The sequence below is a fragment of the Erpetoichthys calabaricus genome, chromosome 1 (genome assembly GCF_900747795.2).
Source record: "Erpetoichthys calabaricus chromosome 1, fErpCal1.3, whole genome shotgun sequence".
Taxonomy (NCBI): Eukaryota; Metazoa; Chordata; class Cladistia; order Polypteriformes; family Polypteridae; genus Erpetoichthys; species Erpetoichthys calabaricus.
The window spans coordinates 100,167,523-100,239,611 of record NC_041394.2 but is presented as its reverse complement, the minus strand read 5'-3'; the positions used below and the strand labels follow the sequence as shown (position 1 = coordinate 100,239,611).

Below are 72,089 nucleotides of genomic sequence, written 5' to 3'. Positions count from 1 at the left end.
ATACTAACAATTTAAACTAAAAACCAAGACTTTGGGATGTGTGTGAAAAACCCACAGAGAATGTACAAACACCACAAAGACAACAATCAGAGCAGGATTTGAACCGTCTCTTCTTGAACTTAAAGGCGACATGCTGACAATGATGCCAGCCAACTAGCTCTAGGAGTAATGCAGTATAAAAGTCTCATCCCATTCTTAAGCCCACTTAGCCGAATTCAGGGTCACAGTGACCCTGAGACAATCCTGACAGCACTGGGACCAAGGCCGGAAACAGCTGTAAACTCTTAGAAATAAAGGTGCCAGAGTGGTTTGGTTCCTGAAAGACTCATCCACATGAAGGTTCCAGAAAGAACCTTTTATTTATTTAGATACATAAATGCAGTAAATAACCGTGACTAGATGGTAACAGATTTGCAAATTTCCAAGAGCTCATGATTTCAAAAAGACTGTTGCTGCATACAGTAACACAAGCTAAATCCAGATTTTCTTAATCCATTAGTGTCCTGCTAGGTAGCCCACCATACATTAAATCTTTTTTTTCTGCATATTAGGAAGTTTATCAAAGCACAAAGAATCAACTTCATATGCAAAGAACCCTTCACAAAATGAAATGGTGCTTTCTCAAGCAATAATCTATGAGGAACCACACAACCAAGTGAAGAACCACATAGTGCCATTAAAGAACCAGCATTTTAAGAGTGTGTAGACATAGCTTGCTCACACGCACACACACGGGATAATTTGGAATTACCAATTAACCCCAATCGGAGAACTTTTCAGCCCCAAAATCAAAACTGAATGATGTACCTACTGTCTACCACGATACCACAGTCATCTTCTTCTTTCAGCTGCTCCTGTTAGGGGTTGCCACAGCGGAGCATCTTCTTCCATATCTTTCTGTCCTCTGTATCTTGTTCTGTTACACCCATCACCTGCATGTCCTCTCTCACCACATCCATAAACCTTCTCTTAGGCCATCCTCTTTTCCTCTTCCCTGGGAGCTCTATCTTTAGCATCCTTCTCCCAATATACCCAGCATCTCTCCTCTGCACATGTCCAAACCAACGCAATCTCGCCTCTCTGACTTTGTCTCCCAACCAAATATAAATATTTGTATTTGTTCATTAAATCAGCTCTCTGTATATTGCTGTCCACCTTAATAAAAGGATATTTGTCAGTGTGTCCACCTAGTTGCCATGTCTCTGTCATGCTCACAGATGGCGCATCACAAACATTAGCACTGCTTTTGTAAATCCCATACCAAAATGGCATATAACAAAGACTACAAATGTAACCGTTGAGGTCTGTGTTGATTACATACAATTCAATAGTTACTTATAGAACAATAACAAAATCCTTTTGTTGGCTCCTCTCCGTGAAAATCACGAGAAGCTGGACTGCATTTTACTGAATCTCACAGGATTCAAAATGAAAAAATGACTCAAACTCATACACAGTTACACACTCACATGGAGCAATTTAGAGCAGTGGTCTCCAACTCCAGTCCTGGAGAGCTACTGTGGCTGCAAGTTTTCATTTTAACTCTTTTCTTGATTAGTGACCAGTTTTTGCTGCTAATTATCTATTTCCCTTTATTTTAATTGACTTTTCTTGAGACTCTGACTGCTGAATTGATTCTTTTTTCCTTAAATGGCACCTAAACATAAATTTCATGTCAAGTTAGCCAACAGATGACCAACTAAGTTGGGGCGTCAAACTCTAACCAACTTCACTTCATTCAGTTTCTTAATTTGAAGCCAATTCTCGTTGCTAATTAAACCTGTTATTTAATGCCATGGCACTCATTTTCAAAACTGTTGATTTTCTTTTTTAAGAGCACTGTCAAAACGTTTTGTCCACCTGAGCAGATCAACATTACTGAGGCCTTCACCTTTATTTATTTTCAGTTATTGTGTGATGGACGCAGGTTGTTGTTTATGTGTTGGTAAATTTTGTGTCTTAATATTGTTTGGTTGCTAATTAGAGAAAAACGAAATAACTAAGGGGTCTGAGGCTTCAAGAGCAAGTCAATTAAAATAAGTTCAAAAGAAGTTAATTAGCAGCAAAAACAGGTCACTCATTAAGAAAAGGGTTAGAATGAAAACCTGCAGCCACAGTAGCTCTCCAGGACTGGAGTTGGAGACCCCTGATTTAGAGTGATCACTAGACCTGACGCTATGCCCAGTAGATCCTAGCGGGAAAGCTCATTGAATGGTGGATGCTACAAAGACTTGGCAAACCTCTGACTGTGTGTGGCCAGACAGAGCTGCAGCTCGATCATTAAATCTGTTGATGACACCACCACCATCATAGGCCTGATCACCAACAATGATGAGGCAGCTTACAGAGATGAGGTTTACCTGTTGACGCAGTGGTGCCAGGTCAGCAATCTCACTCCTATAATGTCAGCAAAACCAAGGAGCTGCTCAGAAAGCAGAATGTAGACTACACCGCCATCCACATTGGAGGAGATGTTATTGAAAGAGTGACCATAACTGATGAACTGCAGTTCATACAACACATTCGGGCTCATTTCAAAAAAGGCTCACCAACACCTTTACTTCCTCAGACATTTTAGGGCTGCTGGGATTCCTCCAATTTTTCTCACAGGTGCACAGTGGAGTCCATCTTCACTGGCTGCATTGCATCCTGGGACAGCAAATGGTCAGCTCAAGAATGTAAAGCACCAGCTGGTGACAGTGGCTAGCAGCACCCAGCTGCCTTTAATTAATAGCTCACTGCCTTAGAATGGCAAAAAGTATAAAGACCCCTGCCATTCTGCACAGCCGTTTTTCACATTACTGCCTTCTGTTAAACAGTACAGAACTATTGGTGCACACACACCAGCAGATTCAGGGATACTTTCTACCGACATGTCATACGGTTGCCGAACAGTCAATAATAAAACAAAATAGCATCACATGTGCTATATGAAGATTTTATATACTGTATGTAAACAATTGAAGCCAAACATTTACATACACTTGGGGTGAATTCTTTAAAACTCACTTAGATAGATACTTTATTATTCCCCAAGGGGAAATTCACATACTCCAGCAACAGCATACTGATAAAAACAATATTAAATTAAAGAGTGATAAAAATGCAGGTATAACAGACAATAACTTTGTATAATGTTAACGTTTACCCCCCCGGGTGGAATTGAAGATTTTTATACTAACAAACTATAAATTCAGCATATCATTTAAGAGATTTACTTTGTGCAGAGCACAAGGAATTTTTTTTTCCCCCAACAGTGTTCACAAATGAGAACATTTCACTTTTTATTGACTATATCAAGATTCCAGTAACTTAACTGTGCATTTAAACACCTTGGAAAACGCCAGAAAATAATGTCAAGCCTTCAGGTTATTAGACAATTAGCTTCTGATAGCCAATTAGCCTAACTGAAGTTAACATGTGGATATATGTTAAGGCCTACCATCAAACTCGCTGCCTCTTTGTGCTTCACATAATGGGAAAATCAAAAGAAATCAGCCAAGACCTCAGACAAAAATCTGTGGACACTCCACAAATCTGATTCATCCTTGGGAACAGTTTCCAAACATCTGAAGGTTCCACATTCATCTGTACAAATAATAATACACCAGTATAAACACCATGGGACCACACAGCTGTCATACGGCTCAGGAAGGAGATGCTTTCTGTCTCCTACAGAAGAACGCACTTTGGCATAAAAAGTGCAAATCAATCCCAGAACAGCAACAAACGACCCCATGAAGATGCTGGAGGAAACAGGTAGACCGGTATCTATATCCACAGTAAAATGAGCCCAATATCGACATAACCTGAAAGGCTGCTCAGCAAGGAAGAAGCCACTGCTGCAAAGCCACCATAAAAAAGCCAGACTGCACTTTGCACATGAGAACAAAGATGTTACCTTCTGGAGAAATGGAGAAAGGGCCTGATTCAAAGACACATGATATCCTATATGGTGTTCCACAAGGCTCTATCCTGGGTCCGCTGCTCTTCTCAATCTACATGCTTCCGTTAGGTCAGATTATCTCAGGGCACAACGTGAGCTACCACAGCTATGCTGATGACACACAGCTGTATTTATCAATAGCACCTGATAACCCCCATTCTCTAGATTCACTAACACAATGTCTAACCTGTATCTCAGAATGGATGAATAGTAACTTTCTCAAATTAAATAAAGAGAAAACCGAAATCTTAGTGATTGGCAATAATGGATACAATGAGGCTATTAGAAATAAACTTTATGCATTAGGATTAAAAGTCAAAACAGAGGTAAAAAGCTTAGGGGTAACCGTTGACTGTAATCTGAGTTTTAAATCGCATATTAATCAGATCACTAGGACAGCATTTTTTCACTTAAGAAACATAGCAAAAGTTAGACCTCTTATATCATCGAAAGATGCTGAGAAATTAGTTCACGCGTTTGTTTTCATTCGACTAGATTACTGTAACGCACTCCTCTCAGGACTACCCAAAAAAGACATCAATTGTTTACAACTAGTGCAGAATGCAGCTGCTAGAATCCTAACTAGGAAAAGAAAATCCGAGCACATTTCTCCAGTTTTGATGTCACTACACTGGTTACCTGTGTCTTTCAGAATTGACTTTAAAATTCTGCTTATGGTTTATAAAGCCTTAAATAATCTCGCTCCATCTTATATATCAGAATGTCTGACACCTTATATTCCAAATCGCAACCTCAGATCCTCAACTGAGTGTCTGCTTAGAATTCCAAGAGCAAAACTTAAAAGAAGTGGTGAGGCGGCTTTCTGCTGTTATGCACCTAAAATCTGAAATAGCTTGCCAGTAGGAATTCGCCAGGCTAATACAGTGGAGCACTTTAAAAAAACTGCTGAAAACACATTATTTTAACATGGCCTTCTCATAACTTCACTGTAATTTAATCCTGATACTCTGTATATCCAATTCATTATAATAACTATTCATTCAAAATCTGTACTAACCCCTACTCTCTCTTCTGTTTCCTTTTCCGGTGTCCTTTTGGTGGTGGCGCAACCCAAAGCACCATGATGTTCCAACAATGATGGATGGATTAAAAGCCAGAAGTCTGTATGACCATCACCATCAAGTGACTCCGTGAGAACCCTAACTACAAAGAGGACTATTTCATTTATGTTAGGTAGAATGCCCAGAGGGGACTGGGCGATCTCGTGGCCTGGAACCCCTACAGATTTTATTTTTTTCTCCAGCCGTCTGGAGTTTTTTTTGTTTTTTTCTGTCCACCCTGGCCATCGGACCTTACTCCTTTCTATGTTAACTAATGTTGTCTTATTTTAATTTTGTATTTTATTTTTCTTTTCTTCATTATGTAAAGCACTTTGAGCTACTTTTTGTATGAAAATGTGCTATATAAATAAATGTTGTTGTTGTTGTTGTTGATGAATCCAAGATTGAACCGTTTGGCCATAATGACCACCGTTATGTTTGGAGGAAAAAGAACACCATGCCAACCATCAAGCACGAGGGTGGGAGTATCATGTTGTGGGGGTGCTTTACTGCAGGGGGAATGATGCACTTCACAAAATAGATGGCATCATGAGGAAGCAAAATTATGTGGATATACAGTGGTGTGAAAAACTATTTGCCCCCTTCCTGATTTCTTATTCTTTTGCATGTTTGTCAAACAAAATGTTGCTGATCATCAAACACATTTAACCATTAGTCAAATATAACACACGTAAACACAAAATGCAGTTTGTAAATGGTGGTTTTTATTATTTAGGGAGAAAAAAAAATCCAAACCTACATGGCCCTGTGTGAAAAAGTAATTGCCCCCCTGAACCTAATAACTGGTTGGGCCACCCTTAGCAGCAATAACTGCAATCAAGCGTTTGCGATAACTTGCAATGAGTCTTTTACAGCGCTCTGGAGGAATTTTGGCCCACTCATCTTTGCAAAATTGTTGTAATTCAGCTTTATTTGAGGGTTTTCTAGCATGAACCACCTTTTTAAGGTCATGCCATAGCATCTCAATTGGATTCAGGTCAGGACTTTGACTAGGCCACTCCAAAGTCTTCATTTTGTTTTTCTTCAGCCATTCAGAGGTGGATTTGCTGGTGTGTTTTGGGTCATTGTCCTGTTGCAGCACCCAAGATCGCTTCAGCTTGAGTTGACGAACAGATGGCCGGACATTCTCCTTCAGGTTTTTTTGGTAGACAGTAGAATTCATGGTTCCATCTATCACAGCAAGCCTTCCAGGTCCTAAAGCAGCAAAACAACCCCAGACCATCACACTACCACCACCATATTTTACTGTTGGTATGATGTTCTTTTTCTGAAATGCTGTGTTCCTTTTACGCCAGATGTAACGGAACATTTGCCTTCCAAAAAGTTCAACTTTTGACTCATCAGTCCACAAGGTATTTTCCCAAAAGTCTTGGCAATCATTGAGATGTTTCTTAGCAAAATTGAGACGAGCCCTAATGTTCTTTTTGCTTAACAGTGGTTTGCGTCTTGGAAATCTGCCATGCAGGCCGTTTTTGCCCAGTCTCTTTCTTATGGTGGAGTCGTGAACACTGACCTTAATTGAGGCAAGTGAGGCCTGCAGTTCTTTAGACGTTGTCCTGGGGTCTTTTGTGACCTCTCGGATGAGTCGTCTCTGCGCTCTTGGGGTAATTTTGGTCGGCCGGCCACTCCTGGGAAGGTTCACCACTGTTCCATGTTTTTGCCATTTGTGGATAATGGCTCTCACTGTGGTTCGCTGGAGTCCCAAAGCTTTAGAAATGGCTTTATAACCTTTACCAGACTGATAGATCTCAATTACTTCTGTTCTCATTTGTTCCTGAATTTCTTTGGATCTTGGCATGATGTCTAGCTTTTGAGGTGCTTTTGGTCTACTTCTCTGTGTCAGGCAGCTCCTATTTAAGTGATTTCTTGATTGAAACAGATGTGGCAGTAATCAGGCCTGGGGTTGGCTACAGAAATTGAACTCAGGTGTGATACACCACAGTTAGGTTATTTTTTAACAAGGGGGCAATTACTTTTTCACACAGGGCCATGTAGGTTTGGATTTTTTTTCTCCCTAAATAATAAAAACCATCATTTAAAAACTGCATTTTGTGTTTACTTGTGTTATATTTGACTAATGGTTAAATGTGTTTGATGATCAGAAACATTTTGTGTGACAAACATGCAAAAGAATAAGAAATCAGGAAGGGGGCAAATAGTTTTTCACACCACTGTATACTGTAGCCACATCTCAAGAACTCAACAAGGAAGCTGAGATTCAGTCGCAAATGGGTCTTCCAAATGGACAATGACCACAAGCATTCCTCTAAAGCTTAAAAACAACAAAATCAAGGCATTGGAGTGGCCATCACAAAGCCTTGACCGCAATCCGACTGAACATTTGTGGGCAGAACTGAAAAAGTGTGTGCAAGCGAGGAGTCCTACGAACCTGTCCCAGTTATACCAGTTCTGTCTGGCAGAACGGGACAAAATTAAAGCAGCTTATTGTAAGAAGCTTGTGGAAGGTGACCCAAAGTATTTGGCTGAAGTTAAACAACTTAAGGGCAATAATATCAAATATTAAAGTGTATGTAAACTTGTGACCCACTGCAACTCTGATATGGTCAATAAAAAGTACAATAATCTGTCTATGAACATTGTTGGAAAAAATTACTTTTTCCCTGCCTGAAGTAGATGTCTTGAACATTATACAAAATTTATAGTTTGTTAGTATAAAATCTGTGAAGGGGTTATAAAGTGAGTATTAAAAATCCATCCTGTGTATGTAAACTTCAGACTTCAACGATAGATAGATAGATAGATAGATAGATAGATAGATAGATAGATAGATAGATAGATAGATAGATAGAGATAGATATTCACTGTACAGTACTTGACAATACACTTAACTTCAACTTGTTCAGAAAGGGACAGCTGTTGTAGCAATTTGTCTCACAGCCCTCCAGCTGTTCTTGGGTTTACAGGTAGTATACTCCAGATATACCTCTCCCCACCTCAACAGGTCTTCAGGTAGTGAGCACCAACCATTTTGCCCAACACAATTCATTCTAGTAAAAAATTGAAGGAGAAAAAACAGGTGGCCAACTAATTCATGCACCCAAGCAGCAGGAGGCCACTGACTCACCATCTGCAAGGACAAAGGCTGTAGTAACTTTGGCTACAGAGTGAGCCATTCATTGTTTTGTATATAATAAGGACAGTGGTATGCAGCACTTCAAAGCTTGAATCATTTTGAGTTATTTTTGTCTTCCTATTGCAAGCACTTATTGTGCTAGGTGAAAGGTGCCTCTTAGCCATTTTGTTTGATGGTGATTTGGCTGGGTCAGCAGATGTGCATGGATGGCAAGTTTGACAAAGACTGGTAAGGTGAGTAAACTATCTTATTAATGGCAGACTTAGAAACAGGAGGTGGAATTTGTTCTGGTCAGCTATATCAATGGAATAAGGGCAGCATATACTGTATATGATAAGTTATTAAATAGAGGTAATAAAGACTGCCTTGGGCATTAGATCACTATTAGGTTGCCCCAAAAATTTCTATACACAGCATTATAGATTCTACAAGTGTCTGGACCTCACCTGGAGGTAGGCAATGCCATTCTAGCATTAACACTCTACTGAATGGTGGAGGAAAACACCACTTCAGAACCTCTCAGATTTGCTCAGCTGGGTCAGAATCTTGGACAACCATGACATATGGAGTACTTTTAAAAATCCTTCATTGACCGCTTGTGCCCTGTGGATGAGGGTGTTGACATCCAGGAAAATTCCACTGCAATCAGAAAAAATTCCCAACAAGATAAATCACTTAAGAGTTCTTTTTTATGAATTGACATTAACCTTCCCCTCTAAGGGAAATGGTGCACCTAAGCCATGCTGTATCCAGCAGGGGGCGTTAGCTCCCTGGGAATGAGTTCTTTTGTAATTGTGGCATGTAACATAACCCGAAACTACAGGGTGGGCCATAAGTTTCCATACATAGGAAAATAAAAATTTTTTATGAAAAACTCATTTTTATTTATAACACTAGGGGGCTCTCCCCCCCCCCCCCCAACCCCCGCCTTGCTTTGCTCGCCCACACCTGGGTTTGGTTTACCGGATATACAATTTAAAGAGATTGTTAGTTTCATGGGAATTGTTACATATGCATTATTTTCACTTTTACTTTAAAACAGGACATAACGCTGCGTTGCCTATACAGCAGCTGTCCTTTTGCCACTTCGTGTCTCTGCCGCTTGCTTTGTGAACGGGGGTGGGGGAGGTGTTGTTGGGGTGGGGTTAGGGTGTCTGAACTTGCACACAAGGAGAAGCAGTCGGATCATCTGCTGGGTTTCTGCTGCTGGCGAGCTGTGTGTTTTGCTTGTCACTTGTCATTGTTTTAAGAGCTGGGAGAAAGTTAAAGTCTCTCTCATGGGACTTCAAATTGTCTTCCGAGAAGATCACGTCTCGTTTCCCTCCCAAAGATTTTTTTTTTTTTAATAATAGAGAGATAAGTTCCACATGACTGCCATTGTTTGAAAACACATTTCAATACGTGTCCACCACTGCTGATGAACACGTATTAGCACAGCTGGAGTTATGCTTGTAATGGCGTTGGTGATACGTTCCCTAAGATGATTTATGTTTCGTATCTTTTCCTGATACTCCATGGCCTTCAAATGCCCCCAAAGATAAAAATCAAGTGGGCCATCCGTATGATTTAAATTTGTTGCTCTTTATAAAAACACATTTTTAGGATCTGAAATGTAAAAAATAAAATGTTAAAAACCATATGTAAGGAATGTTATGGCCAACCCTGTATATACATATAATATAAAAAGGCGATACCCCTCCCCTAGTGATACTGCGGTAAGAAATCACATAGGAGAAATAACTTTGCTTTGTTTAATGTCGACTTACACAGGTGTGCCAGGCAATGTTCCAAGGTTTTATACTCTTTCTTCATGTGCCCCCACTTACATGAATCATGCAATTCCAAACAAGGCAAAAGAGGATACAGTTTTATGCTTACTTTGACAGACAAAAATAGTATACAACAGTCCTCAGTCTGACTACCCGTTTCACAGTTGTGTCTATCTGTCTTGTCTTATATTATAATGCTTGCTAAATCTGGCTCTGTGTCAACTGTCGATGTCGGAAGAAAAAGGCAGATTTATAAGATGTATTTGCACAGAGTACAGTGGCATATTAAACTTATGCTTATTACAATTGCCAATAAAACATACTTCACACCATAAGAGATGCACTAGAACCGTTCACTACAGAGAGAGACGAGCACTCAGGTCTGCAGACTTCTTGTGGCATGTGCCACACATCTACTTGGATCCATTACTTGCACGGACAGTGACAGATGACAGAACTGACCACATTACAAATTATTTTATTTATAGTACGCGTTTCATGTACCACAAACCAAAAGACAAATTCGAGTAGTGAGAAAAGCACTATATAAATGTAATGAATTAATTATTATTACCTAAAAAGTCACTGATGTTCCCACTTTTAAGCCCTGAAGGGCAACCCAGTGAATCTGTGAATTTCCCCTTGGGATTAATAAAGTATTTATCTGTGACTGACTTGGCACGCAAAGCAAGATAGGATTATAAAAGCTCTCTTATTTCAATGACTACCCACATTGCACCTGCTCACAATGTAATTTATATCCTTTGATTAACAATCTATTTCATCACTTCCCTATATTGTGTGCTACTAAACAATAGAAGGAGGGTACAAAAAATTAGTTATCTTCCATATCTTCTTTCAGCTGTTGAAGTTAGTAAGAAACTAACTTTTTTTACAATGATGAACAGGCTTCCCAGTGCTGGTGTAACTAGATAGTTTTAGTGTAAAGGTCCCTTGTAGGCCATATCATGGGTAGCTGACGAAATAATCTGTAAATCTTTTTAACAATAACTTAGAAAAAATGTCTTTCCTGATCAAATCATGAGAGCTTCCTGCATAGTCTTTTAGGTGAACATACAGTTGAAAATGCAAGTAAAACAATCAAAAATGTTACAACAATGATCTAACAATTCATCATTATCTTCAACTTGGAAGCCTTTTTACTTCTCTGGTAACTTTACTCTAAATCGGGGGAGTCAAACTTAGATCTTGGAGGATCACAGTGGCTGTAGGTTTGCATTTCAGCCACTTTCTTCATTAGTACCCAGTTACTACTGCTAACAAAACAGGCTTCTTTTGCCTTAATTTGAATTGACTTGCTTTTTAACCACCTTGGTGTTAAACGTGAATGTCTTTCAGGCTTTGAATTCTATGTACTGTAAATACAACTAAACCTGAGAGTCTCTTGGGTTAAGCTGTTATGATCCAATATAAAAGTATTAAACCTAATTAGCACTCAAAACATTATTTTGCTGCCATCTAGTGGATAAAATAACACACAGCCAAAAAATGCATATTCTATGCGTTTTACCATTCTGAGATAACTCATCAATATTCATGAGTGAGGCAGAACCTTCAACCAAAACACACTATGGGGTGTAAAATGAGATGTTTTGAACAAGCTGAAACTGAACCATTAGCTGAATTAAGTCACAACAATGTGTTATTCACTCAGCAGATGCTGACAAAGATAGCGAAACTGATGCATACAGCACTGCCTGATGCCCTACAATACGCCTAGTGGCTTCAGTCCTGTAAAGCTGCACCTGGGTGTGTGACAAAAAGGCAAAATGATTGTGAACAAGAAAGATGTTATTCCCCAAAGCACTATTCACAACACGGCAACTGTCAATGTTCGTGTCAGGAGAAAAGTGGAAGTCACTAAGCCTTGCACTGTGATAGCCTACAATAACACACGTTGTGTATCAATTGTGTGGATCAGACACTCACATTCTACCCCCTCAGTGGCAAGAAACTGAAAGAAACATTCAAAGAGCACAAGGAAACATGCTTCTACTGTCCCGATTGTGACGCCAGGCTCTGCGCGTTGGTGACTGTTTCAAAAATATCACATGACAAACACGTAAAAAACCTGCATCAGTACAGCAATTGACACTAGAAATGCCCTTCTTACTGTATTCATCTTGATATTTTTGTATTTACATGCTTCTGTTACATGTGATTAAATATCTTCTTGTTAAAAAAATGTAATGTATTTGGCTTGTTTTTTTAAGGATAAACAGAACATTAAGGACGCTATGGCTCAAACCCCTTGATCCATTATTTATTTATTTTAAACTTAACTGGCAGTCAAATAATAATTAGGTGCACAGTGAGCCAAAAAGTCTGTTCAATTAACATCAGTTATTGCTCACAAACTTAAATAAGACGCTGTAATGAAAACCTGCAACCACGGCGACTCTCCCGGATCAGAGATTGACACCCCAGTCTAAATCTTTTCATACAACAGTAAAACATTCCAGACATGATGATCTCTTGATGTGTTTAAAGGTGATGCATACAAATAAAAAAAAGACACAGTATACAATTGTGTGGAAAGAAAAAAACAACATACCACTTTGTGGATAACTTAGTAACCACTGTTGTGTTAAGGTGGATTGGGACTGGCAGCAAATTCATATGCAAGAAGAAAGGCATGCAAAACAGTCTGGCTCATTCTACCACAACGTTCTTAGTCAATGACAGCCATAGCTTCAAGATATACTATTAACATCAATTACAAGAAACTATCCTAGGCATCAAAGTTTTAGCAATGCTCTAGACATGCTGCTCTATTGTATAGCAGAATTTATTTCAAATAAAAATCACAAATATACTTACAGCTTCCAACTTTCGTCATGCAAAAGGCAGACAAAAACATACACTTGATGTAAATACCCTAGTATAAGTCAGGAAGGGCCAGATCCATAGATAATAATCAGCCAGGTTTATGCTGGGAAAAAAACACTGCATTAAAAAATATCTAATTAGTAACATTTTTCTTACTTCTTTTTAAAAAAAATATGACTTTTTAAATTCTGTTTCATATTAGGAATATCAATTAATTAAAAGCTTTAATTCAAATAACTATTATTAATCATCCCCGCTGCCATTTGTCTTTGAAAGACTAGATTTTCACTGTACTATATATACATATGACAATATACCCGCTATCATATATATATATATATAAAATTCACTAAGCCGCTGACAAGTAGCCACCCATAGAAAGCATGCCGGAAGGGGCGTGGATTCACTAAACCGCCGACAAGTAAGACGCCAATGCCGCATGCAGGAAGGAGCCACGCCCACCAACTCTAAGACCATTAGATACGACGACAACTCGCAGAGCCACGCCCACCAACTCGGACGCGACAACTCGGAAAACACGCCGTTATTTATGTTCGTCTGTGCTACAGTACACATGCACCTCTGGGCCACGTTGACTTTTCGGTTACGACGCACGACCGCGTGCACCATAGCAAACTGTTTTACACGCTACATACAGCAATTCGCATCCGCGACAAACATGCGTCTTCTTAGATGGTCCTGCAGGAACACTCCTTTTTCCCCGGCCCGCGTCTAACCTCGCTCTCTAGGCATTCACACTGCCTGCTCATGTGCCCGGACGCAAAAACTCACCGACCACCCAGTTAGTCCCTTTCGTCTGTGCTAGGAGTCCACATGCACCTCTGAGCCACGTTGACTTTTCATTATTCTTTTCGGTTACGACACCCGACCGCGTCCACCATCGAAAACCATGGGGAAGGAACAACGAAGCCCCGCCCAGAAACTCTACCCCTCCTCACAGAGTTTCCCAAACTCGGTCCTGGTGAACCCCTGTGGATGCAGGGTTTTGTTCCAACCAGATTCCTAATCGTTAATACCGGTGAAACTCATCCGGGATAAGTCGGTTTTTCAAACGCAGCCGTGTAGCAAATTATTCTAGCAGGATGTAATAATCCGAGATGAATGCGCGCCCCCGCGCTGAGTGAAAAGCCAATGTATATTGAGTCTAGAAAACATGATCAGCAAGTCTTTGATAGGCTGCAACAAAATGATGAAAGAACGGGCGCATCTTTTTCACACAAGCTGGGTGTGTGGGCGTTAGTTAGTTAATTACTCGAAGGATTTCAAGATTTAATATGCACAAGCAGTAACACTGCAAAAGCAGCCCAAACCAGAAAAGACGGCTGGCAAAAAGTGGCCGACAATTTAAACACGTGTGCATTGTACTTCCTGAAAGCAGCGTTACGGATTTTGCAAATGTTCATTTTTTTCCCCCTCTGTTTAAAAACAATTAAAAAAGCAGTGTGATTATGCGGCGTATAGTACGCCGCGGGTTGGTATGCAGCGTGTAAAACTGTTTGTTGCGGATAATTTGCCTCTTACTTTAACACAAAGACAATTTCCTGTTAGATTTGCCTTTGCAATGACAATTAATTAGGCACAGGGCCAAACTTTCAAAAAGATATGCATGTATCTGCCAAAACCAGTGTTCAGTCACAGACAGTTGTATGTTGCTATCTCCAGAGTTCCATCTTTTCATTCATTTACTGGTATGCCTGCAGGAACACGTGCAGCGAGCGAGCGAGACACACACACACACACACACATACAGGCGAGAGAGAGAGAGCGAGCGAGCGCTGGACACATAAGAATTATAATACTTCATTACATTGATACACCAGTGTTTTCAGTATTCAAAGCGCTATCCACACAGGGAGGAACCGGGAAGCGAACCCAAAATCTTGCACAGTCTCCTTACTGCAAAGCAGCAACACTACCACTGCCCTACAAGGCAGTTAAAGAATGCACCGGGCTCGATTTTGTTTTCACTTCTATTTGAACAACTGTGTCGTTCAGGAAGTGTTCACCCATCGATACATAGTTATGCGGCGTATGCTACACTGCGGGTTGGCTAGTGGGTCATACGCTCACACTGATTACGTCCCTGCCCTTTGTACACACCCCCTCGCTACTACCGTGGTCGGGTGACTTGGTGGATTATATATAGAAAAGCAGCCAAAACCGCAAAGAACAATGAAAAGTCTATGTGACTCACAGGTGCATGTGGACTGTGCAAAGAGGAAAACGACTCAGGTGACGAGTTGGGGGTGGGCACATGAGCAGGCAGTGCATACTAAACGAGAAATCAGCAGACTAGCATGACGGAGGGGGCGGAATGGGCGTCCTTCCCCTCTCCTCCCGTTCCGCCCTCCGCGCCCGAGCACCATCCACCCTGATCCCTCGCTCTGGGAGGAGAAGGCGCGATGGCAGTCCGCCAGTTTTCAATCACGGACAATTGTATGTTGGTTCGTTCCGTGCATTGTTACAATGTTACTGTTCTTGGTGATTTATTACATTACCGATTTTTCAAATGTTAATTTTCTCCCTGTGCTTAAAAATCATTATAAAGGTGGCCTGATTATGCGGCGTATGGTACACCGTGGGTTCACAAGTAAAAATTAATCCACAGCCAGAAAGTTAAGTCAAATAGGAATATGATTCAATATAGGAAGCACAACGGTGCAGTGGTTAGTGTTGCTGTGTCACAAATTCCAGCAGTTTGGGTTTAAATCCCATGCCTGGTTACTGACTACATAGAACCCACACCACTGCCAAGTGTCTAAGTTGGTTTTCTCTCACATCCCCAAAGACACACAGTTTGGGTCTAACTTGGCCATGTGAGTCTGGGTATGTGTGTCTGAGAGCTTTACAGGAACCAACTAAGGGTTAACTCCCATTTTGTGCCCAAATTTGCCAGTACAGGCTTTGGCCTGCCACAACTCTAATTCAAACTAAGCAGCTTTAAGAATGTTAAGGGTCAGCGTTAAAATATGCAGAATGAGATGAAGAAATTAATAAAAATGAACACAATTAGGTAGTGTGGCACAGTAGGTAAGGCTTTGGACCTCAAACAATGAGGTTGTGGGTCCAAATTCCACCACTGACTCTGTGACCCTAAGCAAGTCACTTCACCTACCTGTGCTCCAACTGGAAAAATAAAAACAACTGTAACCAATTGCATTTCAAAGGTTGTTAAATCGCTTTGGATAAAAAAGAATCAGCCAAATAAAATGTAAATGCAATTCTAATTCACTTAAATTAACAGTTTACTTTAGGGCATATTATTAGAGCACTGACTTTATCTACATTTTGTTTATTTGATGTTTGTTCAAGTAAAACTGATTATTCGAAAATAAACATTACCACTGAGAAAATAACAAAAGAGATTTGATACCTTACATTAGAAAGCAAACAAGTTATGAATACTGTATATGGAAGACTTTCAAAAGTTGGTAATATGTAAATAACCAAATTAAGAAACTAGACACAAAAATGAATCTTTTTTTCAGTTACAGCAAGTAGGAACCTTTTTAATTTAACTCTGAATACAAAGTATTCATTTAAAGCACATTAAAATAAACTTAAGGCTTAAATCAAAACAATTAAAATATATAGGTTTGTGCTATTAACAAGAGAAAAAAAAACAGCAGCAGATTTTGGATTTGTCATTGATGGTGATCAGTTTCCTTAATCTCTCTACCATGAGCAGTGAATATCTTCGGAAACAACACAATAGAAAACAGTGACAAGAACAGAGAAAAGGTCATTTTGTTTAAAGAACTGAAAGTGTCAACATTCGTACTTCTCCAGTTTCTTCATTGTCATGTGGCTCCTCAGTGAGGGGGGGTTGTATTTGCTAAATACAAGAAAACCACAGTGTAGCGTTGTTTAAAAATGAACCTTGACATTTGTTTAAGCCTTAATGAAAATATCTTAATGAGACAGCTTCATAAAAACAACAGAGGCTTAAAACAAGGGGAAGTTTCAATAAATGTAAATTACCGTCCTTCAGCAGTGACATGGTCCAAGGTCATATTGTTACACCTTACTTTTTAAAATTTTCCTCTGCATGTTTTACATAAATAAAGCTGACTCAAATCCCTTTTTTGCAATAGCAGTAAGAGTAAAACCACCACTAGATATACAATTTATGCAAAACTGTAGTATACAACATGACATATACCATGATGCTACGGTCCAATAATGCTACACTGGGCTTTCCTTCAGTTATTAAGGTGCTTATCAGACAATGTCTCTGCAATATGCATTTCAAAAGGAAAACTCCCCTCTATTTTTGTTTTTGTGATGATGAAGGATCCAAGTCTCTCACATATTTCCTGCAATGAATAAACCAAGCAATGAAAGGGTCTTGGAATGTACAGGAGATCAGAATGTAGAGGCAAATGCATGGAATCAGCCCGGACTGGATACTGAACTGGTTACACATGGGTCTAGAGTTGTTAATCCAGTTTGCGAGCGCCCAGTTTCAAGGGTCCTTTGGCAGCTTTTTTCTCCGCTCTTTTGGCTTCTAGCTCTTTCCTTCTTTCATCTCGTTTCTTCTTAGCCAGGTCTGCTTTGCTCATACCTTAAGCAATAACAGACAAATGGAAATAAGATGTATAAATTTAAGAAAGGGAGGATATCGAATTTCTTACACTGAATTCAAAATCATCTTATTTACAATATTAAATATATCCAATAAAATATAGTATTTTCCCAGTACAAAAGGTTTTTCTCATATGTTTTAAAAGAATAAATAATTAAAAATAAGGAAGTGATCATCTAGGTCATACTGCATGTATTAATCTCACCGTGTCTTTTTAAGGATTATGGATGTAACAAATTAAGCAGACTTCTTTTCCCCAATGATTTACATGTTATTTTTTTTTAAATCAACAATGACTTCCTAAGTGCTCTCATGACAGCTAATGGGTACGATCACTTCAGTATGTCTTGGGTCTGTGCTGGGTCTCAGATCAGTGGTCTTTGTCAGGTACACCTGATATGGAAGGTGCTCAGGGTCATAATGTATTTGATAAAATCTCATGCAGAACAGCAGCAGTAGGCTTAGTGTGAAGTCACCTTGGAGTGCTGAGCTTCCTACCCACCAGCTGAAAGGTAGGATTGCGCTGTACTTTCTGTCTATTGATGGCAATAAGTAGAACAGTTCTGGGTGGGCTAAATTTTGGAAATTAAAAATATATGTATTGAGCAGATGAGATACTTTTAAACTCACTATATGCAACCCATGAATGTGGGGTTGGATCACAATGCTAATTAACAGGTCTTTCACTTTTTACCCTCAAGTGGAGAGTACCACTATTGTCATGTTTCAGAAATAAAACATAGGAAATAACACAATAGGGAGTAAAAGGTTTCCATGGAGGGAACATTTTTGTTTTGAAAATGGACATATTTGGTATGGTTTAAGGCATTTTTTCACATATGCACTGATGCCTCATAGACCCCATTTTAAATCACAAGAAAAGGCATGGTATTTTTTAAAATCCATTAAAAAATACTTTATTAAACAAAAAAAATTCAGATGGCAAATTATTTTATACCATGACAACCCTTAAGTATCTGGGTGAAATACTGAGACATCTTAGCTATTAAGATAAATATGCTTGATAGACTGAATAGTCACCTTCAGTTTGTCAAAATCTGTTTTTATTATGTATAACTGTCCAAAAATTACCAACTTGAAAAATACTGCACTTACTCTTTAAAACAAATGACAAAAGGGCATAAAGCGACACTGTAAGCCCGGTTTTTGGCTAACTGAGCTGCCTCCTTACATCCACATACAGTGGTGTGAAAAACTATTTGCCCCCTTCCTGATTTCTTATTCTTTTGCATGTTTGTCACACAAAATGTTTCTGATCATCAAACACATTTAACCATTAGTCAAATATAACACAAGTAAACACAAAATGCAGTTTGTAAATGGTGGTTTTTATTATTTAGGGAGAAACAAAAATCCAAACCTACATGGCCCTGTGTGAAAAAGTAATTGCCCCCTGAACCTAATAACTGGTTGGGCCACCCTTAGCAGCAATAACTGCAATCAAGCGTTTGCGATAACTTGCAATGAGTCTTTTACAGTGCTCTGGAGGAATTTTGGCCCACTCATCTTTGCAAAATTGTTGTAATTCAGCTTTATTTGAGGGTTTTCTAGCATGAACCGCCTTTTTAAGGTCATGCCATAGCATCTCAATTGGATTCAGGTCAGGACTTTGACTAGGCCACTCCAAAGTCTTCATTTTGTTTTTCTTCAGCCATTCAGAGGTGGATTTGCTGGTGTGTTTTGGGTCATTGTCCTGTTGCAGCACCCAAGATCGCTTCAGCTTGAGTTGACGAACAGATGGCCGGACATTCTCCTTCAGGATTTTTTGGTAGACAGTAGAATTCATGGTTCCATCTATCACAGCAAGCCTTCCAGGTCCTGAAGCAGCAAAACAACCCCAGACCATCACACTACCACCACCATATTTTACTGTTGGTATGATGTTCTTTTTCTGAAATGCTGTGTTCCTTTTACACCAGATGTAACGGGACATTTGCCTTCCAAAAAGTTCAACTTTTGTCTCATCAGTCCACAAGGTATTTTCCCAAAAGTCTTGGCAATCATTGAGATGTTTCTTAGCAAAATTGAGACGAGCCCTAATGTTCTTTTTGCTTAACAGTGGTTTGCGTCTTGGAAATCTGCCATGCAGGCCGTTTTTGCCCAGTCTCTTTCTTATGGTGGAGTCGTGAACACTGACCTTAATTGAGGCAAGTGAGGCCTGCAGTTCTTTAGACGTTGTCCTGGGGTCTTTTGTGACCTCTTGGATGAGTCGTCTCTGCGCTCTTGGGGTAATTTTGGTCGGCCGGCCACTCCTGGAAAGGTTCACCACTGTTCCATGTTTTTGCCATTTGTGGATAATGGCTCTCACTGTGGTTCGCTGGAGTCCCAAAGCTTTAGAAATGGCTTCATAACCTTTACCAGACTGATAGATCTCAATTACTTCTGTTCTCATTTGTTCCTGAATTTCTTTGGATCTTGGCATGATGTCTAGCTTTTGAGGTGCTTTCGGTCTACTTCTCTGTGTCAGGCAGCTCCTATTTAAGTGATTTCTTGATTGAAACAGGTGTGGCAGTAATCAGGCCTGGGGGTGGCTACGGAAATTGAACTCAGGTGTGATACACCACAGTTAGGTTATTTTTTAACAAGGGGGCAATTACTTTTTCACACAGGGACATGTAGGTTTGGATTTTTTTTCTCCCTAAATAATAAAAACCATCATTTAAAAACTGCATTTTGTGTTTACTTGTGTTATATTTGACTAATGGTTAAATGTGTTTGATGATCAGAAACATTTTGTGTGACAAACATGCAAAAGAATAAGAAATCAGGAAGGGGGCAAATAGCTTTTCACACCACTGTATATTAATTTTTAATTAACCAGCCTCAGTTCATTTTTGGTTTACAAAACATTAAATCAAACCTGACAGCAATAGTTCAACAAAAGGACATCTTACTCAAGCGCGCTTGCCATCATCACCACCCAAAATATAAGAATGCTCTTACCTTGTAGAAGGAAACTTAAAAGCATAACAAAAACTCAAAAAAGGTAAAACAAACGTTGAAGGAAAAAGTGCTGAACCTAAATTTAAACTAGGCAAGGTCCTGTGATTTAGCAATATTGAGTACTATTCAGTTATTACAATCAAGAAGTGATAAAACAATACAGCAGAAAAACATTGTGATATGTTATTCATCACTTACCCTGATCAGCTTCTAAAGATTCCCAGTTTTCATCTGTACCCCAGTCACCTCCTGTGTCTGCACCCCATGACTCGTCATTCTTCTGGGGAAATCATTTTTTTACATTAATATGTTACATGGGAATAATGTAAATGATAATGTTCTATGTTTTAATCAAAGTGTACATACAATATCATTTTTTCTCAATTGCTTTTTCAGACATTCAATGTTTATAAGTTACAAAATCATTACGAACAAAGCAAAGTGGAACCTGAAGATAAATGGCTTAAATTATAAGCTACTTTATGAGCAATTCTTGATGCAGTATCACACTTATCAGTAAGTTTAAACTCAATTTAATTTGAATTATAATTCATAAAGTATATTTTGTTACATAAAATGAGGTTGTCTTATGGTGTGTTTCATGGCTGTGGTCACATTTGTTAGCTCCCTAATGATTTTAGCCATCTTTTAAATTAAATGAAAAAAGAATAAGCAACTCATTTTAAGTAGGACAGTGGTTGGGTCAAAAAATTTCAAAGGGTGCCAGAAATAAAATCACAAAGCAAAAAAAAAAAATCATAAAGCTACAAACCATTTATCATTCCTATTAGCAGCATTACTGAATAAAATTTAGAGACCATGGAACCACATTAAACCTTTTTTGTAGGAGAAAAAAAAAAACAAACAAACCATATACGTAATCAACATTTGCCAAGCTCAACTGAAAAACATTACAAAAATGATTCCATACATCTGACGTGGAGGGTTCTAGAGAAGTGGTTTCAGGACACAAAGCCAAAAACAACTGTACAGCTGAAGGATCAATAGCAGTGAGAAAAATAAACTTTTGATTTTTGCATTTGTTTAGTAGTTGAAACTGTGTTGCTAATGTTTTTGCAATTGCAAGATACAAATTGCAGACAAAATGCTGTAGTGGAAGAAAGGTATTGGCAATTGTATATGTTCATAACTGTGCACTTTGTTTGCATTCTATGTATAATCTACAGTATAAAACACCAGACCTAATGTGGAACCCACCTATGGGATTTCAGATGGTGTAAAATGATTCTGTTTCAGAGACTGAAAAAAATTAGACATTCTAACTTTTACTTAATTTTGACAAATCAACTATTTGTGAATAAGTAACAATTTCCAGTCACTAACAAAACATCATTAATTAATAAAAAGGTCTGTCAACAACAACTCAAATTAGCATGCCAGGAGTCTGCAAACATTGTTATAATGCCAACCAATACATTTGATCATATAGTACTCTACAGTGCTAAGCACAAAATAAAGTCACACTGAAATACTATACATGGTAGGAACTAAAACGCAAACTGCCAAAACAGTAAACACTAGAATGTTTTGTATTATTTTCATGCACTATACTTTTCTGCTTACAGCTTGCAATTAAAAATGAGAGAAATTGGTTCAGTAGGCATTGACTGTACAAATATTGTGAAAAACTTAACAGTGTAAACAAAGTGCTATAATCCCAGCTTCCAGCCATCCATCCATTTTCCAACCCGCTGAATCCGAACACAGGGTCACGGGGGTCTGCTGGAGCCAATCCCAGCCAACACAGGGCACAAGGCAGGAACCAATCCTGGGCAGGGTGCCAACCCACCGCAGGACACACACAAACACACCCACACACCAAGCACACACTAGGGCCAATTTAGAATCGCCAATCCACCTAACCTGCATGTCTTTGGAATGTGGGAGGAAACCGGAGCGCCCGGAGGAAACCCACGCAGACACGGGGAGAACATGCAAACTCCACGCAGGGAGGTAATCCCAGCTTCAAATTTTAAAAAAAGAACTATTTAATTAAAAGCGTGCCAAAAGGGCAAAGCCTGCTGACTGCATAAAACATTCATACAGGATAAACGATGAACATTCTTGCAAACTGTACTTCAGTTCAGTATTGATGTTATCTGGTGAAACACTGTTCAAGAGTACACATACACCTGGATCTATTCCACAAGTAGTCAGAAAATAAATCAGGCCAGTTTGTCTTTGGAACTAAAGGAGGTACATGTGTTGAAGAGCATCTTATGATGAAGGTCAGTCATAAGGCAAAGTTAGGAAGGAGAATAAACAAGTAGAAGAAGGTGAAAGATGAACTGAAACAAAGGACTGATATACATGTGATAAGCCATGTGATAAGAATACAAAACCTTGTGTGGTTTGGTTTATAATGCCCAGGTTGATAAAATATGAAGTTAATTAAAGACTGGGTGAGGTGCAATGGATTCCCAACCTGGGGAACTGAGAAATGCAATGGCCTCTAAATCAGCACTAGCATTTTTCTCATGCCTTTGGCAACAATGAAATAATAACAATAATAATGTTGTTTTGATGCTTTTATGAGTACATTGACTTCACCCCTACTCAATACACTTTTATATATCTATCTGTTGAAAACAGCCAACTTGTTAGTCATATAACATCAGAATTCTAAAGTCTGATACTCATTAGAAATGAGCTAATTAAATGTTAAAACAGTAGACTCAATTTTGCTGTTAAGGTATATAAAAATGATGATTACTTCTTATATTACTTCTAAATATAGAATATTTATTGTGAATAAATTACATCTACCTTTAAAGGAATGATACTGTCTTCCATAAGAGCAAATAAAAATAAACAAATGTATAATTAGAATGGAACATGAAGAAGCAGCAATTGAGCATTGTAATGAAAATAATGTGGTTTGAACTATATATATATATATTTAATTACAGGTTGTACTTCTGTCAGATTTCATTGGGTTTGAAGAATCCCATATGAATATACACTTTTATTTATTTTTAGCAGTAACAGTAGCATTTTTCCGCCTGAAAGCACTCCATGTACTCTGTAGGTTGTGGCATCTGACAGCTGGCAAAAAAGTCACTTTATAAAAATATATATATATTTTTTTTACCTTTTAGGACAAAATAGCTTAACTCTAGAAAAAAATGCCACTAAAGTTGTGTCAAAACAACAACAAAAAAATCTTAAATTGAAAGGCTATAGGAAGAAATAAATTAATAAAATCATTTCTGGTGATTCACTAGTCTAAGCTTTCCAGTGATAATTATAAAAATGGCAGAATCATATCGCACTGGTTTTTCAAAGCTCACGCATAAAGTATTTTTACTATTAGAAAGACTGATCTCTTTTAATTCTACTCCAAAGTTCCTCAAGTTCCTCCAAGTTTGTATTTTTTTAAGAATTTGCCTTGTTTGTTCAAAATTTGCCTTACCAACATTAAATTTAGCATTCTTAGTTTTTAATATATGGATTGCCAAAATAATGTGAATCTCCAATACTATGATCACTGGATCGTAATGTTTCAATTATCTCTACTCCCAAGTTCCATTCCTGTTATTAAAAATAATAAACCTAGATACGCATTTCTCTTTTGTTGGTATTTTAACATTCCTAGTTAAAAAACAGTTATTGATTACTCATATGAATTTCTGTTCTTGTGCTATGACATTTGTAGAGCTTTCTTAGCCATTATCTGGATAAATAAAACTGCTCATCATTCTACACATTGTATGGTGGAGCCTCAGTCCTTGCTGCCTTAGAATATTCAAATTTAAAATAAGATGTTGTTCATCCACTATTTGAAAATAGGCTGATATTTTAATCTCCTCTTATTTATAAGGCCAAACCCCACCCTCCTGCAACAGCACCATTGCAGTTTTGCTGGTCTTTTGTAAATAGTGTGTATTCATTTATATTATACTCATCTTATCTCTAGCATTTATCCCATGTTTTCTACTTTTTTTTTGGTTAATGCTGCTATCTGCTCTTTTACATGAACATTTAGACCTTGCCTGTGCTAAACTCCCTGCCCTCTCATTCCCTTGTTTATACAGTCTTCTAAATACTATACAAGTTTATCCAACACTAAAATCTGAGCCAAACATTTAAATCTTCTAGGCTCCATATGCTTATCTGGACTTGAGCATTTTATAGACAACTTCAGAGAAGACTTCTGCACCTCAACTTAGCAACAACCCTTTTAAGTTTGTCTTGCAAAATACCCTTATTTATGGCATGTGAACCAGTATGGACAATGACATCTGAGTCAAGTCCAAATATGAGTAGGAACTTATCAACATGACAATGGCGGTCGCCATCTTGTACATCTGGAAGGCAACAGACTGTACAAGACTCCCCGTGTCTGAAGCAAACCTGTGTGTCAATGCCTTAAATAACAGATCCTCATGATCACTACTTCCCTTTTTACCGGGGGCTGGTTTAGAAGAGCAACTGGGGCTCCTCATCACTGCATGCTAGCTTAAAGTTATCAAAGTCACCATACAGCTCTGTAAGGTCCTAAAAGTGACTGGACACCACTAATTTTAGTGTTCATGACCCAGATATTACTCATCTCTTACTTTGTGCTTACATTCGACCATGATCCACTTGTGTCTGTTTCTCTGAAGTGAAGTTTCCTCCCATGCTACTCTATGCTGTGAACTGGGATATTTTTTTAGATTTTTTTTTTTTCTTGTAAGAGACTGGAGCATGTGGAGGCATAAGGAAATTACATCTGCATCAGCAATAAACATTTTGCGAGAACTGTTTCACTTTAGGAAAGAATTCCCCAACCCAAACCACCCCAAGAAGCAGCCAAAAGTCTTCCATCAATTCATAAAATTGACAGTCAATCTGTCTTATGTCTAAACAGTTCATTGGAATGAATATGATATTTATAGCCATATTTGGTCTTAAATTAATTCTAATGTTACTATGAGTCTTTCTGGGCTATTTTCAGAAGGGTGTGTTTGTTACTATATCTCTGTAAAATCTTTCTATAATCAAGCATATTAATGAAGGAGATCCCAGGTTTATTTTCTCAGGGAAAAGCTGTGCATTTTATGATGTACAACACATGGGTCTGCTTCCTCTCTCTTTGTATTTTATGACAGCAAATGCAAATGATGTTAACTATTTTGAAGATTTTATAGCCACTCATTGTTCCAATCCTGCTGTCTGAGTAATTTTAGAATATATAAGGATACGTTGAAATTTACAAAGTTAAGTATTTCTTACTTCTGGAATGCTGCCTAAGTATTTGTAGTATTTCTTATTTCTTCCTTTTTATAATTTTATTCTACTTTGTTACTGTATAAAATGTTACATTTGCTATTAATACATTTTCAATTATTGTACTGATTATCTGCCTGCTATCATTGCAATTAATGCCGAAATAATATACTCCCTTTTTCTGTGGGCACATGCTGGAAGACAGTTTCAGAGGTTCACAGTAAGAATATTCCCGTTTGGTGAATATTCCTTAATAGTTGAAGTCTGAATTAAATGTAACATGTTAAGTTAATCTACCTAGCCTCTAAGGTTTTATTCTGAAACATAACCTAAGAATGGCATTAAGCCTCTGAGGTCACATATGAAAAATTATTAATGCAACATGCGCTAAGACAGCTACTTAGCCCCTAAAGATTTATTATAAAGCATGTTCTAGTTTAAAGTCTTAACCTTTGAGGTTTCAAATAAAAGCTATTAGCTATAGTCATATTGCTTTCTAGGGGTATATAATAAATGCTTTATAAATAATTGAAAGTCAACTTAATTCAACTATTACAGTAACATAACTAATTTATATAATAAAGAGAAAATCTGTCTTTTAGACCAAAACCAATAAAGTAGAGTCAGAATAATGGTTAATGCTCCTATTCTGTCGTTGGTTAGGAGACATGTGGCTGTAGTGGAGCTGGGCAAGTTAAACTTAACATCTGCCTAACTCACAGCCAGGAAAAAAAATGCTTACACCCGTTATGAATTGGGACACCTTGCTAGACAACTGTCAAAAACAATATGATTTCTGTGTCAAATAAATCTTTTCATTTGAAAGTTCTAATCCCAAAGAATGTTTCTACATATGGGTTTTGTATTAATAATTTAGCTTGGGATAAATATAAATGCTTTTGATGTTTAATTGTAAGTGTATAACTAGTGCTGGGTGGTATACCGGTTCATACCGAAAACCGTTTTTAATTTTTTTTATGATATGGATTTTTCTTATACCGCAACACCAGTTTAAATTGCCTAAACAACGTTCGGAACGTGGCGCAGCGGGAAACTGTTCAACTGGGGACCTTTTTCACTGCTACACCACTAAACACAGGTTTGTTGCACTAGGGCTCTTTTTCACTGCTACACCACCAAATAGTGGGCGGTAGCATAGGTATGCCGCGCGGTGAAAATGGACAGAGAGCCGAAAAAAAGGAGTCACGTCTGTCGCCTGGAGATGCTTTAGTTTTAAAAGGTCAGATGTGTAAATACTGTTTCTATACTACTGGATAATACTGCAAGCCAAGTTGTACTTGTTTTATTTGTTTTCAATACAGTGTAATGTACCTGGGTACTGTGTAACAGTGTGACGACATGTTGCCTTTATTCTCGACATTTCCACTTTAATCTTGACACTTATGACGAGAATAAAGTCGACATGTTGACTTTATTCTTGTAATTTGTCATTAAAGTAGAACATCGTAAACTAAACTTCATCGTAAAATGAATATTTAATTTACTAGATTTTCTCAAACCCCGTCATAAGTTATATAGCACATTAAATGCTTTGTGTTAAGTGATTCTTAAACTGACTTCTTCTTGCACTAAGAGGAGGCGCCGCACAGAATACATTCACTTCATGATCTTCCTGCTCTCTGAACATTTAGAATGCTAAGATAAATACTTAATATCATTTTCATGGTGAAATGCATTAATCATATGGGGGCACGGCGGCATGCCTGCCTTGCATTTGCATGTTTTTCTGGTGGGTTTACTCGGCGTGCTTCAGTTTCCTTTCAAAGTCATGTAGGATGTGGGGTTTTGTTGTGCTATATTGACCCTGCTAGTGTATGTTTTGCTTGTATTCATCCTGCGATGTGCTGGCGACTCGTTCAGAGATGGGCGCAACTCTGAATGGATGGCATAATTAAACATGTATAACGAAGATATTTTTAAAGTTCTGAACACTCCGTGGGCTAAGTTTATAACTAGTTTTAATTTCACAAAGACGTTTATCGTGTGGTGATTGATTATGTGGTGAAAGAAAAAGGAAGGATAGGAACTGGGGTTTTGGTATTTCAGACAGAGACAGCACGCATGCAATAAAGATAGCCCGCTCAGAAGAACATGCATTGAATTCTGTGTTCGTGTCTCCGACCAGCAGATCACAAACACAACATTTACACAATATTTAAGTTAAACCTGTGCGATAGTTATTCATACATCCAGTTTTTTGGAGCCTCGTCACACCTGCCATAAAGTTCTCTACACTGAACATACACCTGGGGACCCCTTACTGCGAGGGAGCAGCACTACCGCCTCACTACCGTGCATGTGTAATACCTGCTTTAATGCATTTCATCATGAAAATGATATCAAGTATTTATCTTAGCATTCTAAATTTTCAGAAAGCAGGAATATCATGAAGTAAATGGATTCTGTATGGTGATCGCTGTCTTCTCTTAGTGCGGAGGAAGTCAGTTTAAGAAGCGTAGTGATTAACTACTGGGTCGGGGAATGTAACACAAAGCATTTAATGTGCTGCATTAATTTATGACGGGGTAAATTAAGTAATTGATTAAACATTGATTTTAGGAAGAAGTTTAGTTTACGACATTCTACTTTAATTATGAAGTAAACTATGAGAATAAAGTGGAAATGTCGACTTTAATCTCAACATAAACGGCGAGAATAAAGTGGAAATGTCGACTTTAATCTCGACATAAACGGCGAGAATAAAGTGGAAATGTTGACTTTGTTTTCGTCATATAGTTTGTTTTTTTCTTCCCAGTATAGCTTAGCTTGAAGCAAAGTCCATATTAATGCAGTTTGCCTAAATGATGGTTCAGTTGGTAAAGATGTCATCACCAAGTTGCACTTGTTTTATTTTATTTTAATTTGGTGAATACTGTGTAATGCACCTGGGCTTCAAGTCTTGAAGTAACAGTGCAACTATCAGTAATAATACTATTATTTATTTTATTGTTATTATTTATTAGTTTAAATATTATGCAGTTTAATGATGATAAAGTTGTTTAAAAAGTCACTTTAACGTGTCAGTGGACAGAGATTGTTAACATTAACAGAAAGTGTAGTTGGTTTACAAAAAATATTTACTATTTATTCCTTTTCTAAGACATATTCGGTGCAATACAATTTTTGACAAGCACTTCTGGATATTTTACAAAGTCTAAATGCCTCTTTGTATGGTTGAAAATATGTTGTCAAAATTATAGTTTGTTTTTGCAAAATTTGTTCAATAAAAAGGTTCTATATTTTGACTGCATCTGTCATGCAATGTGATACCTTCTCCATTAGTGCCACCCCCTTGAAAACTATCACTTTATGGGGCAATGCAAAACTGTATTAATACTTGTGTGCACATTAAAATGTTTTTTTTTGTACAATGTACAATACTCTTGACAGTGGAATAGGTTATTGTTAGCCAGTAATTGCAGTAGAAAATGTGGTTAACATCCACTCATGCATGGGGAAAAAAATACCGTCGAATACTGTGAAACCGGGATAATTTAGAAAAATACCATGATATAGAATTTTGGTCATACCGCCCACCGCTATGTATAACATCACCTTTTTGTAGCATTAGCATTTTGTTATGGAGTTCCTTAGAAGTGTGGCACTACTTCTAGGGAATACCACCCAAGAGGCATTATCCACCATGTCACAATGCTCCGGTTAATAACCTGGCAAAGCGCTCAATAGTGTTCAAGACTGCAGATTAAAACCTTAAAAAAAACTTAAAGCTTTCTGATTAACAACTCATAATATTCAATTTTTTGGTTCAGTTTAAAGTTTTTAGTGTCTTGGTTCTGGTGATATCCTTTGGTTAAAAGATTTTGTCAGTTCTGGGTTAGACTTACTCATGGTTTTGCTCTCTGATTTTAAAGAACGGCATTTCATGATTTTTGGGTATTGACTCACATCACAGTTTCTCAAATACACTCCAGATCAATTTAACGATCCTCACAATTGCTCACTATCGCTGATGCCAGGAGGCAATTCAGAGAGGATGACCGGAACTAAAAAAAAGAAAGTGGACCTTGCCCATGCTACAGTCCTGCCAAGCCACTCTGGATACTCATGATTGACGTACAATTTTAACAGTCCACAACATCTCTTTAAAGCAAATGTGGGCAAGTTCGTTCAATTATCTACATTACAATTATTACAACATAGGATTGCAAAATACTCACCCTGTACCCAATGAAGGACTCCTAGAAGCAAACTTCTCAAAAGTCAATCATACTACAAAACTGACTTCATATTAAGCTCATTATTAAATCTGATAGGAGAAACAGTTTCAACCCTTTTTAAATTAAAAATATACATTTAAAGCATATACAAGTCACCATTTTAATATCACCTTTAATACTATTATACATGTTGGCTTATAACCTACTACTGCTCGCATATTTTTACAACAAGCTATGCGACTCTAAACAGTGAAATAACTGTAAAATGCTTCAAAGTCTTCAACCACTTTGCTATCCTTTTTTCTTTCTTCATGTTTTCCTTTTCTGTTCCCTGTGTAAACTTTTCTCCTAATGTCTAGGTGATGTTTTCCTTTCTATTGTACCTTTTTGCTTATGTTGTATTTGATTAAACACCATTCCCCATTAGAAAGTTTGCTTTTCTCTCCCTTCTTTTCTAATGTAAATGCTTGCTGGATTGAGTGTGATATAACTGGTTTAATTCTATGGATACATAGGTCCTCTTGCATGCCCTTTAAAATAAATAAATAAATAAATAAATGCTCCAAGCATCTTCAGCTGCTCCTGCTACCTTTCATATGCTTAACAAATCACCCTGAGGACACTGCTAACACACATTATTACAAAGCATACTTACTATTACAGTAGAAGTAGATCTCTGGGAAACTCCTGAGAAGAAGTCATCTTCAGAATTCTTTCCACCACCTGCATCCCAGTTGTATTCACTGGCTAGTTTTATACCTTGTGGGGTATCACTAATAGCTGTCGTTGATTTTACATTTGAAGAAGTTCTTTTAGGGCTGAAATCATCTTCCCAGTCATTGCCCCAGCTGTCATCTGTCTGAGGACTTTGTGCTTGAGTACAAGATTCCTTTTCCACAGACCAGCTGTCACCGGCACCCCATCCAGAACTATTCCAGTTATTGACTTGCTTTTTAGCAGATGAGGATGTCCTGTTTGACTAATTAAGAGAAGAAAGTAACCATACTGTAAGTTCGAAGACTAAAATCAAGCACAAATTTGATAAAAGTGGTAACTCAAATAATTAAACATGTATAATTATAGCTGTGATTAATAACCAACAGAAGAACTAATATTAAATCATTTTATTCTTAACAAAATGAAAGTATATACAGTTTTTTTTTTCAAATTCTGATACTTCATTTGATTCTGAAAAAGTCTCTATGGCATTAAAGAGTCAAGTTTATCCACGCTGAGTAAGAAAACAAATAGTCTGAGAGTAAAATGTGCTTACAAAGGCAGGAAATGAGGCAAAGCTGGAAACCAATGACATAAACAGGCTCTCTGAGGGAAACGAAAAAATCTTAGAATTTAGAGAAAAGATTGGTGGGGAGTCAATAAATCGTGTTGAGGCCATAAGAAACAAAACATGGAGAATAACAGGATGAAGAGGTGCTTTATGACAGAGGTGGAAGAATGAATGAACAAAACAATGGGTTTTATGCTAAAGAATGCCAAAACAATAATATGTGCAAGAGGAGAATTTGAAGTGCATCTGTCTAGGCTGGGAAAAATTACAGAAGAAGGCCAATTAACAGGTTGCTCTTTGTGTTTATTGTTACTTGTACAGATACAGGATATCAAAACCGGTGATCAATTGTACATTGTAAACATTAAAATGTTTATTGAAATCCTTAAAAGCAAATTAGATTTAAAACTATAGTTAGTTGACTCTACTGGCAAACAGCATCTATAGTAGTCTTAAGAGAAGGAATTTACAGTGCATTCGGAAAGTATTCACAGCGCATCACTTTTTCCACATTTTGTTATGTTATAGCCTTATTCCAAAATGGATTAAATTCATTTTTTTCCTCAGAATTCTACACACAACACCCCACAATAACAACGTGAAAAAAGTTTACTTGAGGTTTTTGCAAATTTATTAAAAATAAAAAAACTGAGAAAGCACATGTATATAAATATTCAGAGCCTTTGCCATGAAGCTCAAAATTCAGCTCAGGTGCATCCTGTTTTCCCTGATCATCCTTGAGATGTTTCTGCAGCTTAACTGGAGTCCACCTGTGGTAAATTCAGTTGATTGGACATGATTTGGAAAGGCACACACCTGTCTATATAAGGTCCCACAGTTGACAGTTCATGTCAGAGCACAAACCAAGCATGAAGTCAAAGGAATTGTCTATAGACTTCCAAGACAGGATTGTCTCGAAGCACAAATCTGGGGAAGGTTACAGAAAAATTTCTGCTGCTTTGAAGGTCCCAATGAGCACAGTGGCCTCCATCATCCGTAAGTGGAAGAAGTTCGAAACCACCAGGACTCTTCCTAGAGCTGGACGGCCATCTAAACTGAGTGATCGGGAGAGAAGGGCCTTAGTCAGGGAGGTGACCACACTGTCAGAGCTCCAGAGGTCCTCTGTGGAGACAGCAGAACCTTCCAGAAGGACAACCATCTCTGCAGCAATCCACCAATCAGGCCTGTATGGTAGAGTGGCCAGACGGAAGCCACTCCTTAGTAAAAGGCACATGGCAACCCGCCTGGAGTTTGACAAAAGGCACCTGAAGGACTCTCAGACCATGAGAAAGAAAATTCTCTGGTCTGATGAGACAAAGACTGAACTCACATTTGGAGGAAACCAGGTACCACTCATCACTAGGCCAATACCATCCCTACAGTGAAGCATGGTGGTGGCAGCATCATGCTGTGGGGATGTTTTTCAGCAGCAGGGACTGGGAGACTAGTCAGGATAAAGGGAAAGATGACTGCAGCAATGTACAGAGACATTCTGGATGAAAACCTGCTCCAGAGCACTCTTGACCTCAGACTGGGGCAACTGTTCATCTTTCAGCAGGACAACAACCCTAAGCACACAGCCAATATATCAAAGGAGTGGCTTCAGGACAACACTGTGAATGTCCTTGAGTGGCCCAGCCAGAGCCCAGACTTGAATCCGATTGAACATATCTGGAGAGATCTTAAAATGGCTGTGCACCGACGCTTCCCATCCAACCTGACGGAGCTTGAGAGGTGCTGCAAAGAGGAATGGGCGAAACTGGCCAAGGATAGGTGTGCCAAGCTTGTGGCATCATATTCAAAAAGACTTGAGGCTGTAATTGCTGCCAAAGGTGCATCGACAAAGTATTGAGCAAAGGCTGTGAATACTTATGTACATGTGCTTTCTCAATTTTTTTATTTTTAATAAATTTGCAAAAACCTCAAGTAAACATTTTTCACGTTGTCATTATGGGGTGTTGTGTGTATAATTCTGAGGAAAAAAATTAATTTAATCCATTTTGGAATAAGGCTGTAACATAACAAAATGTGGAAAAAGTGATGCACTGTGAATACTTTACGGACGCACTGTACATTGCATGCTCCTTTTTCAAATAATGTAAGCAAGTATTCCCTGGAGACACACGTCAGACATTAATGATGTAAAAGAGACAAGTGAAGACTTACTGTTTTGTTATTACTTGTTTTAGTATTTGTCTGCACTGTTGACCAGTCAGAGGAGTTCCAATCATCATGTTCCTTTTGCACTTTTGCCTGATCAGGTTCCTAAAACAATGAATGTGACTTTAAATGTTAGAGAATGTAACTGAAAAAGTCTAGCAAATTTAACATAGCATTTTTCTAAAGCATATTCAGAAGCTCAAGTCAAGATTTTTTTTTTTATTATTTTATTTTAATTTGGAGATTGCAGCTTTACATAATCAAAGGCAATACATTAATTTGTCACCTTATTAAAATGGCAGGCTGTGATTAAAAAAATGCAGGTTAATACACTAGACCAGGCATGTCAAACACGTGGCCCGCAACAGAAATCTGTGTGGCCCACATGACAGATCCTAATTAGCACTGAACTTGTATAAAATGATTGATTTAATCACAAACGATAGTATTCTGCATCTTCGGTGTTACTTACTGATTTTTCTTACTTCTGCTTTCTGACAAAAGCGCGTTTTCCCATGGCATTACGGTACCGGAATCGTCATCTGCTAGTATAGCCACGAGCCTTGACCAAAGTTAATGAGCCGCAGCGTCACAACTGAAGTGCTAGGCTGCAGCAGGGGTGGCCTTAGGCATGTGCAAACTGTGCACCTGCACAGTGGCGCCAAATCCCAGGGGCCGCCACGCCAATATATATTGAATATAAAACAGAAAGAGAAAATAACGACACAGCTGACGGCAATGTGGCCGAAAAACACTGTTTCTTGTTAATTAGTACGCTGTATTTACAAATGTCGCTAGAGTCGGAGCAGTAAGCTATATGTAGTATTATAATGTTCTGCCGTAATGAGAATATCATGGGTCGCCACTTGGTTTTCAAGTTATGGACACGTGTATATAGAAGCGTGTCATGAGCACGAGGCGGCTATGCAGTGTCCGCAATGGATGTGGCCATCCGCCATGCATAAGATACCGTATTGACATTGGCGGGTGAAGAGGCCACCGATTCTTTCTCTGCCCAGGGCCGCCACGAGCCTGGAGCCGCCCCTGCTAAGGCTACACTATTGACTGGGCTGCTGAGACTGGCCACTGGGCAGAACCGACCATCACGAGTAGTAATAGCTCGCATATTTTCATGTTTTTTTGCTCTAGTTTCATGTAATTTTGTGCTAGTATTGTAACGAACAGTTAGTGCAGACTACAGCTGAAGATCTGAAGTGGACGCGAGAAGTTGGTGAGTTGTTTATTAACATATTTTTGTGATTTTGAGTTTGTAAAATTATTGTAGGTCAGGTGCATATCGGCTTATTTTACAATATAAACTTTGAGGTAAACTTAGTAAAGTAAAATTTGATTTTTGGAGGATTTGTTTTCCAACTTGAATTACTGAGCAATGAATTCAGTGAGCATTTTCGAGATTTCAGTTCACGCGAACAGGGCATTACGCTGTTCTCTTACAACGTTGAGAATGCGCCTGAGAATATCCAAATGGAATTGATTGAAGTGCAGTCAGATTCTATTCTGAAGGCAAAATACAATGAAGTTGGTGTGCCAGGCTTGTATGCTTACCTGCCACCCTCGTATGTGCAGATCCGTAAGTTGGCATCGAGAGTACGGTCTATGTTCTGAAGCACTTACCTTTGTGAGCAATTGTTTTTGTTAATGAAAGCTACCAAAAACCCACATCGCTCAAGACTTACCGTCGAGCACCTTTCATCCCTCACAAAAGTTGCAGCTGCACAAGATTTCAAGGCTGATATTGACGAACTGGTTACTAACAAGAGATGCCAAGTGTCAGGACAAAAGAAATAAATCTCACACTGTAAGGCTCCTATATAAGCAATGAATATAATATAATAAACATCAATCATCAAGACACTATATAAAAGCGGTTGGGATTGTCCTTCCGTCCCGTGAGTGCAAAGCGTAGCAGTATTCCGCTTATCACAGACTTACTACTTGCGGCATGAAGCGACGTGATGTGAGCAGAGTTCTGGTGCTCCTATCGTTCCCTTGCTTTTGTGCGCGATGCGCTGGAAAAATAGACAAAATTATGTCTCTGGAAATAATTAATGTTGATGGAGTACAAATGCCTCACTGCATAGTAAATATCAGGGGAGATGGTGCTTGCTTATTCTCATCTATAGCTTATTTAGTGCATGAAACTCCGTCTTTAGCGGTACAGATTCGGGCTGACATTGTACCACATGTTTTAAGTAATTGGTCAAGGTTTCAGCCATTTACAATGATGCCGTCAGGAATCTCTTATACAAATGAGCTTCAGTATCTCACTGAAATGTCAAAGTCTCAAACTTATGGTACCATTTCTGAGCTAATGGCAGAGGGAGAGTTGTTCCCCTATGAGTTTCAAGTATATTATTATGGAGTCATACACTCCAAGTTTGGACAGGCACTTGAGGGGATAAAAAAAAAACTGAGATGTTATGAATGGGCACTTTGATGTTCTCATTCCCTACACTTACATGCCTGATGTATACATGGAGCGCACACAAATTGAGGATAAAAGTCAGTCGCCTTAAAAGGTGGGTAAGCCTAGTAATATAATAAGGACCTAGCTAAGAGGTTAAGACTCTAATTCTACACTGTTGTATGGAGACTGCATGGAAATAAATTGCTTTTCTTTAAACTTTAAGTGTTACATTTTTTAAAGTTTTCAGTATTGGAAAGAAAGCTACAGTAACTTTGTATAATAGTATAATAGTATTTGTTACAGTACGGCCCGCTGACGCACATATGGCAGTCGAAGCAGCCCACCAATGGTAGTGAGTTTGACATGCCTGCACTAGACAAAACCCTTGCCCACACGTTTCACTTTTTTTGTCAATGCTACACTATATTTTTCTTTCAGTTCTTTTAAAATGCTGGTCAATTACAAAATTTTAGTCCAGTAGGTGGAAGCACATGGTTCCAAACCTTCTAGTGAGGGCTAGATTTCCTGTAAGACCTTACAGCAAAGAATCTGCTCAGGTGACCTCAGCTCATGTTCAGTTCAATTCAGTATGGTTTTGTATAGCAGGCACAGAGCACTGTCACAAGTTTTCAGATGAAATGTAAATACAAATTTTACAAATGAAGACACAAATTTGTTTAATCAGAAAGAAAACAATGTTGCCTGAAACTACTGAAGGCACCTGAGGGCTCAAAGGTATAGTGACCATGCTAGTCTTTTGTCCTTGTGACCCCGGAAGTAATTTTGAGGATTGGACAAATGTAACATTAGCATGTGGTTTAAAGCTGCTTCATGGCCACTGGCTTATTGAGTGAAGAGTTAGTAGGTCAGGTAGTACAAATGCTCAGCTGGCAGGATGAAGAGCATCCAAGAAGAAGGGAAGAGAGCTTACAAAATGAAAAATCATGTTTGATTTACATTCATTTTACACTTTTTGAACTTTCTGGGTAGCAAGAAGTGCAGTTCCTGGCTGCCTCACAGATCCCTTGTCCTAGTTTTGAATTGTGTTCCATATGGGGTTTGCACATTTTCACTTTGTTTGTATGGGTTACACTTTGTCTATTCTGGTTTTCTCCCTAAATTCCTAAAACGTACGCATTAGGTTAACTGGCAATTCCGTATGGGCCCTGTGACGGACTGGCACCTTCCAGAGGTGGTTTCTGCCTTATACATACATTAAAAAAAAAACCATCTTGATATTTCCAAGTACATTTTTTTAATTATTCAGATTTTTTTAAATATTCAAATTTACTTTTTATTCCTTATTTACTGTTCTTCTCCAATATACTACACTACATATAATAATTTAGACAGCATGCAGTGCAATTCTAAAGCACAACAGCTTTACTATAACAGCCATTAAAGCAACAGTTTTATGAACAAGTACTACAATAAATCAAATTTGAAATTTATGATTCTCAAAATTATTAAAGCTTCCAGGCATGGAATTACATATTCTTGATCCATAGGAAATAAAATTACATTTTCCAGAACAGCAATTCCTTTACTTAAACACTTCTGTCTAGTTATTTATAATCTAGTTTATTTTCTTTCAGCCCGTTTACATATTCCAATAGTCACTCACCTAATCTCCTAATGAAGGCAAACTAAAATTCTGAAATCAGCCAGTTAATAATAGTTCTTGCACAGGTAATGAAGTTTTAAAATGAAGTTGATCAGGGAAGGGCTGTTCAATGTAAGCATCATATGTTTCCAGAGATTTCTGACTGCAGCCAGTTTAAATCAGCATTTCTAATTATATTAGAAAAAGGACCATCCTCAAGTTCTCCTACTTACCTTAAAGTCCATCATTCTGTAATGACCCATCTGCCTATTGAACAAATATCTGCATATGAATTTATTTCCCTTTCAATTATAACCTTTCCCCAGGATTACATGATTAAACAAAGAATTCAGTACTCTCAACATTATGGGTACTGTTGAGTTTTAAAACCAACAGCACATTATAGCGTTTGAGCAGAGTGTCCCTTCTATTATATTTAACAGAAGTCAAATATTGTATTCACCTGTTTTTACTTGGAGGTATTACCTAATGGACAAGAAGTTTTATCAATGTAAATTCTTAACACCATCATAACACAGTTTCTGTTCAATATTGAAAGATATTCTCCAGTTGCATGTTGTAGAAAATGGTGTAAATTACTTTGTTCCTCTCATCTGCCAAAATGGCCTTGGAAGGTCATCTTACGTCTGGCTATTACTGCTGTTTTGAATTAAAAATTTAAACTGGATAAACACGTACATTAACTACAAGTTGAGTTGTGAGGCTTCCAAGTAACAAAGTTTTCTTTATAACGCAATATCCAAGCTCACTTTCTGCTCACCTCAAGACTACCCCAGTCTTCATCTTCCCAGGTGTCAGTCACTTGCTCCTCCTCTTCTGGTTCTGCTACCTGCTGCTTGGAGAGTTCTAAAGGAGCAGGAGATGGTGAAGTTACATCTGAATAGGGAATTAAAACAATGGTAGAAAACAACCATGTTAAGTTTGCAAGTAATAAAGACTTAAGCAAAATACCTCATTTAACTAAATATTTAAGTAAATTATTGGTTATGAAATAAATAAATAAATTATAATAATATAATGGCACAATTAAATAGATGTAGCCTTTATGGACTAATTTTTGAGATGAAAAATGGGAAGAATCAATGACTACAGATTTCCACAGACTGATATAAGCTAATTTTTCAATATTTAAAATAAAATTGATATATTTGGGTTCTCTTTATAATACATTTCAACATTGTTTTATATATATATATATATATATATATATATATATATATATATATATATATATATATATATATATATATATATATATATATATATATATACACACACACACAGTGGAACCTTGGTTCATGACCAAAATTCGTTCGAAAACTCTGGTCGTAAACCGAGTTGGTTGTGACCCAAAGCAATTTCTCCCATAGGATTGTATGTAAATACAATTAATCCGTTCCAGACCATACAAACTATGTAAATATATATATTTTTTAGTTTTTAAGCACAAATATAGTTAATTATACCATAGAAGGCACAACGTAATGGTAAACGAAACGTAAAAACATTGAATAACACTGAGAAAACTAACACTGCAATAGTTCACGCTATAGTGCTAGGAACCGCTCGCTAAAAACACTTTTTTTAATGAGTTTTAAGCACAGGGGAAAAAAATGAACATTTGAAAAATCCGTAATTTAATAAACCACCAAGAAAAGTAACATTGCAACAATGCAGGCTACGAACCGATCACTGTAAATAGAACTGAAAACAAAAACAAGCCTTCTCTACCTTATGCGTCCCTCGCTCGCTCTCTCCCGCGCCTGTGTGTGTGTGCGTGCGTCTCTCTTTTGCAAGCCTGGAGCGCCTGTGTGTGTGTCTCTCTAGAGCGCTCCTGTGTGTGTGTGTGCACGCCTCTCTTGCGCGTGCTCCTGTGTGTGTGCGCGGCTCTCTCTGTCTCGTGCTGCCTGTGTGTGTGCCTCTGTCTCTCGCGCTGCCTCTGTGTGTGTGTGTGTGGCGCTCTCTCGCTCTCTCTCTTGCTCGCTGCACAGGAAATGCACTTGGAGAGACTGAACATGTACAAACCGAAAGGGAACCTGGCTTGTTTGTATACCGAGTGTGTGGTCGTGAACCGAGGCAAAAGTTTGGCGAACTTTTTGGTCGTAAACCGAGGTTCCACTGTGTGTGTGTGTGTATATATATATATATATATATATATATATATATATATATATATATACACACACACACACACACACACACACACACACACACACACACACACACATATTATATATGTAAACAAAAACTGCGTTGCAAAGGTTTATTTATATAATTAATTTATAGTGTTTTGCATCAGATCTTCTATACATGCCCAGTACTAAATATAAGCATGTCTGACAACTTCTTCAGTTGATGGTGAACTAATTGTGAACATTTTTTAACCAATATTCTTGACATTATATATTAACAATTAAGGCTGCAACTAATGATTATTTTTAGAATTGATTTATCTGGTGATTATTTTTTTTGATTAATTGATTAGTTGGATTGTTTCAAAAATTCATTTGAAATTAAACACAGTTCATGAAATTGAACTTTTCACCAAATAAAAAGATTTGCATAACATTTGCAAAAATGTTTTTTTTTTAAATGACCTACTTGTAGATATTTTAAATAAAATATAGACTTATACATTTATATAATAATATTTAATAATACATTGAAAATAAACAGTAATAAATAGAAATAAAACAGTAGCACTTTTGAACGTGCAGGCAAGTGAAACTCTGAATGTATATTAGCTAGAGGCTAATGGCACATATTTTGTAGTCACTCATCATAAACCTCTGTCTAATGTGCTAGTGTTATAATTGCTAGCACATTGTAGAGGGCTGGACTATGACTTGAATTATTGCTCATTTCAAACCAAAAGTCATGCCATTATGCCTAGCAATCATTGCATTCCTATACTTGTAATACATAATGCTGAAGTGATTTTCAATTTAATGGGATGACAGCAAGTCTTACTCCTCTACACAGCCTGTAACATACAGTGCATCCAGAAAGTATTCACAGCGCATCACTTTTTCCACATTTAGTTATGTTACAGCCTTATTCCAAAATGGATTAAATTCATTTTTTTCCTCAGAATTCTTCACACAACACCCCATAATGACAACGTGAAAAAAGTTTACTCGAAGCTTTTGCAAATTTATTAAAAATAAAAAAACTGAGAAATCACATGTACATAAGTAGCAATTACAGCCTCAAGTCTTTTTGAATATGATGCCACAAGCTTGGCACACCTATCCTTGGCCAGTTTCGCCCATTCCTCTTTGCAGCACCTCTCAAGCTCCATCAGGCTGGATGGAAAGCGTCGGTGCACAGCCATTTTAAGATCTCTCCAGAGATGTTCAATCGGATTCAAGTCTGGGCTCTGCCTGGGCCACTCAAGGACATTCACAGAATTGTCCTGAAGCCACTCCTTTGATATCTTGGCTGTGTGCTTAGGGTCGCTGTCCTGCTGAAAGATGAACCGTCGCCCCAGTCTGAGGTCAAGAGGACTCTGGAGCAGGTTTTCATCCAGGATGTCTCTGTACATTGCTGCAGTCATCTTTCCCTTTATCCTGACTAATCTCCCGGTCCCTGCCGCTGAAAAACATCCCCACAGCATGATGCTGCCACTACCATGCTTCACTGTAGGGATGGTATTGGCCTGGTGGTGAGCGGTGCCTGGTTTCCTCCAAACGTGACGCCTGGCATTCACACCAAAGAGTCCAATCTTTGTCTTATCAGACCAGAGAATTTTCTTTCTCATGGTCTGAGAGTCCTTCAGGTGCCTTTTGGCAAACTCCAGGCAGGCTGCCATGTGCCTTTTACTAAGGAGTGGCTTCCGTCTGGCCACTCTACCATACAGGCCTGATTGGTGGATTGCTGCAGAGATGGTTGTCCTTGTGGAAGGTTCTCCTCTCTCCACAGAGGACCTCTGGAGCTCTGACAGAGTGACCATCGGGTTCTTGGTCACCTCCCTGACTAAGGCCCTTCTCCCCCGATCGCTCAGTTTAGATGGCCGGCCAGCTCTAGGAAGAGTCCTGGTGGTTTCAAACTTCTTCCACTTACGGATGATGGAGGCCACTGTGCTCATTGGGACCTTCAAAGCAGCAGAAATTTTTCTGTAACCTTCCCCAGATTTGTGCCTCGAGACAATCCTGTCTCGGAGGTCTACTCCTTTGATTTCATGCTTGGTTTGTGCTCAGACATGAACTGTCAACTGTGGGACCTTATATAGACAGGTGTGTGCCTTTCCAAATCATGTCCACTCAACTGAATTTACCACAGGTGGACTCTAATTAAGCTGCAGAAACATCTCAAGGATGATCAGGGGAAACAGGATGCACCTGAGGTCAATTTTGAGCTTCATGGCAAAGGCTGTGAATACTTATGTACATATGCTTTCTCAATTTTTTTATTTTTAATAAATTTGCAAAAATCTCAAGTAAACTTTTTTCACGCTATAATTATGGGGTGTCGTGTGTAGAATTCGGAGGAAAAAAATTAATTTAATCCATTTTGGAATAAGGCTATAACATAACAAAATGTGGAAAAAGTGATGCGCTGTGAATACTTTCCGGATGTACTGTATGTTTCCTGTTCAGATGTTTGTGCATCTTTGTCTGATGTGCTCTTATGCCATACGAAGTCAGACCTATGCATTTTGCAACTCATCCCCTTTTTTTTTCTGCATTCAGAGTAAAGTGTTCCCAAACCTTGAAAGTCTTGGGTTGCGCTGTCATTTTCTACCACTTGCTTACCATTTGCTTTTTTTCAAATGTGTTCACAGCAGAGAGAAATAGTGACGTAATTGTGTCCCACAATGTATTAAACTTAATGATGTAATCAACTAATCGATAAAAGTGATCATTGGCAAAATTTTTAATAATTGATTATCGTTGATAATGTTGATTAGTTGTTGCAGCTCTTAACAATATTGATAAATATTAACTGTGTAAGAGAGGTAAAGATCCATTCTCACCCTCTGAAGAAGCCTCTGGAGAAACTGTATTCTCTCCTGGCTGAGGCATGTTTGTCTGTCCTGGTTGTGGAGGTAGTCCATCTGCACTTCCTGGTGTAGTACGGATCAGTTTGGAAGTTAAAGAGGAGACACCTGTGACAGCCCAGCCGGCCCAGCTGGCAGCAGACGCTGCAGCACCAGGACTTGTGGTGGATGAAAGAACATCCTTTTCTGTAATAACAAAGTAAGCATAAAAGGAAAAGCAAACAAAAAGCTCTCTGCCTCAGTCTGTTCTATAAAAAACATACAGGACACACCTTATTTCTAAATACTTCACCAAAACCCACTTGACCTAACTTGAAGAGTTCACATAGTCATATTTTCTTTGTTTGCTGCCTACTTGAAATATTATGTACAGTCTATGTGGACTTTCTGTTCAATTGGGGCCCTTAAATAATAAATTCAAAACACCCAACTATTATACACTGCTACATGCATGCATACATATTATCTAAAGCTGACTTTTTTCAACTGCTCATTGAGCCCTGACATTTCTAGTGACAATTTAGAACATAGGGAAGAGATGAAACCTTGTAACAAGGTTATAAAATGTAAGGTAATTAAATACAGTATAGTAAAGTATTTATTCAAACTAAGACCTGGAACAAGCTAACAATGTGTATTGTATAAAAAAGGCATTAGGCAAATTGTAAATTCTTGACTTTAGGATATTTTAAAAACGTTAGCTTATTAAGTTGTCTTTATGTATGTTGAGCAGAAAAAGTTATTTAAGTTCAAAGATGCACCAGTTTGAGCATTACAAAGCTTCAGAAAAAATTGTCAGTATTATAATAAACATTTGTACAACATGCTGCCTAATAAACAACTACGTCTCCTAAAAAAAAAAAAAAATCAAAAAGAACATGAAGAAAAAACTATGGTGTGCATTTGGAGACAATAAACATTTCCTTCATAATCCAAGAAGCCTATTAAGTGAGAGTTATGTTTAATAGAAGTGATAACTAATGGACAATATGAGATTATCTCAAAGATGTCAAAAGGTTTTTTTTAGTAAGAATCAACCATTATTGTAATTTGCACAGCTCTTCACTCCAGTCCAAAAGACTTTTCTCCAGTAAAGTTGAGGGAATAGCTAGCAATAATATTCTGCATAAATAGGAATCAATGAAAACTTAACTCAGTATTAATAAGAATTAAGCTGCTGCTAAGCTTAATAGTAACATTGACATTGTGGTCAGCAACACAGGAGTGCCGCAGGGGACTGTACTTTCTCCGGTCCTGTTCAGCCTATATACATCAGACTTGCAATATAACTTGGAGTCCTGCCATGTGCAAAAGTTCGCTGACGACACTGCTATCGTGGGCTGCATCAGGAGTGGGCAGGAGGAGGAGTATAGGAACCTAATCAAGGACTTTCTTAAATGGTGCGACTCAAACCACCTACAACTGAACACCAGCAAAACCAAGGAGCTGGTGGTGGATTTTAGGAGGACCAGGCCCTCATGGACCCCGTGATCATCAGAGGTGACTGTGTGCAGAGGGTGCAGACCTATAAATACCTGGGAGAGCAGCTGGATGATAAATTGGACTGAACTGCCAATACTGATGCTCTGTGTAAGAAAGGACAGAGCAGACTATACTTCCTTAGAAGGCTGGCGTCCTTCAACATCTGCAATAAGATGCTGCAGATGTTCTATCAGACGGCTGTGGCGAGCGCCCTCTTCTACGCGGTGGTGTGCTGGGGAAACAGCATAAAGAAGAGGGACGCCTCACGACTGGACAAACTGGTGAGGAAGGCAGGCTCTATTGTAGGCATGGAGCTGGACAGTTTGACATCCGTGGCAGAGCGACGGGCACTTCGCAGGCTCCTGTCAATAATGGAGAATCCACTGAACAGTATCATCAAGACAGAGGAGCAACTTCAGCGTCAGACTGCTGTCACTGTCCTGTTCCACTGACAGACTGAGGAGATCATTCCTCCCCCACACTATGCGACTCTTCAGTTCCACCCGGGGTTGGGGGAGTAAACATTAAAATTATACAAAGTTATTGTCTGTCTGTTATACCTGCATTGTTATCACTCTTTAATTTAATATTGTTCTTTATCAGTATGCTGCTGCTGGAGTATGTGAATTTATTGGGATTAATAAAGTATCTATCTATCTAATACAATGAAATATCAGATAAGGCCAGAAAGTAAATTTAGTCCACCTCAGTTAACCTGTACCTGTATTGTACTGTCCTGGTTTGTTTTCCCTGTACAATTACATCATACATTACATGAAGCGTTAACCACTTTCAAAGAGTAATAAATGTGATAAATTATACTGTCAAAAACCAGCATGAATTAGTAGACCCTAGCCTATGTGAAGTATCACTTTCCTACAAATTAAAAACAATTGCATAATTATTATTTTAAGTTCCCTCACAAGGTTTACATTTTTAAAAAGGGTATATATTGATTACATCTGATTAATGGACTGCTGCCAGAAACAGCAAAAAAACAAATTAAATTAACTTTTAAAGATTTAAGGCTCTTACCAATTTCTGGCAATTTGCTTGGATCTTCAGAAACAGTCTCCAGTTTAGTTAAAAAGCTTTTGATTGCCTTAAAAGCCTGTAGAGACAAGTACATGGCATGGTTTGAAAATATAAATCCATTACATTTATACTCAGACCATAAATCCAAAGATATTTTGTGTCTTTATTACTAATTTTGAACATCTTTCTTTTATTCTCTGGTGACACTTAACATAGGTCAATACTGCACACTCAAAATGAACAGTCTGTCTTAAAGAGGACTTGATTTCTGTAGTGTATAAAGAATACAACAACAGTGTGATAGGAAATTAGAAATCCTAAAGGTTACACTGAAAGGATTGAAAACCCTGCACAAAACAACAAGGTTACATACTTTTCACTATTAAGGTGAAGAATTAAAATTATGTTATCATACCAGATTAAACCAGTTTTGTCAGAAATTAATCAAATGTGACTTGTGATAAGCTGCCTTTGTCTCTCCAACTCCAAAATGTACGGCTAAATGAGACATTGTGCAGTTCAACTATCAGCCAAGACAATATGCACAAGCTCTTCTGATAAATTATACACCGTGTCCTACATATACAGTATATTACTTTACAGTAAGCAACTATTAAAGTTGCTACTTTGACTACTACTTTATAACTGTTTTACTCCCTCAAACAAAATGAATAAAAATAGTTCTAATATGAAGTTTAATGTACAGTAATCCCTCGCTATATCGCGCTTCGCCTTTCGCGGCTTCACTCCATCGCGGATTTTATATGTAAGCATATTTAAATATATGTCGCGGATTTTTCGCTGCTTTGCGGGTTTCTGAGGACAATGGGTCTTTTAATTTCTGGTACATGCTTCCTCAGTTGGTTTGCCCAGTTGATTTCATACAAGGGACGCTATTGGCAGATGGCTGAGAAGCTACCCAACTTACTTTTCTTTCTCTCTCTCTTGCGCTGACTATCTGTGATCCTGACGTAGGGGGTGTGAGCAGTGGGGCTGTTCGCACACCTAGACGATACGGACGCTCGTCTAAAAATGCTGAAAGATTATCTTCACGTTGCTACCTTCTGTGTGCAGCTTTTAAGTATGCTGCACGGTGCTTCGCATACTTAAAAGCTCAAAGGGCGCGTATTGATTTTTTTATCTATCTCTCTCTAACTCTCTCTCTCTCTCTGTGCTCCTGACGGAGGTGGTGTGAGCTGCCGCCTTCAACAGCTTTGTGCCACGGTGCTTCGCATACTTACAAGCCAAACAGCCCTATTGATTTGTTTGCTCCTTTGAAGAGGAAGATATGTTTGCATTCTTTTAATTGTGAGACTGAACTGTCATCTCTGTCTTGTCATGGAGCACAGTTTAAACTTTTGAAAAAGAGACAAATGTTTGTTTGCAGTGTTTGAATAACGTTCCTGTCTCTCTACAACCTCCTGTGTTTCTGCGCAAATCTGTGACCCAAGCATGGCAATATAAAAATAACCATATAAACATATGGTTTCTACTTCGCAGATTTTCTTATTTCGCGGGTGGCTCTGGAACACAACCCCCGCGATGGAGGAGGGATTACTGTAATTCAACTAGTGTTCACAGGAAATGTTAATGACATGATCCAAATCATACAAGTATTTTAAAGTTGCAAACAAACACCATATACTGGAGTTACTATTTAATCAAAATAAATTTGCTCTCTTGTTACAGGGTATTTTACATGCCAAAGATTTCTGAATTCAGTTTGAAGAGTTGCAAACTCTTCAAATGAGTGAGACAGAAAAATATCACTGTACCTGATCCCGGACACTTTTGTCTGGATCCACAGTCAGCGTGCTTAGCACTGGCAATATCCTAAATGCACAATCATTCATAGAGTAGTAGTTGTGTGTTGCTGCAAATCCAAGAACTCCTGCAGCTCGAGAGGCGGAGAAGGGGTCTTTAGTGGCACGAGTAAATGCTGATGTGAGCACCCGCTGCCTAGTCTGCAGTCAAAGAGAAAACCTCTGGTTAAATAATTAGGAGTTAGATTGGGATAACAGCACATGAAAAGAATGCTTCAGTGAGCAAATCTAAACAAAAATGATTTCAAAACAGTTTAGAAAAAGGGCCATGTGAAAACATTACATTTTATAAGAAAAAAATAAACACCTTTAATGTTATTGCTTGTGTTTTATCAGCTATTAAACTTTTGTTCATCCTCTGTATGAAATATGCATCATAGTTAGGGATCACAAGGGCCTTGAACCTTTGTTAACAGTATTAGAATTACTGACTAAGAAAAGAAAAATGAAAAGAAGGAAGAAAAATTTAAAACTGTTTTACCCCTGCAGTAAGGTAAGACGCAATCTTTCCTAGGCACACAGTTGTATTGCAACGAATTGGACCTTGTTCATCCTTGGCCTGAAGTCTTGCAAAGTGTTTCATAAGCTCCACATTTAAATTCTGTTCATTCAACTTTGGTGCAAGCAGGAGCATTGACTGGTAACAAAAGGGATAAACATTCAAATGAGGTGCCATTTGACATGTAAAATGTCAAAAATATCAATTTTAAATATAACAAATTCTTTTGTTATTAAATGATGTTTCCATAGATTATATACTTACTCTGATTTTGGTTTTTGATTAAATAATACAGTTGTAAATACACTCTTAGAAATGTTGTTTCAAAAAGGATTAAAGCAATACAAAAAATAGTGTAAGAACTGCTACAAATACAGTAACCTTATCACCAACTGAACCCTCTCCATCTTAAATGCCTTCTCTTTCAGAAAACATGTTCATAATAATGTTCCACTTTTATATAAAAACAACTGCCCCTCCAAACAACCCACTGAATGAATGTGTCAATTTTAATGAACACATTCTACAATATGCTGTATATGTGGGAACTGGAGACATTAAATATCTGTATTCTTGTTCTTATAATCATCATTAAAAAAAATTAACTCAGAATTACAGTAATTCTTTACATATATTTTGAAACCATTCCTTAAAATACCTTGACAGTTTGCTCTCGAATAGCTGGGTTTGTGTCCATGAAACCATGCACAACATGAGGGAAAATCTGTGAGTTCACAGCTGGCTCATTCAGATACTGGATGAACTGTTCCATCTGGACCAAAAAACTGCAAGTTAGAATATATCCAAAAACATCAGAGCCCCTGTTGAGAGCTAAAACATATGCCAGATCACCAGACAGCAGGAAACAGTTATTCAGAGTAAACTACAGAGCAAGACCCATTTGAAATCAGCATTCTCACAAGGAAGGTTAAGCAAAAAGCAACATACATATATGACTTTGTCTCTCCAAAACATATAAAGTAACAAATACAAAGAAGTTGGATTAAATGCCTTCCTCTATGAGTTCTTATCAATGTGAAGGGCAAGGTTTAAAAATAAGTAACTCTCAAAAATAATGAATACTGAATAATGTAAAACGAAATCTGCTTCACAGAATCTGTAAGCACCCAGATGGAAGCTTCCAGAAACTGCGTATATGCAATGTTTGCTTTTATCTTTCTATGGTTCTCTTCATTCATTTATACATCCTAGGAGGGGATTACTGAATCTTCTGTTTGTTTCATTTTTCCAAGGAATGTGCAGGTATAGATTAGCAATTGATTCGAAGTGAACACTTCAAGTGACTGCTTTAAAATTACCAATTTTTCTTCCCTGCCACTCTCACAATATTTAGGCTTGGGTCTTGTGCAATTTGGTACATTTTCCTCTAATAATGTTGTGTTTATGTAATTCTATAAAAATAGAAGTTTGTGAAAGTTTTGTAACATTTACCTGTTGTAGAAGCCGGATCCTCATTGCTCGATCAGTTGAGGAGAACATCTTGACAATAACAGGAATAATTTTCTGTTGGTATTCCTCTGCACTAAGAAACTTGCCCACCTGTACCAGATCGCACAAGGAGACTTTTTCAGATACACTGATAAGATGATTTATAAACTGTTGTCAAACAACTCTACATATTTACTCTTATAAGTAAATTACAACCTTGAAAAGTGGAGTCAGAATCACTGCTCCTGCATTGCCAAACTCAAAAGCTGTCAACAGCTGTGGAAGGACTTTGTGTCGACAAAATTCTTCAGGAAAAGTGTCAAGATGTTCACTCAGTTGTTGGAAAAACTGCTGCTTTTCTGTTGGGTCTTTAATCTGTGAAGAACATGGCAAAATTATACTGCTGTACAAGATCACAAAGGAAAAAAAATACAGAAATGTTTTTTGGCATGTTACAAATATTTTAAAAATGGCTGATAATATGACAAACAATCTGATATGTTAGCTATTTAAAAGTCAACTATTGCGTTAAACTTTTCTTGTACCTTAAATGTTTTTACACAAGTGATCTATGGAACTTATTTTTTTACATGTGACAGTTTTTTGCTTTTGTTGAATCAAATAAGCAAAACGAGATAAGCAGACATTCTTTTCCTTCCTTATAAATTAATAGACAGAAAAACGGATATAAAATTATTCAGATCTTTGACAAAGAAGTTATTTTTCAGAAGTTATACAGTGGCTAATCTATGAATTAAGAGAAATAAAACACAAAAAAAACAAGACATGAAGAAAAACAAAAACCACGTTGCCACAAGTGCTGCACTAAGACAAAATTAGATAAACTGTTTTAACGTATTAAGTGATATTTAATTATTATACACCAATTGCTAATAACATTCTGGTAAAATTAAGTTCATGTTGAACTTGTGAGGAGGGTTAGATTCACTTGACATCACTGAAATCAAAAAAATTATTTTAATTTAAGTTTTCCAAGATCAGTGCCTGTACTTACCAAGTGTCTCAGAGTAGGAAAACATGAAGTGCAAACTTGCCAGAACTCTTAGAAGTAGGAGTAAAAGCATTTTAGCAGTTTCCCTAAGTTATGAAACTACTCCTAACTTCACCATGTTTCAGTAGGAGCTGCCAAAAGATGCAATTTAGGCAGAGATCAACACTCGTATCCTGCAAAAGGCAGAATGTTTTGGAAACAATGGACAACAATGAACTTCTAAAAAAGATATCAATTTGAAAGAAGTGGAATAATAATTGTAACAAATCTTGTATGGTGCGTGATCGCTCCATCTATGCGTAGAAGCCATGCAATGTTTGCCAAAATTAAAGTGCTGGTAACATTATGTGTAAAAGGCAGCTTTGCAATTGCAATGATTTGAGTATGTCACAGCTAACCATTTCTCGAATTTTGCACCAAACTTTCAAAGCCTGAGATAAAATGTAGATGAATAAATTCTCTCCGACTACTATACATGAGGTAATGTTAAAGCAAGCTGCATTCATGCAAATCAGCGCACACATAAAGATCATTATTCCAAGTGAGGATGATCAAGCATATGTGAATCGCAAGTATTATCACAGTATCAACATCAACATAGATGCAAACTGTATTGTACTAGCCAGCATATTATCCTGAAGATAAACAGGGCTGGATAATTGACAGTGAAGTGAGCACTGCATTCCTTGGACACCTAGAACATTTCTGTGACATTTTACAAGTCTGGAAAAGTTCAGGTAGGCAGGTGTAGACTCTTGAGACAATAGATTAATAGAGATTTGCAGAAGACAAATGGGGGATTCTGGAGAATGGCATGGCTCGGCACTTTAGAAGAGTGAACATTACTTTAGAAAAAGTGCAAGGATCACTGTGGCTTGTTACAGTAACTGCTTTTCATGGCCATAAAAGGTGATTCATTTTGAAAGAATGAAGGTCAGTAGGAACAAGACAAAATACATGTGTGTAAATGAGAGGTGAGGTCAGTGGAATGGTGAGGATGCAAGGAGTAGAGTTGGTGAAGGTGGAGGAGTTTAAATACTTGGGATTAACAGTACAGAGTAACAGGGAGTATGGAAGAGAGGTGAAAAAGAGTGCAGGCAGGGTGGAATAGGTGGAGAAGAGTGTCGGGAGTAATTTGTGACAGACGGGCATTAACAACAGTGAAAGGGAAGGTCTACAGGACGGTAGTGTGACCAGCAATGTTATATGGGTTGGAGACGGTAGCACTGACCAGAAAGCAGGAGACACAGCTGGAGGTAGCAGAGTTAAAGATGCTAAGATTTGCACTGGGTGTGATGAGGACGGATATGATTAGAAATGAGTACATTAGAGAGTCAGCTCAAGTTGGGGAGGTTGGGAGACAAAGTCAGAGAGGCGAGATTGTGTTGGTTTGGACATGTGCAGAGGAAAGATGCTGAGTATATTGGGAGAAGGTTGTTAAGGATAGAGCTGCCAGGAAAAAGGAAGGCCTAAGAGAAGGTTTATGGATGTGGTTAGAGAGGACATGCAGGTGATGGGTGTAACAGAACAAAATGTAGAGGACAGAAAGATATGGAAGAAGCAGCCGAAAGAAGAAGAAGAAGTTGCAAAGTGACAACAATTACATTCAGCTTGTTGCAATGTCCTACCCTATTATGTTTTCCTTATTCTACTACTACAACTTTGTATATTATTATTATCATCACCTTTGTGGTACTGCCTTGCCATCAGTATCAGAAACCTACAAAATTTCATCATGTTTTCTAATTTATGGCATGGGGTATTGTGAAGTCATGACATTCATTCCCAAATGTGAATTCTTGCTTCTACTGTAGTTGGGAGTAGGTACAGGAAGCTTCATAAATACTTATGTCCTACTCTGAGGCAGGAAAATTTCTAATCATAAATGGACTTTTACTGCAGTTCCTAGGAGTAATTCTAAGACACAAAATAAATACAGTTGAAAATCCATTAGGTCATTATGATAATTAATCTAAAATAAAATGAAGTTAGTTTTTTCTCTGGCATACTTATTTCTGTAATGACTATGCTACGTGGCATAGGAAGAACCTGGAAATACAGTGGGGCAAAAAAGTATTTAGTCAGCCACCAATTGTGCAAGTTCTCCCACTTAAAAAGATGAGAGAGGCCTGTAATTTTCATCATAGGTATACCTCAACTATGAGAGACAAAATGAGAAAAAAAATCCAGAAAAATCACATTGTCTGATTTTTAAAGAATTTATTTGCAAATTATGGTGGAAAATAAGTATTCGGTCACTTACAAACAAGCAAGATTTCTGGCTCTCACAGACCTGTAACTTCTTCTGTAAGAGGCTCCTCTGTCCTCCACCCGTTACCTGTATTAATGGCACATGTTTGAACTCGTTATCAAAATAAAAGACACCTGTCCACAACCTCAAACAGTCACACTCCAAACTCCACTATGGCCAAGACCAAAGAGCTGTCAAAAGACACCAGAAACAAAATTGTAGACCTGCACCAGGCTAGGAAGACTGAATCTGCAATAGGTAAGCAGCTTGGTGTGAAGAAATCAACTGTGGGAGCAATTACTAGAAAATGGAAGACATACAAGACCACTGATAATCTCCCTCAATCTGAGGCTCCACGCAAGATCTCACCCCGTGGGGTCAAAATGATCACAAGAACGGTGAGCAAAAATCCCAGAACCACACGGGGGGACCTAGTGAATGACCTGCAGAGAGCTGGGACCAAAGTAACAAAGGCTACCATCAGTAACACACTACGCCACCAGGGACTCAAATCCTGCAGTGCCAGACATGTCCCCCTGCTTAAGCCAGTACATGTGCAGGCCCGTCTGAAGTTTGCTAGAGAGCATTTGGATGATCCAGAAGAGGATTTGGAGAATGTCATATGGTCAGATGAAACCAAAATAGAAGTTTTTGGTAAAAACTCTACTCGTCGTGTTTGGAGGAGAAAGAATGCTGAGTTGCATCCAAAGAACACCATACCTACTGTAAGGCATGGGGGTGGAAACATAATGCTTTGGGGCTGTTTTTCTGCAAAGGGACCAGGACGACTGATCTGTGTAAAGGAAAGAATGAATGGGGCCATGTATCGTCAGATTTTGAGTGAAAACCTCCTTCCATCAGCAAGGGCATTGAAGATGAAACGTGGCTGGGTCTTTCAGCATGATAATGATCCCAAACACACCGCCCGGGTAACGAAGGAGTGGCTTCGTAAGAAGCATTTCAAGGTCCTGGGGCCTCAAGTATAAACGGTGCGTACGCACAGAAATGTTGCGTACGAACGTTTCCACGCTCAAATCGCGATGTATAAAACCTAAACTTGGCGTAAAGCCACGCACATTTCCACGGTACCTCATACCTTGGCGTACGCAATTTCTCCACTCGGTTTTACAGACTGCCGGCACCCAGCATCAAAGCAGTGCTACTGTTCCTGTGTGGTCACCGTTTCTTTCTTAGTTCCACATTCCTGACGCGGCTTTATAAATACACTGAAACTAACTGCATATTGTTTATTAGTGTAATGCATCTGATTGTAATTAATCTGCAGCAATATAATGGTCCAGGGAATAGCCATAGTATTCCAAATACCATAACTGCTTTAGCGTTGTAACTCTCACTGCATCATCTTCTTCTTTCAGCTACTCCTGTTAAGGGTTGCACCAGCAGATCATCTTTTTCCATATTACTCTCACAGCACCACTCGGAGTATTTATATCACTGTATCTGAGTGGGGAATCACTGCAGCAGCTGATCGGAAAGAGAATTATCGGTATACAGCATGAAGCAGACGCTGACTCAGCCACGGCAAAACACTTTAGAGACTTCCCATTATGGACTTCACGGTTTAGAAAAAGTTTCATCCCAAGAACTCTAAACACACTAAATCAGTCCATCATGTGCTCCTTGTAGAACTGTTTACTTATAAGTACAATTACCTCACTGTAAACTTGCACTACAGTTATAATATTGCACAACCTGCACCACTTTATAAAGCACGTATTTACATATGATGACGGTATTCATTTTTAAGATGAACTGCAGCAAAATATGTTGATTATATTATACAGATAAAACTTTAACTTCATTTAAATAATCTTTATTGTTAATAACTAAACATGTGAGGAAATGGTGCCGCAGCGCTAGCTAGTTCATGGATTGTTCCTGCATTGCGTTGTATTCTTGCGCTGACGCGACACTGGAAAGATAGACGGATATAATAATTAAACATGTACTACGAAGATATTTCAATGTTCCTTAAAAGTTTTGAAGAATCGGCGTTCTAAGCGTACAAATGGCTTCACGTCTATTACATAGCTGATTGTGTGGAGATTGGGTATTTGGAGAAAGAAAAGTAAGGACGGGAATTGGAGGTTAGTACGTTTGAAAGAGTACTGCTGTAATAAATTATGTCATTGAAGGTCACGCATGGCGCAGCAAGCCTCTTGCGTGAGATATGAACAAGCACTGCGCCACCGTGTTCCCATGTTTAATAACATGCTTTCATTCCTATCATCATGAAAAAGATATCACGTATACATCTCAGTATTTTAATTATTCAAGGAGCTGTAATATCACGAATGTAATGGATTATGTGTCCTGTCGGAGAAAGAGAAAGCTCGTTTAAGAAGCAGGTAGTGATTCACACACAGAGCACAAAGAAGATCAAATACAGAACAAAGCATTTAACGTCCTACTTTAGTTACAATGGGATTTGAGAATCTAGTAAATTAAACGATTTTAAGATGAAGTTTATGATGTTCTACTTTAATGGCAAAATAAACTACGTGATTAAAGTGGAAATTTCAAGATTAAAGTTGACATTTCGTGCTTTTTTCCCTACTGTGTGCCTATTTTTTTGTCTGTACCCTAATAAGCTTTCATATGACACTCAGACGGTGGGCTACGACTTGCCTTTTCACTGCGACTTTGATATGTGATTTCTTTTTTATTTCGGGCACTGTGCGACTTTGTGAACTTGAGCTTTCGAGTTTCTCCGACACTCTGTCACTCGATCCACTTCCTTTTGTTGATTATACCAATGTTTAAACCAACAAATAGTACATTGTTCCTTTGCCTCCATTTGGTATTCGCTGAAATTCTTATATTTTCCCCCATGCTTTTCCCATTGTCTTTTCTCAGAAGGCTATTTATATCGATTTGCATATTCAAAGAGGCGTAATTCTGGGAGGAGTTGGGGCAGGACAGAAGGCGCGTGCACGTGCGTTACTTTTCACGCTGATCGGGATTTATGTAGTGGAAGAACGTGAAAGTTTGCGTACGTACAGATTCCTGCATCTGGATTTCTCTGTGCGTACACACATTCCCGCTTTTGTGCTTACGCCATGTTATAGTGTGAGTTCTACGCACGGCGTTATACATGAGGCCCTTGGAGTGGCCTAGCCAGTCTCCAGATCTCAACCCCATAGAAAATCTTTGGAGGGAGTTGAAAGTCCGTGTTGCCCAGCGACAGCCCCAAAACATCACTGCTCTAGAGGAGATCTGCATGGAAGAATGAGCCAAAATACCAGCAACAGTGTGTGAAAACCTTGTGAAGACTTACAGAAAACGTTTGACCTCTGTCATTGCCAACAAAGGGTATATAACAAAGTATTGAGATGAACTTTTGTTATTGACCAAATACTTTTTTTCCACCATAATTTGCAAATAAATTCTTCAAAAATCAGACAATGTGATTTTCTGGATTTTTTTCTTCCTCATTTTGTCTCTCATAGTTGAGGTATACCTGGGATGGAAATTACAGGCCTCTCTCATCTTTTTAAGTGGGAGAACTTGCACAATTGGTGGCTGACTAAATACTTTTTTGCCCCACTGTATATGCATCATCAACCAGTATCACCAAGATTTTTAACTGCATGTTTAGCCCAGACGTGGATTATTTCTCATTATAATAGATATTGCTATTTCAGCAACACTCAGCATATCAAGATTTTTTAAATATTCATAGGGTTTCTTTCATGCATGTGGAAGACCACACTTTTTTTTTTCTTCAGTGCATCATAACTATTTAAGAATAGTCCAAGCATCAATGGGTGTAAGACAAGAATTAATACTGGACCAGACACCATTCAAGTCATACTTAACAGGTAAAATAGTATTCTATCTGTATATGATACATAACAACAAAACATGAGGACTTGAACTTGCAGTTCTTTTACTAACACTTCAGGAAAAATAAGCATATCTGACCTTTGCAATAAATAAATACAAGAACAAGTATGATCTTTTGTCTGTAAAAGACAAAACTTTTCTTAGATTATTAAATTCCCATTCTGCAATGACTTAATTCAATTCAGAAGTCACAGGGTACTGCTGCCCACTATGGCAGGAAAAAACCCAGTAGCAGACACCAATCCCTTCACACATTGTGTAATTTTAGACTTCAGATATGTTACATTCACACAGGTGAATTGAACCTCTAGACTATCATTCATTTAAGTATCAAAGCTAAATTTTAGTCATTCTGTTATACCGGTATTATATTTTTGTGTGATGCATAAATATTAGATTGGTATCATGCAAAACTCATTTGTCTATATTATATAGCCAAATATATACTTTCATATTGGACGCTAAAATTATTTCACCCTTACCTGTATTTCTTCAAGGAAGAGATTTGTCTCCACAAAGCTGTTGCTCATGAAGCCACCTGGTGCCCGACAGTTCATCAGGAAACGTGATGGGTTAGGCCGAATTTTTGGGTTGGCCCCTACCAGCTCACAGTAATGGGGAACAAGGCTTTTAGGGACCTATAATAATAATAATAATAATAATAATAATAATAATAAATAAGAGTTTCTCCTTTTAAACACCAATCATTTTTGATGACATTTCAAATCAACAAGATCAATCTGATACTTTTACCAGCTTATTTTTTATATTTGTTCAAAGAAAATCTTCTCTTTAAAATTACTAAGTGAGATTTTAGTTTAGAAAATGTATATGTATAGTAAAAAAGCTAATATGACAACAGAATGAGTAGGTAATAATGTTATATGAATTACCAATACCAATAATTATATTGCTGTAAAAATCTTCCAACATTGGTAATTGTTTCAATCAAAGGTGTGCCGTTAACATTCCACAGAAGAAACTTATTGCTTTTTATCAAGGTGTAATGCTACAACCTTTAAAACTCTTTACAAGTTGGCAGGACAAAATGCTCAGCGATTTTAGTGAGAGTACAGCAAGATCTGCAAAGTACCTATATTATGCTGCTTGACTTAACTTATTAGGTTTTGTAAACTTACTACAGACTGACAATTTATGTTCACTTTCAAAACACATCTCATTAGATGGTGCGCTCAGGGATGACTATGGACTTGCCAGAGACAGGATTGAGAAAGTGCTTCCTTCTGTAATATCACAAGACCAAACTGGATTTATTAACGGCAGACACTTAACTCCTTACATCCAACATTTGTTTAATATAATATATTTACCCATTAAATCTAACACCCCAGAGATGATGATATCTTTAAATGCAGAAAAAGCATTTGATATGGATGAATGGGACTACCTATTCACCACATTGCACAAATTTGGGTTGGGCCCAAATATTTGTTCATGGATCAAAGTACTTTATACCTCTTCAGAAGCCTCAGTTTTTATTAACATCATTATTTCAGACTACTTCAAACTAGAGCGTGGAACTCGACAAGGATGCCCCTTATCACATTTGCTCTTTGCAGCGGTCATTGAACCATTGGCTGTATACTTTTGAAATGAACCAGAGATAAAGAGGGTCCTCAGAGAAGGACTTGAACAGAAAATATCACTACATGCAGATGATATGGTACTGTATACAGTATATCTGACGCACAAAATTCTGTGCCAGCAGTCCTAAAAGCATTAGCAGATTAGATTTTTCAAAAGATATATGGATTCAAAATCAGTTTCAATAAAAGTGTGCTTTTTTCCAGTGAATTTTCTAGCACACAATATCAGACTAAACACCTTCCCATTTATCTTAGCAAATCAGATTAAATATCTAGAGGTAAATATCACAAGTAAATATAAAGCTCTTTTTCAATACAATTTTGCTGTCTGCATGGAAAAAAAATTAAAATGTGAAGAGATGGTCTACCTCCATCTTACATTAGCATACAGAATCAACATTGTTAAGATGACCATCCTTCCCAAGCTTCTCTTCCTATTTCAAAGCATCCCTATATATATTAGCAAATTATTTTTTAAGAAATTACTCAATCATAAATTCATTTATTTGGAATTCAAAACATCCACCCATCCAAAGTACAACTCTACAGTGACCTAGAGCAGAAACGGGCATGGCACTACCTAATTTTCAATTTTATTATTGAGCAGCAAATATACATGCTATAAAGACTGGGACATCTACACAAATCGATGAACATACAAGCGGCTGGTCTGCAATAGAAATAAAACCTTGCGGTACTTTTTTTTATATTCCCTGCTCTGTGCCCCAGTTAATATAAATTACCTTAATTTCACTAATAATCTAATTGCCCTTCATTGTTTCAGAATATGGGAGCAATGTAGGAAGCACTCTGACACCCACCTTTTTCCACCCTCACTTACATACACTATTTAATGTCTGGAAAATGTCCTGGATTAAAACAATTAAAAGACTCGTACACAGATAATGTCTTCACATCCTACTAACAATTATGTTTCAAATTCAACTTCTCATTAACACAATTCTTCCACTACTTTCAAGCTAGAAACTTTGATAAACAGAAACTGCCCAATTTTATAATAATAATAATAATAATTCATTACATTTATATAGCGCTTTTCTCAGTACTCAAAGCACTATCCACACAGGGAGGAACCAGGAAGCGAACCCACAATCTCCTCCAATTTTACTCACCTCCCACCTTGTTCTATTCCAAAAAAAAAAATCTGATCAGTCTTGAAGACTAAGATACCATCTCTACAATTTTTTAAACTATTTTAAAGACCCTGAGTACATTAGGGAAAGGTACTTGGTCTCTTAAAACCAAACCCTCACCAGGAGAAGCAATTTCAGATGATACAATAAGATGAAATGTACTCATGATATATATGGCCTGCATCTTTCTATTCTCCACAGAATGCTACTCATGTGTCAGGTTTTCCTGCAAAGTCATTCAACGACGACTATATATTTGCCTCTGTTCATATGACTGACTTCAACTGTGCCCAATTTCTCTACAAACACAATCTCCATTGTTTCAGAATTTAAAAAAAAAGATAAATTATAGAAACAAAATTATGAACGAGTATAAACCATGATAGCATACGTTTTTTGAATGTTGTGTGTGTGATTGCTATATATAAAATGCTTGGTAAATGACACCACATAAAAGTAAAATTGTGACATTACACATATACTTGTTTTTAATTATGATTCATTTAGTGCAGAAAACAAGAAGCATATTTTTTGTGATACCAAGTACCAAGGCAATTTTTCCACTTTTTTTTAGTCCAACCAAGCCCATTTATTTTCTAACACCTCAATTTCTTGCTCTTCCTTCAGAATTAACCAACTTTCATTTCAAGTGGAGATTTTGCATCATATTCACAGCGTGGTCATGACAACTCAACAAAAGTGCTGATAACACTACTCACATACCACCTGTAATTGCAGGAATTCTATTACACGATTATTTTAAATGTATCCAAAACAAAAACCCACTTCATTGCATTTTTATATAGTAATTGCTGCTTTAATAAAATGGGCTAAGAGCCAGTGAATAATTTTATGAATATACCGTACATTGGCCATAGCCTGGAAATCTGGTGTTTTTGCTGGAAATGTTTAAGCTTCATAGAAACGACATATAAAATTCTAAAGTGTAAATTTAAAATGCAGGATTATAAAGTACAGTATATTTATTGACAACTAAAAAAACTTTATTATTTTCTTCAGCATTAATTTTCACAGCTGTTCATGTTTATATATGTTCTAACAAGTAATAATCATTAATATCCAGCCTTCACCCAAAATATTCCCTGTGTTTCAATGATCATAGGATATATTAGGTATGTCTACTGAATTCTCCCTGTGGGAACAGAGGCCATGACAGAAGGCAGAACTGTTTCATTAGAATAAAAAAAGATATAGTATAAGCTACACCCATTAACTAGCATTATTTTTAATAACAAAAAAAAAAAAAAAGTACAAAGAATAAAGATTATATTTATGAAATTAAAGTAAATTAGTGATAATTATGAAACTGCTACATTATTAACTCTAGGCTATCTCCGACGTAAAAGTTAAAAAAAGACAGCTAAATTATTCAATAAATGGATTATTCTTTGTGTTATTTTAGCATTATATTAATAACATAAGAAAAGCATTAAAAAAGCATAGTGTAGATAGATTATGCTTTATTTGTCCCTTACAGTAATACATCTGATCAAGATTATTATTCTAACAGAACTTTAGTGGATTGTCTGTACTTGGCAAAATAGCTATAATTAATAATATTGTTTTGGCTGAATTGAAACAGCAAACATACCTTGCCAAGTGTTCTCAAAGAGGACGAGCGAGGCAAGGGTCCATTAAACACTTCCCAAATTAAACATCCCAGGCGCCATACATCAGCTGACCTGCAAACAGCATAGATTTTGTGAACTGTAACATTTTTATTACTATACAGAATTGGCTGAAAAGCTGTAGGAAATATTTCCAGTCTCTGGGTAATTATACTTTAAATTATTAATATGGTTCTTTAACACAATAACCTGCCATTAAAGAGATAATGTATCATTTCAAATTAATCTGAATTGGAAGGAAGGTGACATATATAGGGAATGTCAGGCAAAAAGACTTAATATTTTTGGAATGCAGAATATAGTGCAAACAAACCAAAATGTCTTCCATTTTAGGAATCATGACTTGCTTTACCAGAATGCTAAAATGCTAGAAGAGGAAAATCACAATTGTCATTCTCTCATTTATCACAAGTACACACCTTGACATTTAACAATGTAAATTTTCCATTATTCTTACATTTGCCTGTCAATTATTTTACAAACACCTATCTAAACATATACTGAAAGTATGTGCAACTAGGAAGGTTCATTAATATTGCAAGATATTAACATATTGTAGATGGAGTTTAAAAACAACACTAAGTCACTACAGTTTGCTTTTACTATAATATTTAAACTAATCATAGGGAAAATCCTTGCTTTAAATCTATAACCTCGCATAACAAACCTACTTCTTTAAGTGTTCCTGCAATAGTTTGTGAATTTAGAATTAACCTGCTTATGAACTTTAGGATGTGCATTAATGGTTAGTTTTAGCACACAAGACTGTATTCCTCCTTCTACATGTTTGTTAAATAGCAACATATTTTTCCAGATACTGAAAAAAGCAACGAATATGCAGAACCGACTACAAACTTGTCAGTTCTACAGAGTCGAAACTTTTTTTATAGGTGTCATTGGGTAGAAGTGGCCTTTCATCAGATTGCTGACTCAGCTGGAGAATGGCCAGTAGCTGGGAGACAGCTTTTTGGTCGAGGTCTCCAGGACTATGACTATGTCTGACTATGGCTTGTCTGACTCCTATTCTACAATCTGGCTGTGATTCTACAATTAGCTGAAGGACAGATATTGTTGTTTTGATTTATGTTAATTAGTTTCTGCATTTTATGTATTTAAATAAATCTATATCCTTATATTTGATAGTTATGTATTTAGTAAGTGGTATAATTTGTTACATTTTGCCTTGAGATTTATTGTAGCACACTTCGCCTGTAATTCGTGAGGACAGCTGTGCAAGAACAAAATAGATAGATAGATAGATAGATAGATAGATACTAGTACTATTGTATTGCATTTCTGAGGTGGCAGTAATAGAGTAACCATATACAGTAGCTCTGTGAACAGGATTACTTGTGTTCTGTTTTATGTATTATATTTACCCCATTTTGTAACACCCATTCTACCTGCAAGAGGGTTTTTCTCTGAATTGCCCTCCGCAAGATTTCTTCCACCCCCAAACAATTTTTTTTTTTTCGTTTTTGGGAGTTTTTCTTGCCTTTTCAGGAAGTTAACGTGGGCAGGGGTTCGTGTGTGGGGGATGGATTTTGGAGTGGATGGAGAAGGGCTGTTCGTTTGGTTTTGGGGAGGGCTGTCAAAAAACAACTTGTAAAAGCCCATTGAGGTATTTCCTGTGTGATTTGGGGCTATGTAAGAAATTGATGTTGATGCAGAGGTGCTTTAAAAAGGAAAGCAAGTTACTATCAACTACAGAAACAAATCTTTAACACAGATCATGTTGTCTACAATAAGAGTGATTGAAAATAGAAAATGAGAACAAAGATAAGTTACAGTAAAATGCAGCAAGCACTGTCTGGTTAGGATGTCATGTTAAGATAAAAAAAAAAAAACTTTACAAATACAATTTTTCCAGGACCAAGCCTCCACTTATAATGAAAAGTATGGAATATGAAATACAGTAGTAGTATATTCCTTAGCAGCACTGCACAGAAATCCTGAGCTGTGTGAGGGAAGGCACAATCTTCACACAATGTTTATTACAGTAAAATATTTCTCAGTTTGTCTTCTGTTTATATGTACATTTTAAAACAGTTCCTTGTTTGGAGTGGTGGCATATAAGGATAATGTCTTAAGGTATTTATGACTTTTATGGTTGAAAGTAAAAAATATTAATGTACATGATGTGAAAGGACCATCAGGACTGAATACCCCACCCCCCCCCAAATTCAGCCTTACAAGTTTATCATTTTTCAGATTACAGACATTACTGCTTATTAATAAACCAAAAACAATGTATTTTATTATCTCAGTGGTAATATATGTGTGTCCTGCAGTGGGTTGGCACCCTGCCTGGGATTGGTTCCTGCCTTGTGCCCTATGTTGGCTGGGATTGGCTCCAGCAGACCCTTGTGACCCTGTGTTCGGATTCAGCGGGTTGGACGATAGATGGATGGATGGATGATTTCATTATCACGTTTGAAGAGTGCTTATATTTAGCATGGGAATTTCCGTATATCACATTTCTAAAGGTCTTGTTTAATTTATTTAAGAATGACTCTCTTCATGACTGTTTCATCACCTTTCTATCAAGACCATTAGATGATCATATATTCAGACTCAAGCAACAACTGGAATTGCTAGCCGTGGCTATTTTAGCACTAACGTGTGATTTCTTTACGGGCCCCTTCTGGGCAAACATGTTGCTCAATCAGTCTTGAACTAATGAAGACTTCTTCATTAATGAAAACATTCTGAAAGCCACTTACGGTATTGACCCAAGTTTTTCCAAAATATCGTCAGTTTGTCTCAAAGTAACAACATGTGTTAAAGGATTTGTGTCACTGCCTGAAAATTAACTATTTGCAATTTATTCTGCCTCCATGCTTTTGCCAGTTTAAATGCAAAAAAAGTTCATTAAAGATTTGGTAGCCTGCTACCTAGACTCGGGCAAAAGTAACAGCAAATGACAGAAATCGGTTCAGTATGTTGGTCTTGATTAAGATGTTAATAAAAAAAAAAAACATAATGAAAATAAACATTCTCAGGTAAATAGTGGTGGCATTAAAAGAGCAATTAAAAAAATTCACACTGTTAAATAAAAACATTATTTAAAAATAAGGTAATTTTTAAACAAAACCTGAAATTATTAAATGTAATAAATGCATTACTAAAACTAAATAAAATGATGAAATTATATTAAATATGAATTATTTTACTTAATATGTTAATAATGAGTTTTTTCACAATTTATTGAACCCTTTATACATATTGCTGCACCTTTGATATGGTTCTTTAAAATTGCCTTTTTTCTTTATTTAGTTTGGTACAAATGGTGTTTCATAGTCTCATGCAAAGCAGGTGAATTTAAATAAAAAATTATCAGATATATAAACTAGAATGTCTACACAAATCGGCTGCTATGTTAAGATAACAACATGATTTTTAATTAATAAAAAAATACCATTTTTCTCCCGAGTTCCTGTTGCTTTCAGACTTCTCTGGGGGGTCATACTTTTCCATTTCTGAGCCACCAAAACGTATGGGAGGTGCAGACTCGCCTTGTGCAGAAAACATGTAGTCAAGTCCACCCAACTTCCATTCTCCAGCTCGATCCACAAATATAGCCCAAATACCCACATTGTTATGAATCAGATGACAGTCATTCACCAGAAAACTTAATGCTTTCTGAAAAAGTGGAAAAGAAACAAATCAAGAAGTACTTGAATACTATAAGTCAAAGCTAATACGTTACTAGAAACATTAAACAAGGTCATACAACTTTAGACAACAGCTCACATTATAAACTGCAGAATTAAAGAAAAATTACAAACATGGTATTTTAGCTCAGCAAAAGAAACAATATGTATATTGTGACATGTTCTGCTCTTATATTATGGATGCAAAGAAACCTTGTATGCAAAAATTTGGTGCCTTAACTATGCACACCCTAAATTAAACAGCTTTCAAAAAATTCACTTAAAAACACACATGAATTCATAAGGGAGAGATATAATTTTGCTGCACATGGCATTGTAAAAAATTACTCAAAAGCTTAATACAAGGTCCCACTATACGACTATATTACTAATTGAAATACTTAATGAACAATAGCCCATTTGGTATGTTAATTTTAAAATACAAAATATGTATATGCGATATACTATGTTATAATGATGCTGGATGCTAAGCTAACACTTTGTGGCATACTTTAAATCACCCTTGACATACTTCATTAGGAAAAAAAAAAAAAAGATTTTTATACCTTAGCCCTCGACATTTCAATGTATACTTAATTCTGCTAAATTTTCATAATACTTCAACCCAAGTCCACGATAATACTATGTTATAATGATGCTGGATGCTAAGCTAATAATACTTCAACCCAAGTCCACGATAATACTATGTTATAATGATGCTGGATGCTAAGCTAACACTCTGTGGCATACTTTAAATCACCCTTGACATACTTCATTAGGAGAAAAAAAAAAGATTTTTATACCTTAGCCCACGACATTTCAATGTATACTTAATTTTGCTAAATTTTCATAATACTTCAACCCAAGTCCACGATAGGTGATGAATTTTTTTGGTAAAAGGCAACTACTGATTACAAACTATTTAAAATAATGATTCACTGCTAACATAAAAACACCATTCTTGTTGACATTCCTCTAAGATAAAGCTCAAAAAGATTTTACACACGTGCTGTTTATGATTTTCCACATGTGCTAACAGCCCCAACATTTTGTTTTATATAGTTAACTGCAGCCACAACTGGCATTGACCACAGCCCATCAAATGCAGTAATGAAGTGAGAAGCTTGTCATCTTTTGTGAGCTATATGCTCCTGCAGGAAGCATTCTGATGTGCTCCTCTTCCTGTTTGCTCTACTTACTACAATCTGGTGGAATCCCCAGGAGATCTCCAATTCACTCAATCCTCCCGATTCTTTCTTATCTTTTAAGTGAGCACTCAGAGGTATTACAGGCTCAGTTACTATGTACAGGCACTTGTCAGTCTGCCAAGAAAAAAGACACCAATACATTAAATTACATCAAAAAACAACTACGTGCAGAGAATATAAACCATCTGGACTACACAAACAATGCATTTTGTTAAAATCATCCGCACATTAATGGGAATACATCCATGCTCTTTTCATGCAAAGCCGGGTTTATTAACTGAACAGTACGGTACCTGTATATACAAATGAAGGTTTGGCAGCTTACCTCCAGCCCATCAACATAGGACAAGATGTTAGGGTGACGAAGTGTTTTTAACCTCTTGAAAGCTGCTTTGGCTAACTGAGTGTGTTCATCTGATCCTGGCTTCACGTCGTATACAAACACAGAAACAGGATCACCTGTAGTCTAAATACAAGCAAAAGAGTCAACTTGATGAAGAAAATTATGACGAAAATACCAGATGCATAAAAAAAAGACTCAGCCTCAGGAAACATGTTCCTTATTTTTGAACTTTCATGGTTTTAAAAATGTACTGTTGAAAGACAGATAATGTAAAAAATGGACAAATTAAAAATGTTTTATTTGAGTTATAATTCAATCAATATCTCTGCTTCATCCGAGTGAATGACTGTTTGCATCCTAAGCGGATTATGTTTACAACAATTTCAGATTACTTACACACAATTTACTTTATTCCTTTGAGAACACATAATTAAAATCTAATATACAAGAAGGCACCTCCTAAATGAACACTGCATAACACAAATGCATTGCCTAATTATATTCCCATCAGTGTTTCTTAAAATAATGGTATTCTACTAAAACAAAATGTGAAACTTTTATATTCTGATAATAATGATGAATTATTTTTATGCATAGACCTGTCATGCTTAACTAACTCTGAATAAGGTGATGGTGACATAAATCAAGGAAACTGGCAGGTTAGTGCTGGCTATATTTACACTGTATTTAGGTCAGAATAACCTGCCAAATGATGACACACCCTTGGACTTTTACAGGGTTTAAGAGTAAACTGAAACTGATAAGTAAAGGAGACTGGTTTCAGGAAAAGAACCTGCCAAAAAAAGAACTCTTCAATGCAAACAACACATACAGGTCAATATGCTCTGTGTTTGATAGAGAATGACACTGTGATGGAGGTGAAGAAGATGAGACCAAGAGGAAATTCTGAAAATAATCATGGTAGGATGTCCGAGTTTCTCCCTTTACATGTTAATTAAAGGCAGAAAATGGTGGAAAGAAATTATGGGGTTAAGGCTACCACTGAAGCAGTTTTTACAAGCTATTGTATTCATTTGTTTTGATTCTGTTAATTAATCATTTTTCTAGCTCGACTAATAAAAGCACTGTTGAGTTTTCATCATTTCCATATTTAGATAATAATCAGTTGCTATAACTATTTTAGACATAATGTGCCAATAAAAATGAATATTGTTGCTACTTTCATATGCAGATTTAACTTTACCAGCATTTAATAATACCCCCAAAAAACATTTTACAACCCATGCTGCAGAACAATTCAGATTCAGTTTTTCAGCAAATCAGTATTTCTATTATTGAGTTCTGATAACACATACGGTATCTAGAATATTAAAACACATTTAAGACATCAGATTTGTACAGGAGATAACTTTAATCTGTTCAGATAACAGCCTTTTGCTTCTCATCTTGTCAAGCTGAACAGGAGTGTAGTGCATACTTGGGAAGTTAGAACACAAAGCAGAAAACTAGTTTTTTTTATACCTTTTTGTTTGAAAAGCATTGAATCCCAGAGAACTAGCTTTGAGCTTAAGAGATAATGATGCCTCTAGCATTTTCCATAAGAAGCAGCAAAAAAAACTGTCACCATGCTGTGTTACCCCAGTTAGATACCAGTACTCTAGGTGTTCTGTGTGTTTGCTCACGTTTCACGTTTTTTTTTTTTTTTTGTAACACTTTTCAAACAAGCTCCCTTCCTCCTCTCTGTTGCTTTTAAAAACTGACACTTGTTTTCCTCGAGAACACAATCTCCAACTAAAGAAAAGATGCTTGGGAAAGGAGTGGTGGTCAGCATCTTGGTACTGTTATTTGGACTGAATGAAGACTTAATGCAGTATTTATGATTCTTTGCATCTCTGTATTAAGTATTTTCTGTTAAAGATTTCGATGCAAATAAATTAAATGTTTAAGTAAAAGCTTAAAAACTTTGACCCTGTCTGACTGTTACTAGGTTGCCGAGAGGTTTACATTCTCATTCCTAGTCTAGCTGCAGCCCCTTAAAGGTACAAGAGGTCACTCTTGTGAAGCCCTCTTTTGGTGATAAACTGGGTTTATGTAAAGGAGTGAAAGTAGGGCTCAGTCAGAGAAGTAGCCTGCTTATAAAGGTCCCTAGAGTTAAATACATGTGGTACAATATGGACAATTACTCAGGTAAAAAGTTACAAGTAGCAGGAACATATATGGATTTGATATATCTTCCTATCCCCTACTGAGAAAAGAACCCACGAGGTTAGTTGGTACCTTTTATGTTCTGTAATGCGATACCACTGTAAAGCATTATGAAACAGGCACACAGATGCGTGTAAATCTATTTGGCGGGCCACTAGGTGTCTGGTAGCTATCCATCCATTTTCAAACACACTTAATCCAGTTCAGGGTCACTAGAGTAAAGAGTCCTGCTTCGAAAGGAAGGAACCAACCATGGATGGCATGTCAGTGTAATGCAAGGCAAACTCACTTGTATGCAAATTCTACTACCAACAAAATGTATAAGAAATGCATGCTGTTACGTCTTCAGACTTGTTTCAGGTGGTGGAGTAGTTTGTAGATCAAATATTAATGAAAACATAATTTTGTTAATGTGGCAACATTTAGCTCGCCCATAAACAGTCATATGGTTATTAACATTTAATGATATTTTGAAAAAATTGAAATTTTACAATTATCTAATGAATCCGTCTTCACACTCAACAGCATTATAATACAGAAATAACATTTTTGCTTGAAACAAAAAAGTGCCTGCTATAGACACACATTCTTCAATTTTCTAAAGCCATCTTTTCCAGCATTGCATCACATGGAGGAAAAACCTACCACCCGATAAATACCATTGCAGAAAATACACACTTAATGGAGCCATATTGAACTATGAGCTAGGAAGCCTACTCACATAATGGGAGAATATACAAACTTCACTTAGATATGAATACAAGTGGATACCGAACCTCTGAGGTCTGAGACATGTAATATGAATTCTACTTGCTGTTTCACATTAGTGGCCTGTACTTAAAAATGATCTGTATATTAATAATGATAGTATTACAGTGGGTAATGCTGCTCCCTCATCTCAGTTACATCTGCAGTATCTCAGGTTTAAGGCTCATGTCCCTTTATTGTCTATGTGGGTTTTCCTCTGGTTACTCTGGTTTTCCACAAATAATCTCAAACACATGCATGACATGTTAACTGTCAATCAAAAATGAGCCCTGTAAGTTTTGCCCTGTATAGGACTGGTTCTAATATTTTCTCCCATAATTCCATGATAGCCTTTAGCTCCATAACAACTTTGATTGAGATTATGTGGACTTCATGGATGTTATGTTCTTTTAAGTTATGAAATTTAAAGATACGGAAGCAATGCAAGATTTTTGCGTGTGGAAGAAACAAATGGCATAAATGCTGCCGTCTATATTTACTTTCTGATTTTAATCACACCTAAACACAATTTGTGCATACATTTGACTTTTTCTTATAAGCATGAATGGACAACTGTCAGAACATGCTTCCAAGAGTATATTTTTAAGTAAGGCTAGAGCAGTTTCTCCAGTAGTAAACTCAGTGTGCACTGTTAAGATTACGTCAGTCCAACTGTCTAACTGCATTAATAACAACTTGTTTCTATCACATTAAACCACAGAAGTCATTGCAGGAAATCCACGTGGACATGTCAAAAGCGTGGCAGTTTGACAGGAATCCCACTACTTTTACCTTACTGGCTGGGAGGCACTCATCTAATGAGCCTTTTAAAAGACATCATTAAGTGAATTACGAAACAACCAAAAACTAATCCTGAAAGCCCAAACAAGTGAGGAGAAAATAATGTGTTTAGAGAAGTATGTGGATCCATAAAATTACAAGCAAATACCTTGAAATTTTCTTTTTCATGTATCTTCTAATTAGAATCCACTGAATATTCCTAATACTTAATATTCCAATTACTGAATAGGTCAATTCTGAAAAACTATTTTCAGTACACTCTTCACACGATCAAAATGTTAACAGCCTGGAATTTCTTTTTCTGGCCATGCCAGACACACTTGTCTCCTTCTTCCCTCACAGCCTGGAGAAACTGCCCATTAAAAGCACTGAATCAAAAGAGGGTCTGCCCCTTCCGGTCGACAGCATATAAAAGCAGAGCAGCCACAGAGGATGGCATCGCATTTGATGTGGACCTGGCTTGCTTTAATGAAGAATGTTTTTTCTTCCCTGATCGTCTGAACAAGATGTTCATTAGCTTGTTAAAAAAAATGCTTAACTTTCTGTTATTTTCTGTTTTGACTGAATTAAAAGGGGTCTTGTTACCCTGTTGGCATACCAAGCATCCTTTTTTGTCATGCAATCATTTTACAGCTGTATTTATATTTTGACAAATAAAGCACAGACACTTTGCCAGGATAAAAACATGGTCACGCATTGGTGGTGGAGACCGAACTGACCGGTAACACTACTAGAGCCGTTTCTGAACATTCAACTATTCCCTCGGAAAAACACCAGTGACAACTGATACAAGTTGCACTACTGTGCCAGAGGCTTGCTGCCCAACCTATTGCAGACAACTAGGTTTGTGACACCATTGATTTCTACACCATGACATCAACATACATTTCCTAACATTCACTTCCTTCATCTATCCATTTCGAAACTCATTTAATTCAATTCAGGACAATAAGTAGGCAGCATCAGACACAAAGTAGGAACAGACCTGGGATAGTTTGCCTGGAAAATTCAGGTTATATCAACACACAAAACCAAACTGGGCCAATTTAGAGTAAATAGTCATCCTAACATGCTCATCTTTGAAGTCTGCGAGAAAAATACGAAGGCCTGTAGAAAGCAAATACAGTCTAAAAATGACACTCTTAAATACAATCACATGTAATCCATGTCAATAGCCAACCCCCACCATCATTTTACTTATTTATTTATTTTGGAAAAATCTGGTAAACCACCGTGGTAAATATTTAAGTGCTTCATTTACTTCATCTTGAACTACCTTCTAAAACTGCATATTAAGAAAAGATAGTCATTTTCAAAACCACTTAGTCCACTTTCAGGTTTACAGGGAGCAACGGCTAGCAAGACATAAAACAGGACTAGACTAGTTGACATTCCTTCAAATGTTCCACTCACACTCAAATAGGGCCAGTTTAGAATCTTCAAATACACTAATCTAACTGGCACTTCTTTCGGGGTGTTGAAATAAAGCTAATACAGACATGAGGAGAATTTGCAAACTCCACTCAGACAACAAACACGCATTGGGAAAAAAACAGAGGAGTATGAAAACTGTTGTATTAAAATCAACATTTTGCTCATAGTATCTTACAGGTGATCTGCCAAAATATGCCACCCTACCTATTTATGTGAACTCAACCATGTCACTCACTCTGTCCATGCCCCTCCCATAAAAAATATACAACTATCCACACATGCATTTTGCCACCAAGTTTTGAATTACGGTTATCTGATGCCAATGTCAACTGTATTGGGTAAAGGCAGGAATAAACACTGAAAGGGGCACCAGTCCATGCTTGCTCAAGCTAAGCATGGTGATTTGTGCCACTATCCCACAATTCCAGAGTCCTGGGTTCCTACTGTTACAGCGTTGCCTGGTATGAGTAAAAAGAGGGTGCGATGATTGTGCTCTGTGATGGCATCATGTCCAAGGTTGGTTGCCACCTTACACCTGATGCTATTAGAATAAATCCCAGGCCCAGAAATGGATTAAGTGGGCTTTAAAACAGATAGGTGGATAAGTGAACTTTAGTTGTACACTTGTAAAGTGCTTTAGAACAGAAATGTGATATATAATAGTTTATTTTTCTAATATATAGTCTTAATTTAATACCATTGGACTGTGCCACCATTAGTTTTTCTTATGAATGGTTAAAATAAAAATATTTTCACCTCTATCCATAATCAGAAAAACTTTGCCCCTTTGATCATGAAAACCGAGACGGACTAACAGCAGTAGGTCTACACAAGTCTGTTGATGTGCGGTGTCTCCTAGATAACGAGCACTAACTGGGGCCACATTCGGCCTACTAAAGACCCCCGCGTACAATGCCGTCCCCCTATGCGTCCACTGCACACGCCGTAGACACTGATCCTCCTCTTGTGGCGCCGGCAGGTCCGGTCTGTGCAGTTCCTACGCGCACCTTAAGGGCTAGCGCTTCACTAGGGGTTATCAGGCGACGTGGCACTTTGTGTCCAGTGCACTGCCTGTGAGCCGAGCCGAGACGAATCAAAGGGTCGGTGCTCTGTAAATTCTCGCACCTTACGGACTTGTTGTTCTCTGGTAGCCACGTCAGTCACGGCCCGGCTGTTTTTCTACTCGAGCCCCGTGGCTGTGAGCATCGCCTTTACGCAAGGCCTTAACGCCTCATCTTCGTCCTACCTTCCGCTTCCCACGATGAAGTTTCCATATTCCAGCCGTCTCCTGGCAATCCGGTAAGACTTCATATTGGAAATCTTTAACAGGATCCCGTGCGAAGAAGGACCACATTCTGCCTCCCAGGCAGCCGACATGGAAAGCTACGCACACCGGGAAGCAGCGACACGATTAGGCTGAAACAGGGAGTAGAAAGCGCTGCAATGAAAAGGGCGGTCGCTAGGGGGAACCCCGTGTCAAGCATACGTATCTGGGCTTTGATTAGTCGGTCGTCTTCGTCGTGACTCAGTGCAAAAAAACAAAAAAAAAACAGCGGAATAGCCCAACTGGGAAATGCTTAAGAGGAGAGCTGTGGAAAATATAGTTTTGGTAACACCTGAAATTTAATCATTCGTTTTTAAATATCTGTTTTTTAAAACATTAAAAAT

At 37.6% G+C, this 72,089-nt stretch overlaps 1 protein-coding gene across 1 annotated transcript; it reads right to left on the bottom strand.

Annotated features, from left to right (window-relative positions):
- Positions 1-16,240: 16,240 nt before the first annotated feature.
- scyl1 (SCY1-like, kinase-like 1) lies at positions 16,241-71,860 on the bottom strand. The gene is made up of 18 exons (XM_051932580.1): positions 71,668-71,860; positions 65,256-65,396; positions 64,922-65,044; positions 63,488-63,711; positions 60,033-60,123; positions 56,142-56,297; positions 48,746-48,904; positions 48,533-48,640; positions 47,739-47,852; positions 47,063-47,218; positions 46,534-46,722; positions 44,759-44,834; positions 42,218-42,427; positions 38,003-38,118; positions 33,197-33,295; positions 30,398-30,721; positions 20,510-20,591; positions 16,241-17,326 (listed from the first exon to the last, which is right to left on the bottom strand). The coding sequence occupies exons 1-18, from the start codon at positions 71,773-71,775 to the stop codon at positions 17,202-17,204; spliced, it is 2,601 nt and encodes an 866-aa protein (XP_051788540.1). The 5' UTR covers positions 71,776-71,860; the 3' UTR covers positions 16,241-17,201.
- Between the last annotated feature and the right edge of the window lie 229 nt (positions 71,861-72,089).

What these genes read in the sequence shown, in the direction of transcription:
- scyl1 (XM_051932580.1), bottom strand. Translation starts at nt 71,775, where the DNA reads ATGTGGTCCTTCTTCGCACGGGATCCTGTTAAAGATTTCCAATATGAA. An exon ending in CCTATGTTGATGGGCTGGAG is followed by an intron (nt 65,045 to 65,255) that starts GTAAGCTGCCAA and finishes TTTTCTTGGCAG; the next exon opens with ACTGACAAGTGCCTGTACAT. An exon ending in TTCTGACTCCACTTTTCAAG is followed by an intron (nt 48,641 to 48,745) that starts GTTGTAATTTAC and finishes GATCTGGTACAG; the next exon opens with GTGGGCAAGTTTCTTAGTGC.